Here is a 60,948-nt window from a genome sequence, read left to right as displayed (position 1 = left end):
CAATAGGAATCCCCACCCAGGCGGCGGCCAATAGGAACGGCGAATTGTACACCAATGGAATCCAACGGACATGGCAGCGGCCGGACGACAGGACGACAGGAGGAGGACGGACGGATTGACCAATGGGATTCGGTGAATGACGGCAGTGACTGCCAATGGGATTCGACTAAGGCCTCCGCCAATGGGATGCGACCAAGGCCTCCGCCAATGGGCTGCCGCGCCGCCGGTGGGCGGGAACAGGAGGGGTGAAGGGTGAAGGGTGACGGGGGCGGCGGGACCGGCGACGGCGCGTGTGTGCAGCGGCCCAGGGATGGGGCGATTCCCGGCCGCGAAGCCGGCAGCCCCGGCGCGCAGGAAGCCCCAGCAGCGGCGGGACAGGTGGGAGAGACTTTATTAAATGAGACGGACGGACGGACGGGGTTTAGGTTCAGGTTACTTCCTGAGATCCACATAGAAACATATAAAATAGATGCAGGGGTAGGCCGTTCGGCCCTTCGAGCCAGCACCGCCATTCAATGTGATCATTCATGGCTGATCATCCAAAGTCAGTACCCGTTCCTGCCTTCTCCCCATATCCCTTGATTCAGCAAGCCTTAAGGGCTCTATCTAACTCTCATTTGAAAGCATCCAGTGGATCGGCCTCCACTGCCTTCTGAGGCAGAGAATTCCACAGATTCACAACTCTCTGGGTGATTCACAACTCTCTGGGTGATTCACAACTCTCTGGGTGATTCACAACTCTGGGTAATTCACAACTCTCTGGGTGGCTGAGCTGGACATCTGCCTCCTCGCTGTTTGTGTGGGATAGAACACAGCGGGACAGGCAGCGTCTCTGGAGAGAAGGAATGGGTGACGTTTCAGGTCCAGACCCTTCTTCAGATCAGTACAGGAGCAGGCCCTTCGGCCCATAACGCCATGCCTGCCCTATCGGCCCACACATAATCCACATCATATCCAAACTTCAGAAAGTGCTGGAGTAACTCAGTGGGTCTGGAGAACATTCGGGTGCTGTCTACGTGGAGTCTGTGCGTTCTCCCTGTGACCGCATAAGTTTACTCCGGGTGCTGTGGTATCCTCCCATATCTCAAATCCCAGGTTTGTAGATTAATTGCGCCTTAATATGTGGGGAGCGAATAAGTATAGTTTAGAGGTACAGCATGGAAACAGGCCATGCGGCCCATCGAGTCCGTGCCAGCCAGCGATCACCCCTTACACTAACTTGCACACACTAGGGACCATTTTTACCATTTGACAAAGAATATTAACCTACTAACCTGTACGTCTTTGGAGTGAGGGAGGAATCCGTAGCATCCGGTGAAAACCCACGGGCACAATGTACAAACTCCATACAGACAGCACCCGTAATCCGATGTCAAAGACTTGGGGACCTAACTTTAAAGTGAGAGGGGCAAAGTTAGGTCCTCAAGTCTTTGACATCGGAGTACTGTCTGTATGGAGTTTGTACAAGGACATGTGTGTGGCAAGATTTTTACACCGTGCGATGGGTGCCTGGAATGGGCTGTCGGTTGGTGGTGGAGGCAGATACTATAGTGACATTTGAGGCTTTTAGATATGTACATGGATATTCAGGTAATGGAGTGATATGGATCATGTGCAGGCAGAGAAGAATAGTTAATCAGTGTCATATTCAGCACATACAGTGTGGGCTATTGGGCCTGCTCCTGTGCTGTACTGTTCTATGTTTTAAAGTTAACAGTTGACGTAGTGTCTTTTGCTGATGTGTGTGAGAGTTTCAAACTTCATGCTTTCATGTTTCTAACTTCACTGCTGAATGCCTGGTTATAGATTGTGGGCAATATTCACAAAATCTACAACATCCCACCTGAGGGGAAATTATTTCTTGTATAAACGAGGAACTGCAGATGCTGGTTTTCAAAAAAAAAGTAACTCAGAAGAAGGTCAGGCAGAATCCCTGGAGAACATTGATAGCTGATGTTTCAGGACTTCTTCAGACTTCAAATTATTTCTTCCTCACTGTCGTTTCAGCTTCCTTTAATATCTCAATTTTCGACATCATTACTTCCAGATCTTCAAATTCCTGAGTTTGTTCCTTGCAGTTTGAGAGGGAGTCCCGATCTGATTCTGCGAATTGTGCGGCAGAAGACTAGACATCAAAGATTAACTGACAATGCTGTTTTAATTCCATAGCCAACCCAAGATGAGCAATATGAAGCCCCAAAATACTGATGAGCAAGAGATTCCGTACAAACTCCGTGAAATAATGAGAAGTAAAGAGAATATGAAGAAAAAGACCAAAAGAAAGAAGACAAAAGAAGGTAAAGTCTTCTTGGTGTTACAGGTGACTGACATGTTATGGTCGTTAATGTATTGGAAATTCGTTCTTACAACATTCGCAAATCACTATCCAGAAATTTGAGATACAGAATAAAATTTGCTCATGGAAATTGTTGGGGAAAAAAAGATTAAAAATTCATTATTTTCATCTCGTGTTTCTTGATTCAAGTGCAGATGATGCGATTCTGCCTTTTGGGAAAATCGGGAAATGGACCATTTTTTAGAAATAAAATGGTGTCATAGGTTAGTTAGTTTGGTTTTGGTTATTATTGTCATGTGTACTGAGGTACAGTGAAAAGCTTTTGTTTGTGTGCTATCTAGTATTTTTTTTAAAAGACTGTGCATGATTACGATCAAGCCATCCACAGTGCACAGATAAACGAGAATGGAGTTGAGAGGGAAAAATAGTAAGCCATGATCGAATAGCGGAGCAGATTCGAAGTGCCGGATGGCCTAATTCTGTCCTTAGGCCTACGATCTTAAATGCAAGCTCCCCCTCGGTAGTGTGATGGTCGCCTGAATTCTGTTGGAAATCATAATCTATATATAACCATTGTTAACTTTGGGGTGGCGCAGCGGTAAAGTTGCTGCCTTACAGCGCCAGAGACCCGGGTTCGAACCTGACTACGGGTTCGGTCTGTACGGTGTTTGTGTGTTCTCCCCGTGACCGAGTGGGTATTCTCTGAGAACTTTGGTTAATTGGCTTGGTATAAATGTAAAAATCGTCCCTCGTGTAGGATAATGTTAATGTGTGGGTTACGCTGGTCGGTGCGGACTCGGTGGGCCGAAGGGCCGGTTTCCATGCTGTATATCTATACTAAATAAAAACTTAACTTGAGACTTAATCGTATGATTATCTTGGGATTGGGATTTGTTTGCTCAGACTTGACATGGTGCATTTGACTTTTAGTGGGTTTGATTTATCCAGGTAAATAAATCAAATCTTTTTGTGGGTGAGATTGCCACTATGTCCAGACGCACCTTATGAGCAACTGAAACAACTTTATTTTATTTCATTCAAGAAGCTGGGGACCAATGAGCTGGAGTAGCTTGAGGTTCAGCCAGTCTCTGGAGGATATGGACAGGTGACGTTTCGGGACGGCAATCTTCTTCAGACATCACCTATCCCTGCCTTCCAGAGAATCTGCCTGAATTGCTGAATTACTCCAGCCCTTTGTGTTCTATGCAAGATTCCAGTTCCTTGTGTCTAACTGGGGCCTAAAACAGGCAGTCAGTGAACAGGTGAAGGTTGTCTTTGTCAAAGTCAGGATTGGAAGGCTGAAACTGAGCGGAGAGGTGGCCACCAGATAGTGGTGTTGGAGCACTTTGTTCAGCACCTTATTGAACAATATTTTTAATGCCGTGTCTTTTATTTCACTTGAGAGCAACATCAGTCCCTGCGCAGAGAATATATGTCTATACATGTCTCCCTTTTCCTAATAATTGATAAATATTACTTCAGTTCCATAATTTTGATCTAATCCAGTGGCATCCTACCAATGTGCATGCATACATTCAGATGTGAAACCAAGAATTTTAATCCTCTTGGCACTTTAGGTTTAAAGATTTATTTTGCGATTGAACATTAAATAATGATTAAAATCATAATTATATTTATGGGGTGACGTACTGGCTCAATGGTAGAGTTGCTGCCTTACAGCGCTAGAGATATGGATTCGATCCTGATGACGGGTGTTGTCTGTACGGAGTTTGTACGTTTTCTTTGGGTGCTCTGGTTTCCTCCCACACTCCAAAGACGAGCAGGTTTGTAGGTTGATTGGCTTCTGTAAATTGCGCCTAGTGTGTGGGATAGACTAGTGTATGGGTGATCGGCAGTCGACTCAGTGGGCTGAAGGGGCCGTTTCCACGCTGTATCTCTAAACTAATTGTCACTAATTTAATGTAGTTAGTATAGTTTTTGGTGCATGAAAAAAACAATAAATAATATAACTATCTAACTGTACATGCCTAAAGACAGAATTTCTGAGATTTCCTTTGCTGTTCAGCCAGTAGTTATTTTAATTATAGCAACCTGGCGATGGGATTTCTTTGTTGCCTTTGGTACTTTTCCATTAGTAAGCATTTTATTATTTTGCTGATTTTCTCCCTTTCCCGAAGGTGTATTTTTTTAATTGTTCCTTTATGGTTTATTGTTCCTTCATCCCAGAGTACATAGAATTGTACAGCACAGTAACTGGCCTTTCGGCCCATCATGCCCATGTTGACCTTTTTGGCCATCTACACTTATCCAATAATGCCCACATTATATTCATATCCTTCCAGGCGTCACTAAATTTAGTGCCTGTCCAAATGTCTCCTAAACAGGGTGATTGGATCTGACTCCTCTGGCAGTGAGTTTTAGATATCAACCACTATTGTGGGTATTGTGGGTATTTTTTTTTAGTTTCCCTCAAGTCCTCTTAAAGGCCTCTCAACCAAGGACTGACCAGTGATATATCCCTTGCCCCTATCCCAAACCCCTTGTACAGTGGCCATTTGTGGTCTGGAAATTTAACTGAATAACTTTGGTTTATTTTGGAGATACAGAACAGTTGAAACGGGCCCTTCAGCCCACTGAGCCCTCGCTCAAAGGTCACCAATTCACACAAGATCTATGTTATCCCAGTTTTGTACCATAACAAACAAAAGAACTCGCATCAACATAGAGTCACACAGCACGGAAACAGGCCCTTCGGCCTAACTCACCCATGCTGACCAAGGTGCCCCATCTAACTTGATCCCATTTACCCACGTTTAGCTTATATCCCTCCAAACCGTTCTTATCCATGTACCCATACAGATGTCTTTTGAGAAGAGTGGGAGAGAATCATTTATAGTTTAGTTTAGAGATACAGCGTGGAAACAGGTCCTTTGCCCTAAGGAGTCCGTGCCGACCAGCGATCACCCCTGCACATTTTATCCTACACACCAGGGACAATTTACAGAGGCCAATCAATCAACAATCCTGCATGTCTATGGAAAGTGGGAGGACGAATGTTCCCAATGTTGGGGGCGTCCAGAACCAGAGGCCACAATCTAAGAATAAAGGGGAGGCCATTTAAAACTGAGATGGGATAAAACGTTTTCACCCAGAGAGTCATGAATTTATGGAATTCTCTGCCACAGCAGATATTAGAGGCCAATTCACTGGATGAATTTAAAAGAGAGTTAGATAGAGCTCTAGGGGGTAGCAGAATTAAGGGATTTGGGGAGAAGGCAGGCACGGGTTACTGATTGTGGATGATCAGCTATGATCACAATGAATAGCGGTGCAGGCTCGAAGGGCCAAATGGCCTCTTCCTGCGCCTATTTTCTATGTTTCTATGTTCGATAAAGCCGGAGCACCTGGAGAAAACCCATGCGGTCACAGGGAGAGCATGCAACAGACAGCGCTCGTAGTCAAGATCGAACCAAGGTCTCTGGTGCTGAAAGGCAGGAACTCTACCGCTGCAGCACTGTGCCGCTCTTGTGTGCCTGGGTAAAAGGAAACTATCATTTTGCTTTCTTTTCAACACCCAGCAAAACAAACCAGAACGCCTACTTCAGGAGACTCCGATTCCTTTGGGACTATACCAGTTCCGAAGTTTAAGAGGAAGAAAAGGGAATCGGTGAAAGATTTTATTCAGCGGATGGAGCAGGAGACGAAGCATGTAATGTTCATGAGCAACCAGCAGCTGCCACGCTATCCTGAGATGGAGGACACGGAGAAGAAAGAAGAAGGAGAAGGACCAGTGAACACAAAGTCTGAGAAAAAGAAGGAGTACGTTCCATTATCAATGCACAAACAATATTATATCGTTACGAAAAACAACATTAATATGGAGTTATTCAGCGGGTCAGGCAGCATTTCTGGAGAACATGGATAGGTGATGCTTCGGGTCAGGACCCTTCACTAGTCTGATTGTGGTGGGGGATGAGGAGAAAGCTGGAAGAGAGGTGGGTGCAGGACAGAGCCTGGCAAATCATAGGGGGACATGGTGGGGGGTAGGGGTGTTGATTGGGAGATGGTTGGAGAAAGAAAACAGTTCCTATTAAATCTTTCCACTTCACCTAAGATTCTGTTCTCTGGCACTTGGCGCTCCGAATCTGGGTAAAAGACTGCATCCACCCTATCTATTCCCATCATTATTTTATACACTTCTACAAGATCACCCTCAGCCTCTTGCATGCCAAAGATGAACATTCTAACCTGCTTCATCTCTCCCTATACATCAGTCCTGGTAACAACCTCTTAAATCTTCTCTGCATTCTTTCCAGCTTCCAGCTTGCTCAACTATAAACAGTTATGTGTAATATAATTGTAGAGGCAATGTAATATTATATTTTTATTATTACTGTCGACTGCTCTTTGAGATTATGCATAAGGATATTTCACCTAGAATTCGGTTGGTTTGCTGAAGTCTTGGTTGTAAAAACCACCTCCCTTTGCATCCACAGTGTCCCATTCCATATTATTAATGTTTTCAGTATACATAGTTGCAAGCTCTAGAGAGAGTGCGATCTATTATACCTGACAGTGTAAGAAGGGCAACACACAACATGGATCTTCTTCTGTCAAATTCTATCGAAGGAAAATGCTGAGTGTGGTAAGAATTGATGCCTCCGGGGATGAAGCAAGTGTTGTGAAAGATCAAGGGATAAAAGTATCTTTGAAATGTTTTAACAGAAAGTTATCATTTCTCCATTAACTTTATTTTGTGTTTAATAGATCCGATAAAAAAAGGTTGAGAAGGCTCATTGGTAAGAAAATTGAAAGAAAGGAGATGAAACTGGAGAAAGAAATGTTTACAGGTGAGTGTATGTAGCAAGTAGTGTGCTGCTTCCTTATTCGTGCATTATTTGGTGGTATTAGAACGGTTGACGTTTTGGGGTTGGGGCCTTTCTTCAGACTGATTCTAATGTGAGGTGGGGGGAGAAGTAGGGCAAAGACTGGTGAGTGATGGGTGGAGCCATGTGAGGGGGAGGTTGAACTTTATAAAACATTTGGAGTTCAGTGAACAGTTCTGGTCACCACATTATAGGAAGAACATGATTGCTTTGGAGGAATGAAACAGGAGATTCATCAGGATGTGTCGGAAGGAACTGCAAATGGTGGATTATTCCAAAGACACACAAAATGCTGGAGTAACTCAGCGGGCCAGGCAGCATCTCTGGTGAAAAGGAATAGGTGATGTTTTGGGTTGAATGTCTGAAGAAGGGTTTCGGCCCGAAACGTTGCCTATTTCCCTCGCCCCATAGATGCTGCTGCACCCGCTGAGTTTCTCCAGCATTTTTGTCTACCTTCAAATTACTCTGTCATTTTGTGTCTATCTTCAGATTAATCGGGATGTTCTCTGGGATTGAATGTTTTACTTAAAAGGAGAGCCTTTGGCTGGGATTGTTTTTCTTGAAGTAAAGTAGATTGAAGATGCTCCTGATAGAAGTGTGCAAGATTATGAAGGACATAGATAGGGTTTTCCCCAGAGCAAACGTGTCTAAAACAGGACAGAGATGTAATATTGCCAACCTCTCTCTTTGGACCCATAAGATGCCTGATAGCAAGAGTGGTTCAGCTTTTTCAGTAAATTTGTAGTCCTGGAATTGTTTTCCATTAAGTTCATAAGTTCTAGGAGCAGAATTAGGCCATTTGGCCTATCGAGTCTATTATCATAGCAGATCTATAGTAGCCCTCTCAACCCCATTCTCCTGCCTTCGTCCCATAACCCCTGACACAAATGCCAATCAAGAATCTGTCAATCTTCACCTTAAAAATACCCATTGACTTGGTGGAGCCTCCACAGTCGACAATGGAGATGAATTCCACAGATTCACCCCCCTCTGACTAAAGAAATTCCTTCTTATCCTTCTCTAAAGGTACGTCCTTTTATTCTGAGGTTGTGTACTCTGGTCTTAAACTCTCCCACTAGTGGAAACATCCTCTCCACATTCACTCTATCCAGTCACTAGATGGGGCACTTCACCCACTCGCACTGCACAGCATCTGTGAATCCTGAACCGCTTGTGGGCTGTGCCACAGAACAGTCGAGGTATCAGAAGATTCAGAGGACTTTCTTTCATTTTCCCTTCTCCTTAGAGAGATGCTTGCTGGATATTTGCACTGACATTTTGCATTAATATACCATGTCACTTTGTAGTTCAAACAGCAGAACTTCAGTGCTAAAGAAAAAGTCTGGTCAGATTTGTGGGACAAACTTCAATATATAATTATACGGCTAAATTTTGGGAAGCAGTTGTATTAATGTTTAAAAACATCGAAAAGAGATCGGGGATAGGCCTCGAGTCATGCACCATCTGTCGAGAGAGAAATGGTTAATAGCTTTAGGGTGAAAGGGGAAAGTTTAAAGGTGATGTGCGGGGCAAGTTTTCCAGATTGGTGGACGCCTAGATGCATGGTGGTGGCGGAGGCAGATACCATAGTGGCATTTAATATAAATCAAATACCAGAGAGCATGGCTTTAAGGTGTAAGGGACAATGGTTAATGGAGATGTGCTGGGCAGTTTTTATTATTACTACTTATTACACAGGGAGTGTTGAATGCCTGGAGCAAAGTACCCAGGGTGGTGTTTGAGACAGAGTGGCATTTAAGAGACTTGGATAGGCACATGGATAAATGGAGGGATATGGATTATGTCCAGGCAGCTGAGAGTTGGTCTTGGCATTATGTTCAACACAGGCATTGCGGGCCGAAGGGCCTGTTCTTGTGCTGTACTGTTTGATGTTCAACTTGAAAGCATAAGTTCAAGAGAAGTGAAATATCAAAGACACTGTTGTGGAAAGTAACATTATCAGAATGGATACGATGGAGGCAAGCAGCTGTGAGAGTGAAATGTTGTTTACATATGGAGTTAGTACGTTCTCCCTGTGACCGTGTAGGTTTTCTCCAGCTGCTCCAGTTTCCTCCCACACTGCAAAGACATGTGGGTTTGTAGGTTAATTGGCTTTGGTAAAAATTGTAAAATGTCCCGAGTGTGTAGGATAGTGCTAGTGTACGGAGTGATCGCTGGTCTGCATGGACCTGATTGGCCGAAGGGTCTGTTCCCACACTGTATCTCCAAGAGTCTAAAGTAAAGTATGTTTGTGCTCTAAGATTCCATTGTTGGATTAAAACTCATTTCACTAAATGGATGTGATCTTGTTTGCAGACGTAGTGGCATTTGGAGAAGTGGCCATGCAACCACCCACCCTCACCGCTCAACCCAGGAAGAGCCAGGCTACCAATATGGTAAACGTTTCTCTTCTTGTAGGTTTTTAATAATGCCAAAACAAAACTGTTCAAGAATCTAGAGTATTTGTTTGTAGTTTTCGAGCTACAAATTGGAAACAGGCCATTCGGCCCACCGAGTTGTGAATCTGTGGAATTCTCTGCCTCAAGGCAGTGGAGGCCAATTCTCTGGATGCTTTCAAGAGAGAGTTAGATAGAGCTCTTAAAGATAGCTGATTCAAGGGATATGGGGAGAAGGCAGGAACGGGGTACTGATTGTGGATGATCAGCCATGATCACAATGAATGGCGGTGCTGGCTCGAAGGGCTGAATGGCAAACTCCTGTATCTATTATCTATTGAATCCGTGCCTGTGATGGACGAGGCAGTGTCTACCACTCTTCTGTAATCTCCTTTGTTCCCGGGTGTTTGCGTTGCAGAGCCAGGCCATGAACCAGTCAGTAGAAGTCCAATATGGTGTTTGTCAACATTTAAGATTCAAGAGTATGTACTGACCATCAAACAATAATATTCTTACTTGCAGCAGCATAACAGTCAATGGATATTTGTAAGGTAAAGGTAGATAGATTCTTGGTTAGCACGGAGGTCAGGGGTTATAGGGAGAAGGTAGGAGAATGGAGTTAGGCGGGAGAGATAGATCAGCCATGATTAAATGGTGGAGTAGACATGATGGGCCGAATGGCCTAATTCTGCTCCAATTAATTATGAACTTATGATAGACACAAAAAGCTGGAGTAACTCAGCAGGACAGGCAGCATCTCTGGAAAGAAGGAATGGGTGACATTTCGGGTCGAGATATTCCTTCTCTCCAGAGATGCTGCCTTTCCCGCTGAGTTACTCCAGCTTTTTCTGTCTATCTTTGGTTTAAACCAGCATTTGTAGTTCCTTCCTACACATTTATGAACTTACAAACAGGTTTTTAAACACATTACACATACAGATAACATAGTAACAAAAGTCAAAGAAGTAATAAACCAATAAATGAATATTTCAATGTGTGCTGGTTCCTGCTAGAAATTCTGTTTTAATTCCTGCTCTCATTGTTCCTTTGTTCCTTTTTATATAAACCCTTTACAGCAGACTTGTCTTTTAGTTTCAGCACATATGCTATTTTGACTTTTAAAAATTGCCCATGAATCAGGTTCCTTTGTGACGGCTTTCAACCTGTAACTTGACTCCTCTTTTGGACAAATCCATGCTTTTAATGTAGGTGGATAAACAAAGTAAAGTATTGACAACCTGTTATGGGAAATATGTGGAGGTTCAATGGATATTAATGAGTAAACCAGCTGATGCATATCTGCGTGTTATGAGAATGCTGTAATTCAGTCTTAACAAATGACATGCTGTTATCATATCTGGCTTTTCCTAGATCTATAAAACCGGAAATTATCCGGCTTATCCCTAAATCAATTAAATCTGAAGAAAGGTCTCGACCCGAAACGCCACCTATCCATGTTCTCCAACTATGCTGCTTGACCTGCTGAGCTACTCCAGCACTTTGTGCCTCCTCCTGTTCCCATCTTTCAGTTAAATGATCGTCGATCAGTTCCCTATAGCTAACTCGGATAAACTTGCCTAATTGTTTTGTCACTCTTGGTGTAGCAATTATAAACTCATCCAGTTTTCATTAAATGTTAGTGATACTGTGTTGGGATGAAGAAGAAATCAAGATTTCTGCTACCCCCATTACAAAGCGCTTCATTCCTTATATGACTGAGCTCTAATTTTATATTATGATTATAATGTTCTGGATTTCCACCTGAAGATGAAACCACTGCTCTCTACCAATCAAATTGTGCTGTAATTTTAGCCACTTCAGTTAGATTAGAGTCATGGTGTCACACAGCCATACAGCACGGAAACAGGCCCTTCGGCCTAACTTGTCCACTCCAACCAAAATACCCCATCCACGCATCCCACCCATCCGCGATTGGCCCATGTCTCTCTAAAGCTTTCCGATCAATGCACCTTCAGTCTTCTAAACATGATGGAATACGTCAAATTTGTGTAACTTGTTCTTTCAATTGAAACCTCTGTTTCATGCTGTGCCACTCCCAGTATAAGACAAGATATCTTCTGTAAGGTGTGGTCCTGAAAACTGAACACACATCCTGAGGACAGTGTAGCATCATGTCTTAATTGCAGCTTCACTGGGATATTGCCCAACATTCCAATAGTCTCCAGCTTGTATTACCCTTTGTGTCCTGGCATTGGGTTTTAATTTCATTTAATCCCTGCATAGCCCTTTTTAACTTTTTTTTAATGCAATTGCTGTGTGTCTGAATTTAGTCATCTGCATGATTGATCAAAGCTTCACTGTTTTGTCATCTCCTGTATTGATAAAAGCTTCTCTTCGGATACTTGGGGAATACTGTTTGTCACGTCCTTGTTAAATGTGTTACCTTTATCCCTGTTCTCCATTTCCTACCTCCAAACTAATCACTAACCCTTGTCACCCATACATGAATGCTGATAAAGTATGCCACCAATTTTCACTCCCTAGTTCCACTGGTTCAGTTTAGAGATACAGCGCAGAAACAGACCCTTCGGCCCACAAGAGCCCACACCGACCAGCGATGACTGCACATTAACAATAACCCACACACACACAACACACACACACACACACACACACACACACACCACACACATGACACACACACACACACACACACACACCACACACACACACACAGGACATTTTATATTTTATACCAAGGCCAATTAACCTACAAACCTCTACGCCTTTGGAGTATGGGAGGAAACCCAAGGTCTCGGAGAAAACCCACGCAGGTCACGGGGAGAAGGTACAATCTCCGTGCACAGAGCACCCGTAGTCAGGATTGAACCTGGGTCTCTGGCGCTGTGAGGCAGTAGCTCTACCGCTGCGCCACCGTGTCGCCCTTGGTGCTTATGAAACTCGGTGGGGGGGGGGAACTGTAGATGCTGGGAATGTAAAATAAAATCAGAAAAATGCCTGAAATACTCAGCAGGTCAGGCCACAATATTTGGCCGAACATCCATCACCTGTAAGGTGGCACAGCTGGTAGAGTCGCTGCCTCCCAGTGCCAGAGATCCGGGTTCAATTTCGATCTCCATCACTATCTGTGTGAAGTTTACACATTCTCCTGGTGACTGCGTGGGTTATCGGATGACACAAAGCTGGGTGGCAGTGTGAGCTGCGAGGAGGATACTATGAGGCTGCAGGGTGACTTAGATAGGTTGGGTGAGTGGGTAGAAGCATGGCAGATGCAGTATAATGTGAATAAATGTGAGGTTATCCACTTTGGTGGCAAGAACAGGAAGGCAGATTATTATCTGATTGGTGCCAGATTAGGAGAAGGGGAGGTGCAACGAGACCTGTGTGTGCTTGTACATCAGTCACTGAAAGTAAGCATGAAGGCACAGCAGGCAGTGAAGAAAGCCAATGGCATTCAATGTGAGAGAACCTGAGTTTAGGAGCAAATTCTGCAGTTGTACAGGGTCCTGGTGAGACTACACCTGGAGTATTATGTGCAATTTTGGTCTCCTAATTTGAGGAAGGACATTATTGCTATTGAGGGAATGCAGTGAAGGGTCACCAGGTTAATTCCCAGGATGGTGGGACTAACATATGATAAAAGAATGGGTCGACTGGGCTTGTATTCACTGGAATATAGAGGGATGAGAGGGGATCTTATAGAAACATATACATTTCTTAGAGGATTGGACAGTGTAGATGCAGGAAAAAATTTCCCGATGTTGGGGGAGTCCAGAACCAGGGCTCACAGTTTAAGAATGTTTAAGATGAGGAAAAACATTTTCATCCAGAGAGTTGTGAATCTGGAATTCTCTGCCACAGAAGGCAGTGGTAGCCAATTCACTGGATGGTTTCAAGACAGTTGGGCTTAAGGCTAAGGGAATCAAGGGACATGGGGGAAAAAGCCAGAAAGGGGTACTGATTTTGGATGATCAGCCATGATCATATTAAATGGTGGTGCTGGCTGGAAGGGCCGACTGGCCTACTCCTGCACCTATTTTCTAAGTTTCTCCGGGTGCTCCGGTTTCCCCTCGCATTCCAGAGATGTGCGGGTTTGCAGGTTAATCGGCCTCTGTAAATTGCCCCCAGTGTGTAGGGAGTGGATGTGAAAAAAAATGCGATAACTTAGAACTAGTGTGAACAGTTGGTCGATGGTCGGCCTGGATTCAGTGTGCCAAAGGGCCTGTTTTTATGCTATAACGCTAGACTAAACTACTTATCAATCCAGTCAGATCAGGCATTTTGTTTCATTGCTTTAGGATTCTACCATTGGAATGACAATTATTATGCAGTCACCTTTTATAAATGTTCTGAGTGGAATTGATGGTCATTGGATTTTAATGTGTATTTGTACATGATGGCGAAATATGATTACAATATTTGTGCATTTAACATTATTCTTTTTCATGAATAAGAGAATGTTTGTTTAACCTCAACTGCATCACCTCATTATAGTTTTTAGAGTATTAAGACTGTGTGTAACGGTGCAGGGACTACTCATTACACCAGATAGAAAGATTTAAATGGAAATGTTCCAAGCTGATTAATTTTCGATTGTGCTTAAATAACCTGGGATCACTCGCAGTCTTGGGCAAATACAACAAACTGCAAGGAAGTGAGGAGAAAATTAAAGGCAGCTTTTGGTTGAAAACATTTAAAAAGGTGCAGGATTATAATTGTAGGATATTTTAATGATCTTAACATATACTGCGATGGAAATAAATATCTACTTTTGTAATTGTTTTATGGGGCATTTAGTCTTCAAAAAGGAAGGAAGCTTTTCTTGAATTGAGATTAGCATTGAACATGATCAGGATCTAATGGTCCATATCCAGGGATCCGACAGAATAACCGCAGCACAGGAGATAGCTGTTCGGCCCACCCTGTCCATACTAGCTCGATACCAGAGCAACTTGCTCTCTGGCCCTTCTCTGTAGCCTTGCTTACATTTTCCTTGCCAATCGAGCCATCCACTGTACATGATAAAGCGAATAAGGTTTAGTGCAAGGCAAAGTCCGATCAAAGATAGTCCGAGGGTCACCTATGAGGTAGATAGTAGTTAAGACGGTTCTCCAGTTGTTGGTAGGATAGTTTCACTGCAAATTCATTTCACTGCACTTATTTGTGTATGTGATGAATAAAACTGATTGATTGATTGATTGGTTCAAGATAGTGCGAGGGTCTCCAATGAGGTTGAGACTCAGGACTGCTCTCTTGTTGTTAGTAGGATGGTACATCTTGTTGAAGATGCAATAAAACCTGTCCTCTGACCATCTGCTGACAGTTCATTCAAGATTTCAATCATGTCCAGAGTAAGGCAAAGAGCCTTTTCTTGTGTCACTCCTACTTCTTTTCCTCATTGTTTTATAACTGGGACTGTTCACGGTGGGAACAGTCTTCCAATATCTACAGTGTTCAAAACCTCCCAACCCTAATGCAAAAATTCCAGATATTCATCTTTCTCCACAGTAAACAGTGCCAGTCTTTCTAGTCGATCCTTCTACCTGTATACCCTCGTCCCAGGGACCATTCTCATAAATCTTCTCTGTTTGGCCGGAATGTCTTCACATACTTCCCATAATACACTAATTTAAAGTTGGACTGCTGCTATTTAAAAACATTCAGCCTGACTTCCCTGAAGTACGATACTAAAGAAAAGCTGGAGGTTCCAACAGTAATTTGTCCGTAATTCCTTTGCAAGTCAAATCAAAAGGCATCGTGAAGGCATGCCAGTTTATAGTTGGAGCTGGGAGTCTCTTACATTATTTAGTTTAGAGATACAGAGCGGAAACAGGCCCTTTGGCCCACCGTTTTCTGTGCTGTCCAGCAACACCCAATATACTAGCAATATCCTACACACACTAGGGACAATTTACAATTTTTACCAAAGCCAATTAATCTACAAACCTGTACGTCTTTGGAGTGTGGGAGGAAACTGGAGCAACCAGAGAAAACCCACGCCTTCACGGGGAGAACGTACAAACTCTGTACAGACAGCACCCGTAGTCAAGAAATCTGGCTCTGTAAGGCAGCATTGTTTCAAGTAATTGGACAACTGCTTTTAAAGCACATTGAAGGGTTGCTTGATGAAGAAAGATATTGACACGCAACAAAAAACCTATTTTTAAAATATTGAACAGCAGGAGACCTGCATAAAAATAAAATGTACAGAGCAGATGGGTGGACCAAATAGCTTTTTTGAAGACTAGCATTTTTATGACGATGTTAGTAAATACGCATAATAATGATTCCATATGTTAGAGCTTTGTGATTTAAGATTTTAATCCACTCGTGGCGATGAAAGTAAACCTAGTGTAGGTTTTACATATCAACTTTTTTTTTGAAAGAATTTGAAATATTTAAGTGCATGCCATTAGCCTTGGGGTTGTGAAGTCTAATCTTTTATCAGCAGGAAAGGATTCTGTGATCTCCATTCTTTTGTGGTTAAACTCGCTTTGTTTTTTTTTCTAGCCTGGTCGCCGACAGTTGCTTCTGAAATCTTTGATTGGGGAGGACAAGTATGGCACAGAACGGACAAAGGAGACCACCCGAAATGTTAACTTGCCCACTATGTCCATGGCTCGCCAGAGGATCATGTTGGAGGAGCGGGAGAGAGTCATTAAGGCCTATAGAGCTCTGAAGAAACAAAAGCTGCAAGCTCTGACACAGAGTTAGAACAGCATGGACAATGCGAAGATGGCGGCACGGTGGCGCAGCGGTAGACTTGCTGCCTTACAGTGCTTGCAGTGCCAGAGACCCGGGTTCGATCCCGACCAGGGGTGCTACCTTAACGGAGTTTGTACGTTCTCCCCGTGACTGAGATCTTCGGTTTTCTCCCACACTCACAAAGACGTACCAGTTTGTAGGTTGATTGGCTTTGTATAAACCTAAATTATAGGATAGTGTTAATGCGGGGATCACTGGTCGGTGCGGACTCGGTGGGCCAAAGGGCCTGTTTCCGCGGTGTATCTCTAAATTAAACTAAACTAAAAAGATTCGTAGGAAGGAACTGCAGATGCTGGTTAAACATAACCTAAACTAAACAGTTAAAATGCACCAAAACTGCTGGAATAACTCAGCAGGACAGGCAACATCTCTGGAGAGAAGGAATGGGTGATGTTTCGGGTCGAGACCCTTTTTTTCAGACGAAGAGACAAAAGATGCTGAATCAACAGCAATCTTCCCAGCTAATGATTCTCAAAATGGTGGCAGCGGGGAAGGAGGTCATTTTATGAGAACAATCCAGCGAATTCCACTCCCGAATGGCTGCTGATCTTTTATTTAATGAGTGGCACCATTTTGATATATTAAAGAATGATTTATCATTTGGTAGGAGCTTATACATTTCCAGCTATAAAGTAGTCTATTGTCATACATCTCAAATAATGTGCAACCCAGACATTAGTTGGAGTTTGTTGTGCTCAATAGCCTGATGATTGTTGGAAAGAAGCTGTTCCTGAACCTGGACGTTACAGGTCTCAGACTGCTTTACTTCCCGATGGCAGGAGTGAAATACCTTCATCTCGATGGCAGGAATGAAAAAGGATGGTAGTACATTCAACTTGTGGAACCATGGATTTATACTTGTAATTCTCTCTATGTCTGGCTGCCTGAAAAAAAAGCTCTTCGTTTGGAAATCGCAATCGACCTTGGTTATAACTTTGAATCTAAGATGCCTTCACGATGATTGTTTACTTAGTTTAGTAATACAGCACAGAAACAGGCCATTCAACCCACAAAGTCCGCGCCGACCAGCGATTCCCGCACACTTACACTTACACTAGGGACAATTTACAATTATACCAAGTCATTTAACCTACAAATCTGAACGTCTTTGAAGTATGGGAGGAAACCAGAGACCCCGGAGAAAAACCAACCAGGTCAAGGGGAGAAAGTACAAACTCCGTACAGTCAGCACCCGTTGTCAGGATCGAACCCGGGTCTCTGACACTTTAAGGCAACAACTGTACCGCTGCGCCATCTTATATTTGGCTTATTATTTTAAACTTGTTGCGTTTAAAAATGTTTTGCTCATTTAAAGATATCAAGTCTGCGTGTGGACCAATAGAGGAGGAAAGTGTTGAGAAATGCCAACGACCATTGAATCAATGAGGAGTAGTTTAGCCTAATAAAATCCAATGCAAAATGCAAGATGTGATCCAACATACTTATTAGCAGCAAAGAGACAAAGTGCTGGAGTATCGAGTTACATTTAGCTCTTAAGGATAACAGAATCAAGGGATATGGGGAAAAAGCAGGAACGAGGGTTTTGGATGATCAGCCATGATCATATTGAATGACGGTGCTGGCTCGAAGGACCAAATGGCCTTCTCCACCTATTTTCTATGTTTCTACCTTAGCAGGTCAGTCAGCATCCAGCAGCGAAGTAGGGTCCTGACCCGAAACGCCACCTATTTATATTCTCCAGAGATGCTGCCAGGCCTACTGAATTGCTCCAGCACTTTGTGGTTTTTAGACAATAGGTGCGAGAGTAGGCCATTCGGCCTTTCGAGCCAGCACTGCCATTCACTGTGATCATGGCTGATCATCCACAATCAGTACCCCGTTGCTGCCTTCTCCCCATATCCCTTGACTCCGCTATCTTCAAGAGCTCTATCTAACTCTTATGAAAGCATCCAGAGAATCTGCCTCCACTGTCTTCTGAGGCAGAGAATTCCACAGATTTACAACTGGGTGGAAAAGTTTTTCCTCATCTCCATTCTAAATGGCCTACCCCTTATTCTTAAACTGAGGCCCCTGGTTCTGGACTCTCCCAACATCGGGAACATGTTTCCTGCCTCCAACGTGGCCACTCCCTTAATAATCTTATGTTTCAATAAGATCCCTTCTCATCCTTCTAAATTCCAGTGTATACAAGCCCAGTTGCTCCATTCTTTCAACATAAGACAGTCCCGCCATCCCGGGAATTAACCTTGTTTTTTTTTGCTCAAGATTCCAGCATTTGCAGTTCCTCGTGTCCAGATATTTGCAAACCTACTCTGTCTACTGCTGAGCTGTTTACCCTCATTTCCCTAGCACAGTTATCGGTTGAGTTCTGACTATTATGCAGCTTTCTGGAAGCGTTTTGTTGATCATTCATGTTTTAAGAAGGTTTTGTCTGTTATTTGCTTGACTTGTTTTTTTTTTAATGAGATAGCAGCTATTTGTAATAGCTTCCAGTGAAAGCATGTGAATGGGGATACAAATTTAGCTTGTAAAGTATGTTGGTGCCTGGCTAATAACTCTGAAGTAAATGATTTATGTTTTGATAACCAGCAGCCATATATAAATCTAGTTTTACATCATGTGCTGCAGCATGATTTACATTGCAAACTCTTTCACACCAGACTTCCAATGTAGAAGACCTCAAATTACGAGCTACCCTGACAATAAATATTGAAAGATTTTGCGAGAAGAGTTTGCTGCAGATTTCTGTAGAAATGACATTTTGAGGTCAGAAACTTTCAGAATATTTCAAACCAAAAGTCATCCATTTTGACGATAGTCACAAAGTGCTGGACTAACTCAGCGGGTCGGGCAGCACCATTCCTTTTCCTCCCGAGATGCTGCCTGACCCGCTGAGTTACTCCAGCAGTTTGTGTCAACCAGCATTGCAATTTTCTTCCAGATTTTAATTTTGAGTTGGATTTAAACATGCTATCTCCTATCAAGTAGGAGGATATTTAATAATTGTTGTATATCTTGTACATTTTCCGGGTATATTACGTAGAAACAGTACAGGAACAGGCCCTTCGGCCCACCATGTCTGGCTTGAACACTATGCCAGGCTTATTAATCCCATCTGCCTGCATGTGGTCTGTATTCCTCTGTTCTCTTCCTGATCATGCATCTAAATGCCATATTGAAGCAATATTTCAGGTTGGTTTGTACAACAAGCTACAAACAATGGAACAGAGTGAGTTAAGGGGGGGATTTGACAGAAATTAGTTAAAACATTAAGAGTTTGGAAAGGATGGCTAAAGAGAAATAATTTGTAATGATTAAAGGCTTGATTTAGTTTAGAGATACAGCGTGGAAACAAGGCCTTTAGCCCAGTGATCACCCATACACTTGTATCCTACACACTAGGGACAATTTACAACCTTTACCAAAGCCAATTAACCTTGCCAAAAAACCCACGCAGGCCACAGGAAGAATGTACAAACTGCATACAGACAGCACCATACATGCAGACAATACTGCATATAGACAACACCATACATACAGTCAGGATTGAACCCAGGTTTGTGGTGCTGTAAGGCAGCAACTCTACTGCTGTGCCGCCCATGGGAAGGTAACAGAACAGTTCTTGCTGTTTTCCCCTCCAAGTTCATGGATACGAAACTGAAATGCAATACTTCGACATTTTCTTAGGCAAGATCAGACGCAGATTCGAACCTGACTACGGGTGCTGTCTGTATGGAGTTTGTCCGTTCTCCCTGTGACCCGCGTGGGTTTTCCCAGGGAGCTCCGGTTTCCACCCACACTCCAAAGACGTACAGGTTTGTAGGTTAATTGTCTTGGTAAAATTGTAAATTCTTCCTAGTGTGTGTAGGATAGTGTTAATGTGCGGGGATTGGTGGGCCTAAGGGCTTATTTCTGCGCCGTATCTCGTACCTAAAACAAGGCTAAGTAAGCATCACTGCAAAAGGTTTGTTTGAAACATTGGAGGTGCCATCAGTACATCCATGGTCGAATAACCAATCCGTGGGTTACACCAGGATTATGTTGTCCTGCAGAGTAACAGACCACTTGTTTATGCTCAAAATACCCTGCAGGGCGTGTTTTTACTTGAAGTCACACTGGTCCACCAACTGCCGACACGTTCTGGTGCTCAGCAGGCGAGAGTGTGGGCTTTGCTTCTCCACAACATGGGTTGGCCGGTGTCAAAGTAGCATTGGCTGAGGGTTATCAGCCGACATCTTATCCACTCTCTCGCCACTGAAGAAAAGCACATTGGCCGTGGCGATGTAAACTGTTGGGTGTTGGAACAACGCCCGACTCTGCTCTCATTTGAGATCTGCATCATTACGAATGAGTTGGAGGTATTCCAGCCGATTGGAATATCGTCTCCAAATACCTCTTCTGCCATAGCACAGTGTACTGAAGCACACAGTGTGAGATCCTCACCAGTCACTGCATGGAGATAGATGCACCATAAGTACTGACATTTTTCGCTCGGTTTAGAGATACAGTGTGGAAACCGACCCTTCGACCCACTGAATCAGTGCTGACCAGCGATCCCCGTACCTTTTTGTACCTCTAGATTCCCCTCTCTATATCTGTCATTTCCCTTTCCCCTGTCTCTCAGTCTGAAGTCGGGTTTACCCGAAACGTCACCCGTTCCTTCTCTCCGGAGATACTGCCTGACCCCGCTGAGTTACTCCTGCATTTCGTGTCTACAATGCACAATAACACTATCACAATAACACCAAAAAAATCCTGCATTTCGTGTCTACAATGCACAATAACATGGAACGAGCTGCCAGAGGACGTGGTTGAGGCAGGTACTATTGCAACGTTTAAACCACATTTGGACAGGTACATGGATAGGACAGGTTTGGAGGGATATGGACCAGATGCAGGCTGGTGGGACTAGTGTAGCTGGGACATGTTGGCCGGTGTGGACAAGTTGGGCTAAAGGGTCTGTTTCCACACTGTATCACTCTATGACTCTAATTGATGAAGATCCAGGATTCTGTTATCTTGGATACATTGTTTGTTTTCCCTTCAGCGTTACCATAGAAAAGCCCCTGGGCATTGTCAAATGGAAACCAAGTTTTCTAATTCAATTGCAAATCCTTGTGATGTTCGAGGGAGTGCCATCTGTTTGAACTGTGAAATAATGCAGGCTTTGGTTAATGTTTAAAGAGAGATTGTGGCCTCTTATTTATCACACGTACTATATACACACTCATAACAAGCAACGACAGAATCTAGCTTGATAAACTTGTTTGCTTTTGTTTAAAGCACTTGGATTAACCATTTAAAAAAAGTATCCCCGTATAACGTTTTTACATCAGCGTCAGCAGCCCATTTATTGTTTTGGAAAAACATGCTTAAAATATCCAGTAATTACAGATTTGGAAAATCGTGTAGGATGGAATTTATATTTACAGAAGCCAATCAACCTACAAACCTGCACGTCTTTAGAGTGTGAGAGGAACCCAGAGCATCCGGAGAAAACCCACACAGTCACAGGGAGAACGTGCAAACTCTGTATAGACAGCACCCGTAGTCAAGATCGAATGTGGGTGTCAGTTGTCCATGCGTTGAGCTCTCTTGCTCAACCAACCAAGGGCAGAAGGTGTGGAAAAGTTGTGCTCCTGAAGGGCCTGTCCCACTGTACGAGGTAATTCAAGAGTTCTCCCGAGTTTTCCCCAGATTCGAACTCGGAGAATTCCGTAGCGGGTCCGTAGGAGTTCGTGGATTGCTCGTAGCGGCTCGTACGAGTAACGGTAGGTACTCGCGAAATCCGGTAAACTCGTGACGTTTGTTTCAACACTGTGAAAAATGTCCACGAGTAAAAAAATACACGTGATGAAAAAAATTGTTGCTTTTTACTCGTACGAGCCGCTACGAGACATCCACAAACTCCTACGGACCCGCTACGGACATTCTCCGAGTTCGAATCAGTGGAAAACTCTTGAATTACCTCGTACAGTGGGACAGGCCATTGAGTCTGGCTGAACATAGGGTTAAGCTTAATCACAAAGCAACGATGTTCGTAGTGTTCATGAATACAATGTTCTCTGAATTTGATAGGTGAAAGGGCACCATTGTCATTTGAAATAAACATTTAGGCCAACCATTGCAACTGCACAAAAGACATGTAAATCAAAGTGTTATGTTGTCTGAGTACAGGGTGATTCCACTCCACATCGGAGACCCCTCCTCTACAAAGGATAGACCAGCATTGATTGTATCGCGGAGCAGACTTGATGGGCCGAATGGCCTAATTCTGCTCCTATCACTGATGAACAACCCATTTGAGGAAGAGTCAATTTGGCAAGGATAGCAGCAAGAGTCAAAGGCTGCCTGAAAACATGGTTGTCAAGGGTTTGTGCAGGAAGGAACTGCAGATACTGGTTTAAAGCGGAGATAGACACACAAAAAGCTGGAGTAACTCAGCGGGACAGGCAGCATCTCTGGAGAGAAGGAATGGGTGACGTTTCGGGTCGAAACGTCACCCATTCCTTCTCTCCAGTGATGCTGCCTGTCCCACTGAGTTGCGCCAGCTTTATGTGTCTATTTTCATTGTCAAGGGCATTGTGGCAGTGCATCAAGCCATTTAATTGTCAATTAAACCACTGCACTAATAGTAAGGCTTTATTAAGAGAGCAAGGAGACTCGTCAGCTGATTGCAAATATCACAAAATTGCTTTTCTCCAGCACCTCGTGACAATAAACTAAAAACTAAATTAAACTAAACAATTGCTGGCTCTTACCCCCACCCCTTCTCTACCACTCCCTACCAGATACAGGTATCTCTCCTCTACTTCATCTGGTGCTAATCCCAAAATAGTCTCTCATTTTCCCACCACAGATGCTGCCTGGCTCACTGAGTTAGAAACATAGAAACATAGAAACATAGAAATTAGGTGCAGGAGTAGGCCATTCGGCCCTTCGAGCCTGCACCGCCATTCAATATGATCATGGCTGATCATCCAACTCAGTATCCCGTACCTGCCTTCTCTCCATACCCCCTGATCCCCTTAGCCACAAGGGCCACATCTAACTCCCTCTTAAATATAGCCAATGAACTGGCCTCAACTACCCTCTGTGGCAGAGAGTTCCAGAGATTCACCACTCTCTGTGTGAAAAAAGTTCTTCTCATCTCGGTTTTAAAGGATTTCCCCCTTATCCTTAAGCTGTGACCCCTTGTCCTGGACTTCCCTAACATCGGGAACAATCTTCCTGCATCTAGCCTGTCCAACCCCTTAAGAATTTTGTAAGTTTCTATAAGATCCCCTCTCAATCTTCTAAATTCTAGAGAGTATAAACCAAGTCTATCCAGTCTTTCTTCATAAGACAGTCCTGACATCCCAGGAATCAGTCTGGTGAACCGTCTCTGCACTCCCTCTATGGCAATAATGTCCTTCCTCAGATTTGGAGACCAAAACTGTACGCAATACTCCAGTGTGGTCTCACCAAGACCCTGTACAACTGCAGTTCCTCCAGTATCAAGAGTCAAGAATCAAGAGTGTTTTATTGTTGTATGCCCCCGATAGGACAATGAAATTCTTACTTGCTGCAGCACAACAGAATATGTAAACATAGTACATAACGGGAGAAAAAAAAGAAAAAAGTTCCGTGAGTATATATACACATACACACACAAACTCGATAAATAAACAGATATAGTGCGTTAATAGTAATAGTCTGTTGCAGTTCAGAGCTTCTCTCTATCTCTATATCTCTTGTTTTCCTTTCCCCTGACTAGTCTGAAGAAGGGTCTCGACCTGAAACATCACTCATTCCTCCTACCGAGAGATGCTGCCTGTCCCGCTGAGTTACTCCAGCACTTTGTGCCCACGGTTTAAACCAGCATCTGCAGTTCCTACCGACACGCTTTGTTTTTGACCGGTTTGTTTTAAATTGAATGTGCAATTATAAATTAAATCATATTCACTTTGTCGAATGTTTTAACTAACGAGACTGACAAATGCCTTTGTTAAATTGACGTTAAAAATTGCAATCAAATTTAAGAGTGTTTGAATTGTGATTTGTAAGTACAATGAGAAATTAACATCCCTGGGAAACTTAAAGCAGATTGAAAGAACATAACAAACAAAAGAGCTCACATCAATATAGAATCACACAGCACGGGGACAGGCCCTTCGGCCCAACTCGCCCATGCTGACCAAGATGCACCATCTAAGCTAGTCCCATTACCCACATTTAGCCAATATCCCTCCAAACCGTTCCTATCCATGTACCTATACAAATGTTTTTTTGAGAAGTGTGGGAGAGAATCGTTTATAGTTTAGTTTGTAGATAGCGTGGAAACAGGCCCTTCGGCCCACTGAGTCTATACTGGCCAGCAATCACCCCTGCACGAGTTTCATCTGACACATTAGGGACAATTTACAGAGGCTAATCAATCAACAATCCTGCATGTCTATGGGATGTGGGAAGAAACCAGAGCACCCGGAGAAAACCCACGCAGTCACAAGGAGAACGTACAAACTCCGTACAGACAGCACCCGTAGTCAGGATCAAACCCGGGTCTCTGGTGCTGTGAGGCATGAACTCTAGCGCTGTGCCACCGTGCGTTCTTGTGAAACTTGCGTTCTTTGGCTATAGCACCCGCAGATTCTGTCTTCTGGAATTGTGGCGGTGTTGCACAAAATAGTCTCCCTTTATCACTGTGTTTAGTTTAGAGACACAGCGCTGAAACTGGCCCTTCGGCCCAGCGAGTACGTGGCGACCAGTGATCCCCGCACACTAACATTATCCTACACACACTATGAACAATTTTACAATTTTATCAAAGCCAATAAGCCTACAAACCTGTACGTCTTTGGAGTGTGGGAGGAAACTAGAGGTCCCAGAGAAAACCCACACAGGTCAAGGGGAGGACATACAAACGCCGTACAGACAGCGCCCGTAGTCAGGATCGAACCCTGGTCTCTGGCGCTGTAAGGCAGCAACTCTGCCGCTGTGCCACCATGGTTGGGGGGGGGGGGAGGTAGCTGATTTAATTCACTAAACCACTTAGCAAGGGAGATTACTGAAATTCTAGCAACTCTGTTCAAACATGTTTGGCTTGGATCAAACACAACAGGCAGTTTAACCATGAGCTCATTCTTCCATTCTTCCATCCATCCACCCCCCAAACAGCATTTCTCCAGTAAAAGAGCTCCCATCTCATGTACTCCTCCTGGGGCAAGTAATTTAAGCCAAAGTCTAATTTAATAAAGTCAAGGGTTCAACCATTTGAGCCTTTATTGCAAAATGTTTTCTTCTCTCGTGTCAAACAAGCAATGCAAGATTGCAGAGCATCTCCTAGTAGCGTTTAGGTTATATGTCTGAAGAAAGGTCTCGACCCGAGACGCTGACAATCCCTTTTCTCCAGGAATGCTGCCTGACCTGTTGAGTTACTCCATCTTTTTGCTTCTGTCTCTGGTTGAAACCAGCATCTGCATTTGCTCCCAACACAGGTTAGATGTTGTATTCCACTGTGCTTATTATGGTAGCGCTACCAATTATATAGGAACAGTGGCGCAGCGGTAGAGCTGCTGCCCCACAGACCCAGAGACGCATGTTCTTGAAACACCCTCTCCACATTCACTCTATCCAGGCCTTTCATTATTCAGTAGGTTTCAATGCGGGGGAACCACCATGAGGGGGCGGGGGGGGAGGGGGGGGGGGGGGGGAAGAACAATGGAGGACCCCAGTGTTGGGGGGGGACCACTGTGAGGGAGGGGGGGGGGGGACAATGAACATTGGAGGACCCGGTGAGGACTGCTGGGAGGAACAGGAGGGAAGGAAATTCTAAACTTTAATAGAACGAGAGTCTAACGCCCGCCGGAGACCCGTTCGATCCTGACTCTGGGCGCTGCCTCTACGGAGCTTGTACGTTCTCCCCGTGACTGCGTGGGTTTTCACCGGGTGCTCCGGTTTCCTACCACACTCCAAAGAAGTACAGGTTTGTTGGCTGATTGGCTTCGGTAAAGGTTATAACTTGTCCTGAGAGTGTAGAGTAGTGCTAGTGTACGGGGTGATGCCAGTCAACACGGACTCCGGGCGGGTGGGGTGGGGGGGGGGGGGGGGGGGGGGGGGGGGCTTAGGGGTGGGGGCGAAGGGGCCTGTTTCCACACTGTATCTCTAAACTGAACCATAGGAGTTTAGAGGGACAAGAACCGACTGTTGGAGCAACTTCAAAGCTTAGAGCTACGAGAAAAGGCGATTGTGTGTCTGCACTACACAGATAGGAATGGAAGTGCTCGGTGCAAGATAGCGAGTTGCTTAGAAACATCGGAATGCCACGCATTAAAGTCAAATATCTGGCTATAAGATCTTTGATTAAAGCTACAAGAGACCATCGCAGGATGTAAGATCTTTGGGCGGGTCGACCCTGAGCAGGGATGATGCAGCTGAACACTTTATCATCCACACCGATCAATCACTTCAGTCACACAGCCATCGCCTATATCCCCTTCACCACCAGATAGCTAGAGATTGAGTTAAGGAGAAGCTGACAAGTGGTGAGGCTAATTAGATCTGAGTCACATTCAACTACAAGCCAGGAACATTGATGACACAGGACAAGACTGAGAAACAAAGAATTCATTCAACATGATGTGTGTAATGGAAGTGTTTATCAGAGGATAACTGGATGTATGGTGGAGTGGATATGAGCAAGCTGTTTATCAAAGGCGAGCCATTTGTGCAGTATTGACAATCTGTTAGCTTTGGACTGTAAACATGTTGAAGGGCAGTGAGTGTTATTATTCGAAATTCTCCTTTGAAGATTCTCTGGAAACTCTGGTGTGGGGTTGTACAAACGTAACCTAAGCTGCAGTTGGATATGAAAAGACAGAAACATAAAAACATACAAAAATAGTTGCAGGAGTAGGCCATTCGGCCCTTTGAGCCAGCACTGCCATTCAGTACGATAATGACTCGTACCCTGTTCCTGCTTTCTCCCCATATCCCTTGATTCCATTAGCCCCAGGAGCCAAATCTATATCTCTCTTGAAAACATCCAGTGAATTGAATGTGAAAAGATAGACACAAACTGCTGGAGTAACTCAACGGGTCAAGCAGCATCTCTGGAGGAAAAAGATGGGTGACGTTTTGGGTCGGGACCCTTCCTCACAACCTGTCTAAATGTTTCTTAAATGTTGCGATGGTACCTGCCTCAACTACCTCCTTTGGCACCTTGTTCCATACACCCAATACCCTCTTGTGCAAAAAAAGTTACCCCTCAGATTTCCATTAAATGTTCCTTCCATCACCTTAAACCTGTGTCCTCTGGGTCTCGATTCTCCTACTCTGGGCAAGAGACTGTATTTGTCAACCTAAATCTATTCCTCTCATGATTTTGTACATCTCTATCATATCTTTAGCCTTGTGTATTTACATATGTCTGGATGGTCATGAAGGTAATATGCTCCTTTCATTCCATCAAATGATATGCTGCTGCCTTGATGACACACTGGTCAACCTGAGGAGCACCTTCAGCAACAGACTGGTTCCACCAAGATGCAGCACAAAATGCCACATTCTTCCCTGTGGCTATCAAACTATAACTCCTTCCCCTTCTGTCAGGGGGTAGACTGACTCCCCCCCCCCCCCCCCCCCCCCCCCCCCCCACCCCCCCCCTCCACAAATCTTTGCACATCCCCAATCCTTTCTACTCGTCACTTTAATTTCATGTTTCTTGTGTTTTATGACCGTTGGCAGATCAATTTCCCTCCTGGGATAAAGTTCTATCGTATCGTATCGTAAAGTGCCTGTCCCACGAGCATGTGACTGCATGTGTCAAGCGCGACCTAACGTGGTCGCTTGAGCCGTACGGCCTCGCGGGGCTGGTCCCACTTCGATTGCCGGAGTCGTATGGAGTTGTGCGGAGCTGGTCCCGGGGGCTCCGAAAAACTGACGCTGTCCAAATATTCCGCGCGGCAACGGCCTGCCGGCCCGCAGCCACATTGAGGCCAGCGCCTCGACGGCCGTACGCACCGTCTTGATGGCGTACACCTAGCGGAACTTCCCGCGGACTTCGCTCGAACTTTACGTCAACTCGTACGGGATCACTCGACCTCCGCGCGGCCCCCGCTTCCGGTTTGGTCGCGCTTGCCGCATGCAGTCGCATGCTTGTGGAACAGGCTCTTAACGCATCATCCTGAGGATTATCCATCTGAATTCTTATCAATTATCAATCTAATGGAAATTATCAATCTGGATCGAGGGAGGAGGCTCTGCAGCAGCCTGGGGTCACCTGGGCTCACCTGGGCTCACCTGGATCGGGAGCCACTCCAGTACATCGAGCATGTGGATCGGACTTGGCGACTTGTGCATGTGTGAGCTATGCAAATGTGAGCAGTGCACAAGTGATAATAGAGCACCATACACCATCAGTTCAGATCCATGACCCATCAACAGAAGATTTACCTTTCAGCCTAACAGCATCCACGATTTGCTGTTATTTTGCTGCTCTCTGCAGGAGTTTGCTTGGTACAAATAGCCGTTGTGCACAGTCACAATATTTCTGAAGTTCCTTTGAGGCTGTGAAATAATTTGAGATGTAAAGGCACTGATTTGAAACATTAACTTCCTCGCATAGAGTCTCACAGTGTGGAAACAGGCCCTTCGGCCCTACTTGTTGCTTTCTGCAGGAGTTTGCTCGGTTCAAATAGCCGTTGCTCCAGCATCAAGATCTAGATCACTAGCCATCTACGCTAGTCCCACCTGCCTGCGTTTGGTCCATATTCCTCCAAACCTGCCCTATCCATGTACCTATCTAAATGTTTCTTAAACGTTGCAATAGTACCTGCCTCAACTACCTCCTCCGGCAGCTCGTTCCATATACCCACCACCCTTTGTGTGAAAAAGTTACCCCTCAGGTTCCTATTGAATCTTTCCCCCCCCCTCACCTTAAACCTATGTCCTGTGGTCCCCGATTCCCCCACTCTGGGCAAGAGACTCTGCGCGTCTACCCGACCTATTCCTCTCACGATTTTATGCACCTCTAAGCTCTACGTCTGAACAGTTGAGTATTTGGAGCATTTTACTATGTTTCGGCTTGTGATTGTCACATACACCCAGACGCAGTGAAAAGCTTTTCTTTATTGCGTACATTCCAATCACATTCTATAGATGAAGGCAAACAATCCAAACTCGTATAGAAGGCGGATCAAAGAGAAAGATACAGTGTGCAGAATATACTTCTCAGCATCACAGCGTAACAGTTCAAGAAACATTTTTATTTCTTAACCTGGAGTTTTTATGACAAATACACAGGTTACAAAGTACTACATTAATCAAAGTGTACGATGGAACTGCAGATGCTGGTTTACACTGAAGAAAGATAGAAAACGCTGGAGTAACTCAGCAGGCCAGGCAGCATCTCTGGAGAAATGGTATGAAGAATGGTCTCCGTATATTCCTTTTCTGCAGAGATGCTGCCTGACTCGCCGAGTTACTCCAGTACTCCGTGTCTATCTACTGCATTCAATCAAAACGACTGTTTGTGCAGTTTGCAACAGTTGAGTTACTGCATTGTCAGCAGTATCCAAGGAACACTTGAGCCCCTGAGACCAGCATCCACGAGAGGCTTCCAAAGTCCCCATGGATACTGCGTGTGCCCTCGTTAGGGACACACTGGCACAGACTGCCAGCCTGGGAGAGGGGCAGGCAGTCAACTAGGTTAAGAAGGGTTTCGACCCGAAACATCACGATGGCGCAGCGATAGAGTTGTTGCTTTACAGCGAATGCAGCGCCGGAGACCCGGGTTCGATCCCGCCTACGGGTGCTGTCTGTAGGGAGTTTATACGTTCTCCCCATGACCTGCGTGAGTTTTCTCCAAGATCTTCGGTTTCCTCCCACACTCCAAAAACGTATAGATTTGTAGGTTAATTGGCTTGGTGTAAATGTAAATTGTCCCTAGTGTGTGTAAGATAGTGTTAATATGCGGGGATCGCTGGTCGGCATGGACCCGGTGGGCCGAAGGGCCTGTTTCGGCCCGGTATCTCTAAACTAAATCACCCATTCCTTCTCTCCAGAGATGCTGCCTGACCCGCTGAGTTACTCCAGCTTTTTGTGTCTAGCTCGAGTAGAACCCTTGACTGCCCACTGCCTGAATGGCCTTCTTGGCCAGGCCCAGGAGCAAACAGGCAAGGAGATGCATTACCAAAGACAAAGTCCAACGTTCACAAGTCATAGGAGCAGAGGCAGGCCATTCGGTCCATCGAGTCTACTCCCCAATGCAATAGTGTCTGATCACTGTTCACAATGAGGTGGGATGGAAGATCAGGACAGCATCCAAGCTGATGGAAGGGCCACTCAGAAGTCTGACAACAGTGGGGAAGAAGCTGCTCCTGAGTCTGGTGCTGGGCGCTATCAAGATTCTGTACCTTCTGCCAAATGGGAATGGGGAGAAGAAGGAATGACCGGAGTGGGAAAAGTCTTCGATTATGTTGGCTGCTGTCCCGAGGTGTTCCAGTTAATATTACCGGCTTGCAGGGATTTTTGCAAAACAAAAATCAAAGACAAATCTATAATCAATTAAAACCTATTCTTGCAGTGCACGCTTCCTGTCTCATACTTATTCCGTTACATCTTAGTTTAGTCTATTTTTTAGTTTAGAGATACAGCATGGAAACACGTCCTTCGGCCCACCGAGTCCGCACCAACCAGCATTCCCCGCACACTAACACTGTCATTCACATACTAGGGACAATTTATAATTTTACCAAGCCAATTAACCTATAAACCCGGGTTACACAAAAAAGCTGGAGAAACTCAGCGGGTGCAGCAGCATCTATGGAGCGAAGGAAATAGGCAACGTTTCGGGCCGAAAACCGAAGGGTTTCGGCCCGAAACGTTGCCTATTTCCTTCGCTCCATAGATGCTGCTGCACCCGCTGAGTTTCTCCAGCTTTTTTGTGTAACCTTCGATTCTCCAGCATCTGCAGTTCCCTCTTAAACAACCTATAAACCCGTATGTCTTTGGTGTGTGGAAGATCTTGGAGAAAACCCACGCAGATCACGGGGAGAACATGCAAACTCCGCGCAGACAAACCCCTTTAGACGGGATCATAAAGTCAGTAAGTGTTAGGAGCAGAATTAGGCCATTCGGCCCATCATGTCAACTCTGCCATTCAATCATGGCTGATCTATCTCTCCCTCCCAACTCCATTCTCCTGCCTTCTCCCCATAACCCCTGACAACCGTGCTAATCAACAATCTATCTATCTCTGCCGTAAAAATATCAATTGACGGCCACCACGACCTTCTGCGGCAGATTCACCACCTTCTGACTAAAGAAATTCCTCATCATCTCCTTCCTAAAGGAAAATTTGTTAATTCTGAGGCTGTGACCTCTCGTCCTAGACTCTCCCACCAGTGGAAACATCCTCTCCACCCAAGCCTTTCACTATTCTGTACATTTCAATGAGGTCCCCCTCCCCCCCCCACCTCATTCTTTTAAACTCCAGCGAGTGCAGGCCCAGTGCCGTCGAAACTGGGTCTGTGGTGTTGTAAGGCAGCAACTCTACCGCTGCGCCACCCCGCTGCCCTTGTTAATAATCCTTCCATTGCACTGAATAAGGTGACTTACAATCAACATGGTCAACACCGCAAGAGATTTGATGGGAACGGAAGACTAACGAGTCCTCTCTTCTGGGACAAGTAAAGGGATAAATGGAATACTGACAAAGCAGGAAAGAATTCCCTGGGGCTTAAGGAGACGATCTTACAGCTGAATGATGTTGGCCTTTGAAGTTTCATCAAGTAGATTCATTTTGCAGCCGCCCCGGCCTTTAACACGGGAGGAAGAGCAGAGATTCATCGCTTGGCGTGCACTGCATTCCGTTCACACGATAAGAACATTATTTTCTGAACACCTCAGTCAGATCAAAGAAAACTTGAATTGTTAATGACAAGTGGGGCATATATTCTGGCAACACATATTTTCTTTGTATCAATACTTCACCCCCATGTCACCCTGGTACTTGACAGCCACTTGGCAATGCTAATATATAACGTTAACATTTGTCAGCCTTGCAGCGCAGATATATTTTATGCATGACTGGTGTTTTCACTATGGACAGCTTCAACGAAGGTGGCACGGTGGCGCAGCGGTAGAGTTGCTGCATTACAGCGCTTGCAGTACCGGAGACCTGGGTTCGATCCCGACTGCGGGTGCTGTCTGTACAGAGTTTGTACGTTCTCCCCTTGGGCAGAGGGAGAAGAGGAGGGAAGAGACTGCAGACCTAAGACTTTTGCCTCCATCACAGTGAGGAGATGCTGGGTGGACTCACTGTGGTGGATGTTAATATGTGTTTATTGTTGTTTTATTGTATTGTATTATATGTATGACTGCTGCAATTTCGTTCAGACTTCGGTCTGAATGACAATAAAAGGCTATCTATCTATGACCGTGCGGGTTTTCACTGAGATCTTCGGTTTCCTCCCACACTCCAAGAACGTGCCCTATATATATATATATATATGAAAATAATGTTGCCACGTCTATGTAGTTCAGACCTTATTTGGAGGTTGTAGTGTTCATTAGCCTGATGGCTGTAGGGAAGAAACTGATCCTGAACCTGGATGTTACAGTTTTCAGGCTCCTGTACCTTCGTCCTGATGGCAGGAGTGAAATGAGAGCGTGGCCAGGGTGGTGTGGGTCTCTGATGCTGCTGGATGGACGGGTCAGGATGAACCCGGGTCTCTGGCGCTCTGAGGCAGCGGTACTACCAACTGCGCCATTGCGCTACTGAATTCCTCTTCCAGCGAACCTTTTTTTGGATTAAATTATCAAGGGCGTTTAATAGAGAACCTGGACAAGAATAAGAAGATTAATGTGATTTATGAAGGAAAAACATATTTGTCTATTCTATTAGTCATTGAGGATATGACTCAATGAGAACATGACTCTATTAAGTCCTCAATGATCCAGACAATCTATTTGATCAATCCATTCAACAGATCCAGACACAGTGACTAGTTTATTTGGATTTGGGAAGGTGTTCGATAAGGTCCCAGGCAGTTTGGTCAACAAGGTTAGAGCACCTGGAATAAAATAAAAACGAATTGCTGAGGCTGGTTTATACTGAAAATAGACACAAAATACTGAAGTAACTCAGTGGATCAGGGAATTTGGAGAAAATGGACAGGTGATGTTTTAGGACTGAACCTTTCTTCATCCTTGATTATGCTGCCGGTCTTGCTGAGGCAGCGTGTGGTGTAGATGGAGTCAATAGAAGGGAAGTTAGTTTGTCTAATGGTCTGGGCTGCGTCCATCGACTTAGGCCATCCAATTGTGTAGGAGGGAACGGCAGATGCTGGTTTACACCAAGGATAGAGACAAAATGCTGGAGTAACTCAGCGGGACAGGCACCATCTCTGGATAGAAGGAATGGGTGACGTTTTGGGTCAAGACCCTTCTTCAGACAGGTCTGAAGACAGCTCAACCCAAAACGTCAGCCATTCCGTCTATCCAGAGATGCTGCCTGCTCCGTTGAGTTACTCCAACATTTTGTGTCTATCTTAGGCCATCTAATTGCTTGTTTAAGTTCTTTCCTGCTTCCTTAACATTCCTCAAGGATCCTGCCTGATTTCAGCTTCCTATAACTTACATATGCTTCCTCTTTCCTTTTGACTAAACTTCCAATATATCTTATCAAAGGCTCCCAAACCTTGCCATCCCTATCATTCCCCTTCACTGGAATATGCTGGTCCTGAACACTACTCAACTTGAAGGAATAGATGCAAAGTGCAGAATACAGTTCTCAGTATTCTTATGTATTCAAGAGAGAGTTAGATTTAGCTCTTCGGGCTAATGGAATCAAGGGATATGGGGAGAGAGAAGGAATGGGGTACTGATTTTAGATGATCAACCATGATCGTATTGAATGGCGATGCTGGCTCGAAGGGCTAAATGGCCTACTCCTGCACCTGCTTCCTATGTTTCTATGTATTGAGGCGGCATGGTGGTGCAGTGGTAGACCTGCTGCCTTATTACAGCGCCAGAGACCCGGGTTCGATCCCGACTACGGGTGCTGTCGGTACGGAGTTTGTATGTTATCCCCGTGACCGCGTGGGTTTCCGCGCTGTATCTCTTAAGTCTAAAAGTAAAGTAAAAGTAACAGTTTCACGAGACAAAGTCCAATATCCGCAAAATATGAAACGTGAATCGGGCAGTGCCCTCGCTAATGGAAGGACCGTTCAGAAGTCTGGTAACAGTGGGGGATGGAGCCTCGAATGAGTCTGGAGGTGCGTGCTTTCAAGCTTCAGTATCTCCTGCCTAAACGGGAGCAGGGGTAAGGAGAAGTGACTGAGGTGGGAAAAGTCTTTGATTATGTTGGCTGCTTTCCAGAGGCAGCGGAAAGTGTGGATGGAGTCTATGGTGGGGAGCCGGGTCTGTGTGTTGGTCCGGGCGACATCAACATCTCTCCGCAGTGCCTGGCATTCTTGGGTGGAGCTGGTCGCAAACCAAGCTGCAATCTTCACGTTCAGCCTTAATGTTGGTGTCCTCTGGTCTGGAGACTGTTTGTGCAAGCGAGGAGAATGTGTCGGAGGCTGGCACAAGATGTCCTGTTTCTTCCCTTCATTCACAATGTCATTGATTTTGGAACAAAAACCTCCCCAACGCTTTTCATCTGCCGATGCAGATTCTGTGCCAGCAATGCCAGTGCAGTCCTAACATCAACAAGGGTCTTGCCCAGTGGACAACAGGGGTCTTCTATAGAACCCAATGAAATGGCCACTCCAATCTGTTTAGTTTAGCATAGTTTAGTTTAGTTTAGTTTATATCAAATTAGTTTAATTTAGATTTAGTGGGCAGCACGGTGGCGCAGCGGTAGAGTTGCCGCCTTACAGCGAATGCAGCGCTGGAGACCCGGGTTCGATCCTGACCACGGGTGCTGCCTGTACGGAGTTTGTACGTTCTCCCCGTGACCTGCGTGGACTCGGTGGGCCGCAGGGCCAGGTTCAGCGTTGTTTCTCTAAACTAAAATAAACTGAACTAAACCAAACAAAACCATCAATGGAACAGAAATGTAGTTTACTAGATGTCTAAAAATACCCATGGACACTTTGCACATTTGGCGAGTTCATTTTCAAGGCAGTACACAGAGAAGGCAGAAATAGAAAGAGAGTACAAGCTAAGAAGGGAACAGATAGTCCATGCCACAAAGCGTTGGGGGGGGGTCAGGGAACCATAGCAACAATTATATTTAATTGAAAAGCAGCTCCTGAGTAAAGGCAACTGTTTCTAAGTGGCTCGGATCAACATACGTTTCTGTGACAAAGGTCAGTCCAAGGAGTGACATCCCGCTGGGTTGACAAGGCCTCGCGGTTCTTACAGCAACCTGTTTCAGGGAGAATGTTTGGCGCTCATCCAGTCACCAAGCCTCTGAGAGAGTCCCCTACAATGGCTTTTTAAAAAAAACACTTTAGACTTTAGTGATACAGCGTGGAAACTGGCCCTTTCGTCCCACCGAGTCCGCGCCGACCAGCGATCACCCCGAACCCACTCGCGCTGCCCCACACGCACTAGGGACAATTTACAATTTTCACCAATTTTTGCCCAATTAACCTGCAAACCTGCACGTCTTTGGGGTGCGGGAGGAAACCGGAGCGCCCGGAGAAAACCCACGCAGGTCACGGGGAGCAGAGAGACACTGGTGGCTGCCCCAACAACCAGTACCAGCTCCCCTTTCGAACTACACAGCTAGCAAAGAAATAAGTCACAGGAATGGAATCTAAATTGAATAATAATCACCATTTTCAAGAAGGAACTGCAGATGCTGGGAAATCGAAGGGAGACAAAAATGCTGGAGAAACTCAGCGGGTGCGGCAGCATCTATGGAGCGAAGGAAATAGGCAACGTTTCGGGGGCCGAAACCCCTTGGGTTTCGGCCCCCGAAACGTTGCCTATTTCCTTCGCTCCATAGATGCTGCCGCACCCGCTGAGTTTCTCCAGCATTTTTGTCTACCAATAATCAACATTTATATAGAATCTATCATTCCCACCCATCTCCTGGCACTTCATAGTTTAGCATTTAGTTTAGTTTAGGAGTACAGTGCAGAAATAGGCCCTTCGGCCCGTCTGGTCCGCACCGACCAGCGATCCCCACAAACTGACACTATCCTACCCGCACACAAGGGACAATTTACAATTTTACCAAGCCAATTAGCCTGTACGTCTTTGGGGGTCCACTATACCACATATTTTGTTATCTGCATACTACTAACCATCCCTTTACACCTCCTCAACCAAATTTCATTTCATTCACGGTGGCGCAGCGGTAGAGTTGCCGCCTTACAGCGCTTGCAGCGCCGGGGACCCGGGTTCGATCCCGACTACGGGTGCTGTCTGTGCGGAGTTTGCACGTTCTCCCCGTGACCGCGTGGGCTGTCACAGAGATCTTCGGTTTCCTCCCACACTCCAAATGCATTTCGTTGTCTCTGTACTGTACACTGACAATGACAATTAAATTGAATCTGAATCTGAATCTGAATCTGAAGACGTGCAGGTTTGCAGGTTAATTGGCTTGGTGTATGTGTAAATTGCCCCTGGTGTGTGTGTGTAGGATAGTGTTAGTATGCGGGGATCGCTGGTCGGTGCGGACTAGGTGGGCCGAAGGGCCTGTTTCCGTGCTGTATCTCCAATCGAAACAAAAAAATTCTTGAAGGTACGGGCATTCGAAGCAAAAAAAAAGACTAAACTAAACTAGTATGTCTAAATACTTTAACATGAGCTACATACAAATGTACAATTTAAATCAACTCTAGAGAAACCAAGTACACACATTGTTTAATCAAATGTAAAATATAATTGAAGTTCTTTTGCTTGCAAGGGGTTAACTTTGTTCTATTTGTGACTTTTTTTTCTGAGGGTCCTTTGGGATTAAAGTCCTTTGGCAAATGGTTTAACTAGTAATCAGTAAGTTTTATTTAATTCCAGTCCTTTTGAGCTGTTGATTGTAGCCCAATGGTGTAATAAAGCTCCCATCTCCGGTGCTGGAGACCATCGAGGACAGTTGAAAAATAATTAAACCTGGGCCACTGGGTCCATCCTTATCTGGGTTTACGAGATTGAGTTAAAATGATTTCTGGCCAACGTCAGACTGTACACAAGGCCCGAGTATCAATCTGTCACATGCTGTTTACTCTGTCAGGACTGAGAATAGAAACGGCTTCAGCAAATCTCTCTTCTTTTAGCAAGTCGGTTCAGGTCTCTTGTTTGTTTTCATGTGATTGCTGCCTGCATGCAAACACTGATGGATGGCAAGGGTCACGGGGTTGAATAGTCATCGAGCCCTTTCATGGCCCTTGTGTGGAAGGCAGTCACAACAGCTTGGACAGAACCGGTCCTCTCTGTAACCGACGCTAACATGGACATCTGCTTCGAACCGAGGAGGTATTGTACGAGCAGAAGTGTTGTCTTTTGGAAGAGGCCCCATCTGTTTGGGTTAGTTTAGTTCATTGGACTTTGCTGGCTTTACCTTGCAGTGAACGTTATTCCCTTATCATGTATCAAATGGCTCGATTGTAATCATGTATTGCCTTTCCGCTGAGGATAGTACGTAACAAAAGCTTTTCACTGTACCTCGGTACGCTCGACAATAAACTAAACTATATACAGTAGATACAGCGCGGAAATAGGCCCTTCCGCCCACCGAGTCCGCACCGACCATCGATCCCCGTACACTAACACTATCCTACAGTGGCGGACTGGGTCTAAACATATTGGTTGCCAGGAGACAAAGGGGGCCCACCCGCAACTACAATGCTATCATTTAACAGGGGCCCACTTGCCATCGGGCAAGCTGACACCCTGGTCAGTCCGCCACTGCTATCCTACACACACTGGAGACAATTTACATTTACGCTAAGCCAGCGAACCCACAAAGTTGTACGTCTTTGGAGCGTGAGTGGAAACCGAAACACAGTGCGACCAATGGCGCCACCGATCATTGTCTCAACTCAGTGTGGCGCAAGCGGCATGGCGGCCTCACGGTAGAGTTGCCGCCTCACAGCGACCAGCGATCGCCCCGTACACTAGCTCTACCCGGCATTCTGGGGACAATTCACAATTTGCAGAGGCTAATTAACCTACAAAGCTGGCGAGGATGTTTCCACTAGTGGGAGAGGCTAGAACCAGAGGGCACAGCCTCAGAATTAAAGGACGTACCTTGAGAAAGGAGATGAGGAGGAATTTCTTCAGCCAGAGGGTGATGAATCTGTGGAATTCGTTGCCACAGGTGGCTGTGGAGGCCAAGGAAGGGCGCGGATAAGAGAGGTTTTGTACCATCGTCTCCTCTCCTCTCCTCGGCTGACAAGTAAATATCAGCAACGCGTCAATTCTTTAGTCGGGGGGGCGGTGAATTTGTGGAATTCATTGCCACAGACGGCTGTGGAGGCCAAGTCAGTGGATATTTTTAAGGCAGAGATAGATAGATTCTTGATGTGTACGGGTGTCAGAGGCTATGGGGAGAAGGCAGGAGAATGGAGTTAGGAGGGAGAGTCAGATCAGCCATGATCGAATGGCGGAGTAGACTGGATGGGCCGATTGGCCTAATTCTGATCCTATTCCTTACGATCTTATGACCTTAACTGATATTCTGAGATGTTAATTTGCAGTGTCAGAGTTGTGCAAGCTGTTACTGTCTGTGAGGAGAGACTGGAGTCCAGGGGGAGTCTCTGATACTGGAACTATTGTGGTGAGGATAAGTGTAGCTGGAGGGCACAGTGTAAACATACACCTTTAGCCTGCCACCTCGTCGCTGCACAGCTCGCGAGTGGCAGTCAGAGGGAGGGAGTCGATAAGTGATAGGAGCAGAATTAGGCCATTCGGCCCAGCAAGTCTACTCTGCCGGTTACACAAAAAGGCTGGAGAAACTCAGCGGGTGCAGCAGCATCTATGGAGCGAAGGAAATAGGCAACGTTTCGGGCCGAAACCCTTCTTCAGACGAAAGTCTACTCTGCCGTTCAATAAGGGCTGATCTATCTCTCCCTCCAACAACCTTTCTCTCAAAGAGAGTCACAAAGTGCCGGAGTAACTCAGCGGGTCAGGCAGCATCTCTGGAGAAAATGGAATGGGTGACGTTTCGGGTCTTGACCCTTACTCAGAGTGTAAGTGCAGGGGAGGGAACTGGAGGTAAGAGAAGGCCAGAACAAAGCAGGGCCGGCAGCAGATGACCAAGTATGGGTGGAGCCCAGAATGGCCTCTTGTCAGCAAGACAGAGGACATAGTTCAAGTAAATAGAAACATAGAAAAATAGGTGCAGGAGTAGCCCATTGGGCCCTTCGAGCCAGTACTGCCATTCAATATGATCATGGCTGATCATCCAAAATCAATACCCCTTTCCCGTTTTTTTCCCATAATCCCTTGATTCCGTTAACCCTTAGAGCTATAATCTAACTCTCTCTTGAAAACATCCAGTGAATTGACCTCCACTGCCGTCTGTGGCAGAGAATTCCATAGATTCACAATTCTCTGGGTGAAAAAAGTTTTCCTCATCTCAGTCCTAAATGGCCTCCCCCTTATACTTAAACTGTGGCCCCTGGTTCTGGACTCCCCCAACATCAGGAAGATTTTTCCTGCATCTACTCTGTCCAATCCTCTAAGAATTATATATGTTTCTATAAGATTGCCTCTCATCTTTCTAAATTCCAGCGAAAACAAGCCCAGTCGACCCATTCTTTCATCATATGTCAAGCCCGCCATCCCTGGAATTAACCTGGTGAACCTACACTGCACTCCCTCAATAGCAATAATGTCCTTCCTCAAATTAGGAGACCAAAATTGCACACAATACTCCAGGTGCGGTCTCACCAGGGCCCTGTACAACTGCAGTAGGACCTCCATGCTCCTAAACTCAAATCCTCTCGCAATGAAGGCCAACATGCCTTTAGCTTTCTTCACTGCCTGCTGTACCTGCATGCTTACTTTCAGTGACTGATGTACAAGGACACCCAGGTCTCGTTGCACTCTTGACTATTGAGTATTGAATATTGGGGGTCTCGACGTGAAATGTCACCCACTCCTTCTCTCGGGAGATGCTGCCTGACCTGCTGATTTATCCCAGAATTTTGTGTCTATCTGCGATGTAGGTCTGTCGTAAACCAGGCATCTGGTGTTTTGGATGGAATCTACAAGATGGTTTACACACTCTGCACTGACGTTCTGCTCATTGCAGTCATATAAAGCCACTGACTGGCAAAGGCAATGAGCAATCAACATTACTCCGTTGCAAATTAATCCGCCCGACCAGATGGCGGAGTCAGCCATTGACTTTGACAATTTTATTCAAACCCCCCCAGGGAAAGACCACAATCCCTTCAGTCATGCTCAGCACAAACAAGTTAGAGGGAGGAACCCAGGCTCCACAGCTGAATTCATTTGTCTGTTTGCTCATCAGCTGCTAATCAGACAGACAAATTGACTGAGTAACACCTGTGGGTAAAATAAAAACTGACTGGGACAAACAAGGAACTGCAGGAGCTGGTTTACACACAAAAAAACCACAAAGTGCTGGAGTAACTCAGCGAGTCAGGCAGCATCTTGGGACCCTTCTTCAGGCTGATCGGGGTGGGAATGTGGGAGGAAACCGGAGCACCCAGAGAAAACCCACGCACTCACGGGGAGAACGTACAAACTCCGTGCAGACAGCACCCGCAGTCAGGATCGAACCCGGGTCTCTGGCAGTGTAAGGCAGCAACTCTACCGCTGCGCCACCGTCACGCCCACTGTGTTTCTCCAGCACTATCTTTGAGCTAGTTCTACGCCAGCATAACTCAGTGTTGCTCACACTCTGCTCTGAAAGGCTTGGATAGAGTGGATGTGGAGAGGATGTTTCCACCAGTGGGAGAGTCTAGAACCAGAGGTCACAGCCTCAGAATTAAAGGACGTACCTTTATGAAGGAGAGGAGGAGGAATTTCTTTAGTCAGAGGGTGGTGAATCTGTGGAATTTATTTGCCGCAGAAGACTGTGGAGGCCAAGAGTGGATATTTTTAAGTCAGAGATAGATAGATTCTCCATTACGGGTGTCCGGGGTTATGGGGAGAAAGCAGGAGAATGGGCTTAGGAGGGAAAGATGGATCAGCCATGATTGAATGGCGGAGTAGAATTGATGGGTCGAATGGCCTAACTCTGCTCCTTTCACTGATGACCTTATGTCATCTAGCACCTGTAGCGTTTACAGAGTGTACAACAAAGATACCAACCCGTGCTAAAGCAGAGAGAGTGAAGCAGGTCTCGTCAAGTCAAGCCGCCGACAATGAACAATGGTGTGACAAGCCTTTGTGGCTGAAGAATGTTGTTGCTCAAATTACAATAGGAACCCTTAGGCTTTGACAGGTGTTGGAAACGGCAGCTGTGAACTGTTCACTCTGTTGGCTTTTGATCAGCCTTTCAATAAAGCCACAAGCCCTGCTTCATTTTAAATGTCACGTGTACCGAGGTACAGCGAAAGGTTTTTTTTGTTGCGTGTCATCCAGTCAGCGGAAAGGAGCGCCTCGACCCGAAAAACGTCACCCATTCCTTCTCTCCAGAGTTGCTGCCTGACCCGCTGAGTTACTCCAGCTTTTTGTGTCGATCAGAGGAAGAACTATACACAATTACACTCAAGCCATTTACAGTGTACAGTTCAGTTTCAGTTTAGTTCAGTTTAGTTTACGTGTGAAAAGATTTTTTGTCTCGTGCTAACCAGTCAGCAGCAAGACCATACACGATTACAATCAGGCTCTCCACAGTTTACAGATACAGGATAAAGGGAATAATGTTTTAGTCCGGTAAAGATTAGGTCCGATTAAAGATAGTCCGAGGGTCTCCAATTATGATGGTTATTTTGTCACGTTTACCGAGGTGCCGTAAAAAGCTTTTGTTGCGTGCTGACCAGTCAACGGAAAGACAATACATGACGACAATCGAGACATCCACAGTGTACAAATCAATTTACAGATTTCAAAAGCAGGAAATATAATTATTGCTCCCTTTATACCAGCAACCAACCACTAATCCTAATTCCGCTGTTACTCTTTCAATACCACACACACACAGTTCCCGATCCACTGACACTGTAATGTAATGTTCCCGGCTGTTATCAGCCAGAGCGGAACTCGCTATCAAAACATGGAGGGGACGGGGGACACAATATTTTGGCTGCCACGCGCGCATGCGCACACCCACACACACACACACACACACACGCACAGTCCGCGAGCATTGCCACTTTCATTTCACTGCACATCTCGTATGTGTATGTGACAAATAAACTTGACTTGACTTGACTTGACTTGACACACTCACACACTCACACACACACACACACACACACACACACACACACGCGCGCGCGAGGCTGCGGAGGCTCAATCCAGCGCTAAATGCAGCTCAACTCTGCCTGTCTCACCGGGTTAACTACAGCCCTGTCGAGACTGACGGGACACCAGCGCTGCTTCTCCACGCTGGCCATATTTCCCGCAAGCCCAGGCAGGGTTGTAAGCTCACCTGGCGGGACAGGCAGAGTTGAGCTGGGTTTAGCGCTGTTTCTCTGCGCTGGCTGTGGGCCTGGAGTACAGCTCGCGTCTGTCTCCCGACCTCTCTGGCCACCCGTGGGTGGGGGGGGGGGGGCTCACTATGTATGTGTATGTGACAAATAAACACTGTAATGTGTGTAAGTTTCGTCATGTATCATGGCAACCCAAATATAATTTGAGTTGAACTTTAACCCGGAGGTGGACGAGCGGGGATATGGTGAGTTCAAGAGGGGGCACTCAGGACAGCGCTGGAGAACCGGCCGGGATCGATCCTGCCAGCGGATGAGGCGCAGGTCTGTGCCACGCCTCCCTCCTCCAATCGCCACACTCTATCTTCAGTCCCATCCCCCCCCCCCCCTCCACTCCTCCCTCCTCCAATCATCGCGCCCTCGATCATCAGTCCCACCCCCACTGCCTCGTGGAAAGAGGAGATTTTAAAATCGGGATCACAAAATCTTGGCGGTGATGTCCCCCACCTCCCAACACATGGGGGGGGGGTGTGTCCCCTCTGGCCCCCGCGGGTTTTCCGCCCCTGGTTATCAGGCAACTAAATCATCCTACCACAACTAGAGAGCAGTGCTGAACTACTATCTACCTCATTGGTGTCCCTTGGACTATCCTTGATCGGACTTTACTGGCTTTACCTTGCACTGTACATAGTAATGGCTTCAATCCTTCTACTCTGGTGCAGTAGAAAGCATCCTGATCTGGTTTGGCAACAGCTCTGCCCAGGACAGGCAGGCTCTGCAGAGAGTAGTGCGTTCGGCCAAACGCAGCATAGGAACTACACTAAACACCCCACACAAAACCCAATGCATTGTAACAGGTTGCAATACAGTGAATGCTTCAAAGATATTTTCATGCCGCTCGCTGCTAAGATTGAGCAGTTCTTCCTATCATTAATTCCAGTATTGGTTGTGGAACTGTACGGCAGTGAAGGCCTTTAAAATGTCATCTCCACTAACTTGCTCATGCACAATCCAGGCACACAATCCGTGTTAAGGATTTTAAAAAGCATCAGGTTTTTTAGTTTAGTTTAGAGATACAGCACGGAAACAGGCCCTTCGGCCCACCGAGCAACGAGCCCCACACATGAACATTATCCTACACTAGGGACAATTTTTACATTTATTTTTATACCAAGCCAATTAACCAGCAATTTGGAGTGTTGGAGGAAACCGAAGATCTCGGAGAAAGCCCCTACGCTGGTCACGGGGAGAACGTACAACTCCGTACAGGGAAGCGCCCGTAGCCAGGATCGAACCTGGGTCTCTGCCGTTGTACGCGCTGTAAAGCAGCAACTCTACCGCTGCGCCACCGTGACGCCTGTCTAATGATTTCGTGAGGCAAATCTCGAAACAGAACCCCATTTAAAGTCGTAGACATTTCTTCCTGTATTGTTGCAAAGAGTCAGGGGTGCGGCACGGTGGCGCAGCGGTAGAGTTGCTGCCTTACAGCGCCAGAGACCTGGGCTCGACCCTGACCACAGGTGGGTGTCTGTGCGGAGTTTGCATGTTCTCCCTGTGGCCGCCTAGATTTTCTCTGGGTGCTCCGGTTTTCTCCCACATCCCAAAGACGTGTGCTTTTGCTAGTTAATTGGCTTCTGTAAATTGTCCCTAGTGTGTAGGATAGAACTAATGTACGGGTGATCGCTGGTAGGCATGTACTAGCTGGGCCGAAGGGCCTGTTTCCACTCTGTATCACTAAAACTCAAGTGCAGTTCCCTGTGTACTCTGTAATTCTATCCATATTTGCGGATGGTTGGCTCAACACTCCCGCTATTCAGACTAGGTCGGAGAAGACAACAGTGCTTTGATTTCTTTGGCTGTGACCTGCACAACACTGCCCTTCATTATATTACATAAAAGGACCTGCAACGTCTTTTAATAATATTATTAAACACAGCGAAGGCAGTGATTTTGGTTACTTTATTTGAACAGGCAGTGAAATGGGGAAATGCAGGAAACACAAACATTCCTGCTGAGTTCGGGTGAGTAAATGAACCAAAGCTGGTTTCTGCGTATGAAGGACTTCATGTGTAATCCCCTTCCAGAATTTCCAAGGGATACTGACCCTGGGGGAAATGCCTGGAATGAGAATTAGGGTCAAAAAGAGTAAGGTGGAGCGCAGACTCATTGAAATAGTGGGACTGTGAGATTTATTTCCAGGGGGAAATTCATCAGGTTTAAGGCATTAAAACACATCAAATGGAGGGCAGCACGCTGGCGCAGCAGTAGAGTTGCTGCCTCACAGCGCCAGAGACCCAGGTTAGATCCTGACCGCGGGTGCTGTCTGTACGGAGTTTGTACTTTCTCCCTGTGACCGGGTGGGTTTTCTCCTGGTACTCTGGTTTCCTCCCATGCTCCAAAGGCTTGCAGGATTGTAGGCTCAATGTGTGGGAAGGAACTGCAGATGCTGGTTGGTTGAAACCAAAGATAGACACAAAATGCTGAAGTGACTACACTGTGTCATAGAGAGTGAAGCGAGGATGTTGCCAGGACTTGATGGCCTGAGCTACAGGGAGAGGTTGGACAGGCTGGGACTTTATTCCTTGGAGTGCAGGAGCCTGAGGAGTGATCTTATAGAGGTGTATAAGATCATGAGAGGAACGGATAGGGTGAATGCACAGCTTTACCCAGAGTAGGGGAATCTAAAACCAGAGATCATAGGTTTAAGGTGAGAGGGGAAGGATTTAAGACGAACCTGATGGGCAACTTTTTCACTCGAAGGTTGGTGGGTATACGGAACAGGTTGCCAGAAGATAGACACAAAATGCTGGAGTAACTCAGCGGGTCAGGCAGCATCTCTGGAGAAAAGGAATCGGTGGCGTTTTGTGTCGAGACCCTTCTTCGCACTGAGAGTATGAAATGGTGCAAATGGGTCATGAAATCAGTGTCGCCAAAAGATTTTTAACATTTCAAAATCCAGCGGCGACAAAAAAAACGTTGCGACACTTGAGAAAACAGCGCGCGCATTAGGTCATCACGCCGCGAATTGTTCGGTGACCTGCTACGTCAGTCAATCATGCCGGCAGTCGCCGAAAAAAAATCGACAAATGCAACAGGCCCTTAACGCAACTTTCGTTACATATCACCCCTCACGGTCTCCATCCCTGCAACGCCATGACCCTCTGTATAAAATAACACAAAATGACTTATGCCCGTCCCACTTAGGAAACCTGAACGGAAACCTCTGGAGACTTTGTGCCCCACCCAAGGTTTCCGTCCGGTTCCTGGAGGTTCCCGGAGGTTTTTGTCAGTTTCCCTACCTGCTTCCACGACCTGCAACCTCCGGCAACCACCTGCAACCTCCGGGAACCGCATGGAAACCTTGGGTGGGGCGCAAAGTCTCCAGAGGTTTCCGTTCAGGTTTCGTAAGTGGGACAGGGGCATTACTCTGCGATTATCAGCACAATCGAAGGTTTGGCAACTCCGTGCTTGGTGCCAAACAAAAACCTGACATATTCGCCCAAATTTGTTTCATTGCAATGGGGGACACAAATGTATTCGAAATAAATCATCTCAGCGATGTTCATTTTTTGTTGATACTGCACGCGGTAATCTGGCAGGTTTAAAGTCTACCGATTTGTGTCAAGTTTCAATGAGGAACCTGAGAGTTGCGCAATTTGTTCATGACATCAGTCATCTGATCGCATTTCACCAATAACGCTCGCAGCCTCGCAGTTTAACACAGAGTCTGTGGTCTGTTTGCAGGCTGTGAATAATGCATGAGGCTGCTCCAGCAAAACCCGATCCTTCCTGCGAGCACAGCCAGAATCACGGCAATCTGAACGACAATCTCCAAAGTGTAACCTCATCACATCCCTGCCCTTCCTTCACCTCCAGCCTCTCTCTCTCTCTCCCCTCCCTCCCATCTGCAGCCACTCAGTCTCTGAGGCATTGCAAGATTCTGAAGAAGGGTCTCGACCCGAATAACCTCGTCCCCTTTGATGCCTCGTTTTCACACCTTACCCTTCCATATCTCTGAGTCTCCCTCTTCACTGATCTCCGTCTGAAAAAAAGGGTCTCGATCCAAAACGTCACCTATTTCTTTTCTCCAGAGATGCTGCATGGCCCGCTGAGTTACTACAACATGTTGTGTGTAAAATAAACATATAGACCCCGACCTCGGGTGGACTATGAGGGGGGAAGAACTGGATATTTTTAGTGCCTTCCCTCACAGTGAATTCTGCTGTGGGGGGACGTTTCTTGGTGATTTCTATAGTGTACTGTTCTGTGTCTTTTTTTCTTTTTTTTTCTTTTTCTTTTTTCTTTTGTATGGATTTATTGACATTTAATCTATTCAATTAGTTTAATCAATCTCTGTAAAGCACTTTGGTTCAAAGTGATTTTGTTTAAAAGTGCTACATAAATAAACATTATTATTATTATTATTATTATTATTATTATTATTATTATTATTATTATTATTATTATAATCAGAGACTGATCCCATTCTGGTCATCCCTTCTTCCTGCTCCCATTTGGGCAAAAGGTACAGGAGCTTGAAAGCACACCCCTCCAGACTCAGGAACTGCTTTTTCCCCTCTGTTATCTGAACGGTCCATCCATAAGCTGTTATCGGGTACTGCCCGATTCACCTCGACCCCACTGCGGACATTGGACTTTGTCTCTGGAACTGATGCGCTACAATGCTGAGAACCCTATCTTCCATTCTGTATCTTCTCCTTCACTCTACCTCTCGTACATGAGTTGGACATGATTGCATGTATGTATAGTGTTGATTGGATGTGTGGGAAGGGAATGCAGATGCTGGTTTAAACCAAAGATAGACACAAAATGCTGGAGTAACTCAGGCAGAGAAGGAATCGGTGACCAATCGGATCGAGACTGAAGAAGACGTTTTGGGTCTTCAGGCTGAAGAAGGGTCTCGACCCGAATCGTCACCCATTCCTTCTCTCCAGAGATACTGCCTGTCCCGCTGAGTTACTCCAGCATTTAGTGTTGATTGTAGAGCCGCCGAGGCACAGCACGTCACTGTACCTCAGTGTACGTGGCAATAATAAAGGTAAACCTTGCCCCACACAAGCTGATCAACGTAATGTGGTGCCAGGCATCTCCTCCATCTTCCACACCTTCACCAGAGTTACGGGTCTTCCCAGTCATGGGAAGGTGAGGGTGGTGAATCTGTGGAATTCTTTGCCGCAGAAGGCTGTGGAGGCCAAGTCAAGGGATATTTCTGAAGGCAGAGATAGATTAGTACGGGTGTCAGAGGTTATGGGGAGAAGGCAGGAGAATGGGGTTTGGAGAGAGGGGTAGATCGGCCATGATTGAATGGCGGAGTAGACTTGATGGGCTGATTCTGCTCCTATTGCTTATGACCTTGTGAACTTATGACAAAGCGTAGCTGGCGTGCTGGTCTTTTGTTTTTTTAATCCAAATATTTATTCAAATATTAAAATAATATATACAGTGCAGTAAAAAAAACCAAACCGAACCCACGTCTATAATTAGCAACAAATGATAAATGATTATACAACTATCTTACACGCCTTGTCAAGGATGCATTCAACCCCCTGCGGTGCCCGTGGACAGCGGGTAGTCCCTCATTAGTGCCACCTGGGCACGGACGTAACCCCGGAAAAGGGGCAGGCAGCCGGCTCGGGCAGAGCTCTCTTCCGCCTGGCGCCGTGACTCACGGACGGCCAGCTTGGCCAGGCCCAGGAGCAACCCAACCAGGACATCCTCGGCCCTACCCTCTCACCTACGCGCAGGGTGTACAAAGATGAGGAGGCGAGCTGGTCTTGGCCTTGGCAAGCTGTGCAGGGGGGCCTGTTCTTGAGCAGTAGATCATAAGGGTCTATCTTTGGTATAAACCAGCAAGTGCAGTTCCCTTCCCTACGCATCTTTGTTTTGGAGGTGGTTTAAGGAGTTCCAGATTGGGGACAGGCCCTTCGGCCCACCGAGTCCGTGCCGACCAACACTATCCTACACACACTGGAGGCAATTGCCATTTTTACCAAAGCAAATCAACCTACAAACCTGCGCGTCTTTGGAGTGTGGGAGGAAACCGGAGCACCCGGAGAAAACCCACGCAGTCACCGGGAGAACGTACAGACTCCGTACAGACAGCACCCGAGGTCGGGATCGAAACCGGGCCCCTGGCGCTGTGAGGTAGCAGCTCTACCGCTGTGCCACTGAGTTCATTCACAGTCACCATTGGACAGGCAGTGCCACTGTCGTATCTGTTTCCACCACCACCCCTGGCAGTGCTTTCCGGGCACTCACCACTCTCTGCGTACAAAAACCTGCCCTACACATCTCCTTTAACCTTCCCCCTCCGTTCCGCTTCTTCATATATCTCCTGATGTGGCACTGGTTTCGGCTGCTCTGTAATTATGCAGAAGGAAGTTAAGAACCATGGGCGGACTAGCCGGAAAAAATAGACATCAAAGGGCTGGGGCCGGTTTGTATATGTTTCGGGAACATGACTGTAACTTGGTGATTATCTAAAAATGTTAATTAATGTCGATTGTGGTAAGCAGCAAAAATGGGCCCTGTGTTTTTGCACTAAATAGTGGCAGACATTTACAACACAGCAGTATGAACATTATAACCATATAACCATATAACCATATAACAATTACAGCATGGAAACAGGCCATCTCGACCCTTCTAGTCCATGCCGAACACATAATCTCCCATTGACCGGCAATTTTAAGTAAATCCTTCTTACACTCCTCTCCCCTCCTCTCTTCTTCCACCCTAGCCACGTTACCTGTTCCACAGTCATGAGAAGAAGGATTCTTCCTTCTATTCCTTTCCATTGGAGATGCTGCCTGTCCCGTTGAGCTACTCCAGCATGTTGTGTCTGTCTTCACTTGTCAGGCTTTGTCAGGCCCTTAACTCCTTTCCAGCTGTCTCCCTCTCTCTCCTACCACATCCAGTCCAAAGAAGGGCCTCAATTTCAAACAAAACTAAACAAAACATGTATTTATCCATGCTTAAGAAAGAACTGCAGATGCTGGAAAAAAAAAATGCTGGAGAAACTCAGCGTGGTGAGGCAGCATCTATGGAGCGAAGGAATAGGTGACGTTTCGGGTCGAGACCCTTCTTCAGATCCATGTTTATCCATGTTCTCCAAAGATTCTCCCTGACCTGTTGAGTTCCTCCAGCACTTGGTGTGTGTTTTTTTTTAAGTCAGTGAGATTGTTTTTCTATTTAGTGGACCTTACACAAACATAAAATCAAAAGATTCCTTGCACCACATCCCCTTTGATGTCCCGTTTTCACACCTTACCCTTCCCTATCTCGGTGTCTCCCTCTCCACTGACTCTCAGTCTGAAGAAGGGATTTGAGCTGAAACGTCACCCACTCCTTCTTCCAGAGATGCCGCCTGTCCCGCTGAGCTACGCCAGCACATTGTGTCTTACATAAAACTTCCCTTTCATTGTAGTTCTCTGTACAAACCTGGGAATGTGCTTTGGAGAATTGCCACACTCTCCGAGTGTCTGTTCCGTTTTGGCCAAAGGTGAGAGCGCTCATTCCAGGAATCTTTCACTTTTCATTCCGGGAATATAATTCAGGAATCTCTTGGCCTGATGATCAAAGTCTATGGCTGATGCTGGAGTCGATGAGGCCAAACGTAGACTGGGCGATCGTTTCGCTGAACACCTTCAGTCCGCCTGGGCCTACCTGATCTCCCGGTTGCCAAACACTTTAACTCCCCCTCCTATTCCCCACACTGACCTTTCTGTCCTGGGCCTCCTCCAGTGTCAGAGTGAGGCCCAGTGCAAATTGGATGAACAGCACCTCATATTTCACTTGGGCAGCTTACACCCCAGCAGTATGATTTTGATTTCTCTAACTTCAAGTAACCCTTGCGGCCCTTCCCTCTCCATCCCTCCCCCACCCAAGTTATTGTACCAGTTGCACTATCATCCTGGTGATTTCCTTGTCTATAACTCATTATTACCTAGCCCACAGCTAACAATGGCCTGGTTCCTTTATTATCATTTCTTTTTGCAAATCTTTCATTAATTTATTTTATATCTCTGAATTTAAGGTCATAACTAGTGATAGGTGTAGAATTAGGCCATTCGGCCCATCAGGTCTACTCCGCCGTTCAATCATGGCCGATCTATCTCTCCCTCCTAACCCCATTCTCCTGCCTTCTCCCCATAACCTCTGACACCCGTACTAATCAAGAATCTATCTCTCTCTGCCTTAAAAAATATCCACAGAATTGGCCTCCACATCCTTCTGTGGCAAAGAGTTCCACAGATTCACCACCCTCTGAATAAAGAAATTCCTCCTCATCTCCTTCCTAAAAGAACGCCCTTTAATTCTGAGGCTATGACCTCTAGTCCTAGACTCTCCCACTAGTGGAAACATCCTCTCCACATCCACTCTATCCAAGCTTTTTAACTATTCTGTATGTTTCAATGAGGTCCCCCCCCCCCCCCCCCCATTCTTCTAAACTCCAGCGAGTACAGGCCCAGTGCCGACAAACGCTCATCTCCTTCCTGAAAGAACATCCTTTAATTCTGAGGCTATGACCTTGAGCCCGAGATTCCCCCACTATATCACTGCCTACACCCCTCTTTTCAGGAATTTTAGGGGTGCGTTTGAATCCTTTAAATCAATGTTGTTGTTTACTTCCTGTGGAATAATTTTGTGATTGATTTCTCAGCAAATGTCTCGATGGCAAGGTGAGGGATCTCAAAGCGAGTATCATGAAGAAACAAGATACCAAATCAATATAGCAGTAACTTTATCGAGAGTAAATATTCCCAGAGCCTTTTCTATTATTAATTTGTTGTTATGCGGATGGAGCCTGCAATATTGCTCGTAGGTTTTTTCTTTTGATTTTCTTGCCCCTCTGTATAACTCACCCAGTGGACATTAGTTCAGGATAAAAATGATTGTGACAATTAAGCCACTAAACTCAGTCCTACTTTGCAACCTCTGTAGACCAAAGCTCACACAAGGGGCCTATTCCAAGCACGTGAGCCTTGGCAACAAGTACTGACAATGTTTGGCTGTTCCTCTGTGAAGCCAATGCTTAAATAAATTCAGGTGGCTCAGTGGCGCAGCTGGTAGAGCTGCTGCCTCACCGCACCAGAGGCCCGGCTTTGATCCTGGCCTTGGGCTTCTGTCTGCGTGTGGAGTTTGCTCGTTCTCCCTGCGACTGCGTGGGTTTACCCTGGGTTCTCTGATTTCCTCCCATATCCCAAAGACTCAGACTTTGTGAATTGTAAATTGTCACGAGAGTGTAGGGTGGAACTCGTGTACAAGGTGATTGCTGGTCGGCTTGGACTCAGTGGGCCAACGGTGTATATCTAAGGTCTAACATCATTGTTCATATCATTGGGTTGTAAGCTACCCAAGCGCAATACGAGGTGCTGTTCCTCCAGTCTTTGCTTCAATAGATCGAGATTAGTCCAGATCAAAACTGGCAGGTTAGTTCAGTTAGAGACACAGCGTGGAAACAGGCCCTTCAGCCCACCGTGTCCGTGCTGACCAGCGAACCCCGCACACTAACACTATCCTGCACACAACAGGGACAATTTACATTTACACCAAGCCAATTAACCTGCAAACCTGTACGTCTTTGGGGTGTGGGAGGAAACCGGAGATCCTGAAGAAAACCCACGCAGGTCACGGGGAGAAGGTACAAACTCCGTATAGACAAGCAGCCATAGCCAGGATGGAACCCGGGTCTCTGGCACAGCGAGGCAGTAACTCCACCGCTGCGCCATCGTGCCGCCCACAGCAGGGGTCATCATTGTTATGTCACGCGGGGCCAAGCACAAACATACTGAGCTATCAGCGACGGCTACCCAGTTTCTGTGAAGCCTTAAATTCCCGTAGTCATCAGCTGTTGGATAAAGCTGTACCATCTCACTGCCAGCCAAGAGTTGATCTTGAAGATGGACACAAAATGTTGGAGTAACTCAGAGGGACAGGCAGCATCTCTGGAGAGAAGGGATGGGTGAGTTTTCGGATCGAGACCCTTCTTCAGACTCGACCCGAAACATCACCCATTCCTTCTCTCCAGGGATGCTACGTGTCCCGCTGAGTTACTCCAGCATTTTGTGTCAATCATCGGTTTAAACCAGCATCTGCAGTTCCTTTCTACAAGACTCAATCTTGCAACTGCTCCAGTTATTTATAGACTGATATTATCTGGTCTGCTGGACCTCTCTCACTAGAGGTAAACACAGGAAAAACAACACCACTTTTTTCAGGAAATGCCAGAAATTCCTGATCCATTAGCTTCCAAGAGAGGAACACAACAGATATTGTCCTTTCAGCCTGCAACAGGGATACAAATGGTGGAGAGAGTTTTCGTTATCGAGTTGCCGTCGTGTGTTAAATGAGCCCCTGACATCATGATTGGAGGGGGCACCATCCCAGGCCCAGCTAGCCCAGGTTGCAACTAACGGTGTCGTGCTCACACACAAGTGTGACCACGCACACCTCCAGATCCAGGGACTGCTCCTTCCCAGTTGTTATCAGGCAACTGAACCATCCAACCAACAACGAGAGCGGCCCTGAACTACTGAGGAAGGGTCTCGACCCAAAACACCACCCACCCACTCCAGTTGCCTGTGTCGCTGAGTTACTCCAGCTTTTTGTGTCTATCTACTATTTACCCCATTGGACCACATTTGATCAGACTTTACCTTGCACTTAATGGTATTCAGGTTATTCCCCTCATCATGTATCTATCTGTACACTATGGATGGCTTGTGTGTAATTATGTATAGTCTTTTCACTGACTGGGCAGCATGCAACTAAAGCTTTTCACTGTACCTCAGTACATGTGACAATAAACTAAACTCAAAGCTGTGTTGTGTACGTGTTAAATTTGGATGCTTTTGAATTCCGTGCTGCTTTTTAAGCATGTAACCCCACATGTTACGCAAGGTGCCTTTATTTATTTACGCATGGTATATCTGATCTGTTCGGATAGCACGCTAAAGAAAGGTTTTCACTGCACCCCTGGTAGGGTCGCCAACTTTCTCACTCCCAAATAAGGGACAAAAGGTCAAAATAAGGGACAAAAGGTCAAAATAAGGGACAAATTCCCGACGGCAATTCATTGTTTGACTCGGCCGTGGCTGGGTGAATGATGAGTTGGCCCGGGTGCAGGGACTGCACACAAAGCCCAGCCGGCCATGAGAAGGAGGGGTGGTGACGGCGGTAAGCGAAGGTCGGACAGTGGCCGGGCTGCCGACCGATGGGGCCTCTGGCGAGGAGCTGCTGCTGCACTCCATGGGCTGCACTACGTTGGGACTGGTGAGGCGTGGCCGAGCCGACCATCCGCTCGACCAGAGTTGCAGCGGTCAAATACGGGACAAGGGCGGTCTCGTATGGGACAAACCAATTTAGTTGGTTGGTAACCCTAACCCCAGCACATGCCACAATATTAAACCCAAGCCTTTAACATCTCACCATGTCCCCTCCGTAAACCTTTTTAACGGCAACATTTTTTGGCTGGCACCTACCTTTTGTCTTCTGTATAAGACAACGTTCTTGCCAGGGAAAAGAGTAATGCAAAAAAAAAACTGTTGGATCCCAAACAGATGTGGTGCAAGAAACAAACTGGAGCATGACATGCAAGGACAGATTTATTTAATAAAAATGTTGCTATAACACAGGAACATCTCCTGCAGAACTGAGAGAGAGAGAGAGAGAGAGAGAGAGCCAAAGCCATTATCCTGGCCTTGCTTTCACATTAATCTTCACGTTTGGGCGTTATTGCCGTTTCGAACATCTCATCAATTTATTTTAGAACATTTATCCCACAGTCAGTCGTTCATGTCGTAACTTTTTTTAACATAATAGCAGGAAGGAAAATACCTATAGTGCATGTTCAGGGTAATAACGTCAGGGAAACAAACCTTTCTATAAATCAAGTGATTAAATAATACAGCAATTCAGAACCTCCCTCGTCACTGCAGAAGCAGAAACACTACTTCCATTTCACTAAGAGATGCACCATTTCGGATTTTACGAATTCAAATTTGAACATTTGGAACAGGTCTTCCACTAATGTTCCAGTAACTGGTGGTCAGGACCCCCCCCCCCCCCCTGAAAAAGTGCTGCCTAGGTCGGGTCAGGCGGCCGATCTTGACCCTCTACCTCATTGGGACTTCCGCGCCAATCGGCCGGTCAAATTCCCCCCCACCCCCTACGGCCAGAGCCGGCAGATCCATTCCCATAGCCGACTTCCATGGCCAACTTTGCGGGCCCGGTGTCCCGGCCTCTGACCTCAGTCAGTCCGGCAGAAGACTCTGGAACCAAGGGTGCCGTTAGATCTGTACCGCAAGGATCGGCATTAGATCGCAACTACTTAGCACATGACCATCGGTTGTGGTGGACCTTTGCCCTGGAGACCAGCACGGGAATGGGGACCTTCTACAATTATCAGTACATGGCGGGAGGTAAAAGACTCCTTCGTCAAGTTGCACCCAAATGGAGTTGGAAGGGGAGAGACTCAGCGATTGGAACCGTGTGCCGGCCGTCTCCAGTGTGTGGACGGGCGAGTTCGCCGCTAAGGCAAGGGCAATGGACTAGTAAACTAACTGAAACAAGGACGGTGACGTGAAGACCTCCATTGCCAACCACATCACTGAACCAAAACTGCTGAAAGCAGCAAATGCTGCAAACAACTCTGCAGGTCGGGCGGCTTCTGGGAAGAAAGAAGCAGAATCATTACTTCAGGCCAAAAGGACACAAAGTGCTGGAGTAACTCAGCGGGTCAGGCAGCATCGCAGGAGAACATGGATAGGTGACGTTTCATGTCAGGACCCATCCTCGGTCTGATCAGGACCCTTCAGTATAAAACGTCACCGATCCTTGTCCTCCAGAGATGCTGCCTGACCAGCTGAGTTACTCCAGCACTTTGTGTCTAAACCAGCATCTGCAGTTCCTTGTTCTCACGATACTTCAGGCCAATGGCCCTACATCAGAGCTGGGGAAAAGCTGGTCCTGATAAAAATTTGACGGGCCCCAAAATGTCAACCATTTTTCCCTTCTACTACTTTCCCTTGACTACTTTCTGCTTTTGTTTCTGATTGTCAGCATCTGCAATATTTGGGCTTTCAGAACTGCAGTTGCCCCAAGCTGATAGATCCTACTGAAGACAAAGTGGCACCCGACTAGCGCTTACAAAAAATAAACATTGTGGAAATTCGAACAGTGTTGGGCTGCCTGGTTCAAGTCGAGCAAGAATGCCACATCAGGATGAGATGCGAATGAGACCGATTTAAAAAAATACACAAATTGTGCACTTTCTTTATTGGAGTGTCAAATATGTTGGACTTGCAGCTAAATTCACCGTCAAAGGACGCTTAAAATGCAAAGATAATAAAATATTTCCAGAGCATAATTTCCGAAATGTCAGAATACAGAACATTTCTACTACTTTGAGGTCCTACTCTTTGGCCAGCCGATTATACAGGTACTCAAGTTCTTACAACTTCCACCTATTAAACCAACTTGAGTATATATTTAAAAAAAAAACAACTTATTGCCAAACTCCAGGTTTTAAAAGAGAGACAATTGGGCATTTCTCTGTTTTGCTGAAACTGGTAAACACAAATTAAAGAACTGCACGGTTTAGTTAGTGGCTATTTTCAACAAGTCCCCATTGGTGCCACTTATAGATCATTGGTGAATTTAGGCAGGAATTGGTACAACACTCAGCCAGCTCGGAGCACAGCCAATTGATTCAATCCCTCTTCCAAGTGATTTAATCCCATCGATGGGGCTAGGCAGTTTTTCAACCTCAACACCGATAGCAAAAGTGTAGGAAGGAACTGCAGGTGCTGGTTTACCCCGAAGATAAGACACAGGATGCTGGAGTGACTCGGCGGGACGGGCAGCATCTCTGGAGAGAGAGGGAATGGGGTGGCGTTTCGGGTCGCGACCAATCTGAATTCTTCAGTCCGAAGAAGGGTCTCGACCCGAAACGTTACCCATTCCTTTTCTCCAGAGATGCCGCCTGTCCCGCTGAGTCACCCCAGCATTTTGTGCCTTACCTTTGATAGTAAAAGTGCCAACCTCCAGTCAACTGCCATAGACCAATTTCCTGCCAGGAAACCGAGTCCTGTTTCAAAATGAAGGGCTTTGGGGGAATGCTCCTGAATTGGCCGAATGTGCACGCACGTCACCTCAGCAAGATAACAGTTCATCTTCAGGCCCCAGATTAAAGTGTTTCACAGAAAGACTGTTATGTGACAGACAATTTGCACAGCTCATGTCCACGGAGATGGTCTCTCAGTCTGAAGAAGGGTCTCGACCCGAAACATCACCTAACCCTTTTCTCCAGAGATGCCTAACCCGAAGATAGACACAAATTGCTGGAGTAACTAAGCGGGACAGGCAGCACCTCTGGAGAGAAGGAATGGGCGACGTTTCAGGTCGAGACCCTTCCTTCAGTCCAGAGATGCTGCCTGTCCCGCTGAGTTACTCCAGCCGGAGATAAGACACTAAATGCTGGAGTAACTCAACGGGACGAGCAGCATCGCTGGGGAGGAGGAATGGGTGACGTTTCGGGTCGAGCCCCGACTGCAGTCACATCTAATGCTTCTTCCTAGTTCTTCCATTGGAAATCTGCTTGCTCCAAGTTGCCACTCACGGTTCTGAAATTAGACGAGCGCCATAGAGGGCGGGCATCAGCCAACGCTCTAGTCCACTAATGGGCGGGGGGATGGTCAGCATTCCCTGGAAGTCGGAGCGGACAAGGCCGCACTTACTTCTCTCTCCCAAACACCCAGGAGACGGCGGTGACAGGTTGCTTCCTCCAATCACCGTCTCCACGTGGCCGTCGCTGTGATGTAGAACGCTCGACTCGGCTTCGAACCGGCGACAAAGGAATGGCGATATATTTCCAAATTATGCATAGGCAAAAAAAAGACGAGCATTTTTTAAAAAGCCCCAAAATAATCCAAATATGGATTTGCGGCCAACTAGTAGTTTTGTAGGTACACAAAAATGCTGGAGAAACTCAGCGGGTGCAGCAGCATCTATGGAGCAAAGGAAATAGGTAACGTTTCGGGCCGAAACCCCTCAGCACCCGCTGAGTTTCTCCAGCATATTTGTGTACCTTCGATTTTCCAGCATCTGCAGTTCCTTCTTGAACAACATGTAGTTTTGGAATGTGGTCACTGTACGGATGTACAAAACGCAAGCAGCCAAGAGGCCGTCAGTGACCAGGTGACCTGTTTGCCTCCCAGAGCCAGAGTTGGGCTGGACATCAGAAGTATCTTCACTGCGCTTCCTCAAAACCGCGGCGTTGGAATCTTCACACCCCTCCTGATGCTGAATGGATCTCGTTTGACCGTCTCAACCCAACGGTTGGCATCTCCAAGGCTGCAGCATTCCCCAAGAATGTCAGTCTCACACCTGAAGTGGGAATTTGGACTACTTTCCGACCGTGAGCCAAGGACATCTCTACTGGGAGAGTTCCGTCCGCACAACGTCAGTGGGGCCCGCTGGCGCTCCGTGGTCACGGGACCTTCTGGTTACAGTTGGGGCGGCTTTGGGGACAGGCTGTTCAGCCTAGAGTTCGCAGAGACAGTGAGGATATTGGTCATTGTTCACAGGAGACCATTCGAGAAAGCTTGGTCTCTGCGTGGGACACTGCTCACGGTGGGCCGGCCCGAGGATTGGAGGAGATCCGAGACCACGTTCCACACGGGCTGCTTTCAGTCCGCTACAGTAAACAAGTTGCTTTATCTTCGGATGAGATTCCATCCCAAAGGCCGAGTGAAAGGGAAGGTCGTCAGGGAAGGCCCGAAGCTTCAGGCTTTTGGGGTCACGTCACGAGGGATCAGCCGAGAGACTCCTTCCACCACGGAGATGTTCCAGGTTGCACGTCGACCTGTATACGCCAAGGGGAAAAAAAAAAAACTGTTAAGGATATTTTTTACAGCAGAGATAGATAGATGCTTCATCAGTCTGAACAAGGGTCTCGACCCCCAAATGTCACCCATTCCTTCTCTCCAGAGATGCACTGAGTTACTCCAGCAGTTTGCGTCTACCTTTGATTTAAACCAGCATCTGCAGTTCTTTCCTACACATAGATTATTAATTAGTACGGGTGTCTTGTGTTATAAGGTCATAAGGAATAGGAGTAGAATTAAGCCATTTGGCCATTCAATCATGGCTGATCTAACTCCTAACCCCATTCTCCTGCCTTCTCCCCATAACATCCGACATCCATACTAATCAAGAATCTATCTATCTCTGCCTTAGAAATATCCACTGACTTGGCCTCCACAGCCTCCTGTGGCAAAGAACTCCACAGATTCACCACCCTCTGACTAAAGAAATTCCTCCTCATCTCGTTCCTAAAAGAACGTCCTTTAATTCATGAATCAGTTCATGATAGTTGAAACATCCTCTCCACATCCACTCTATGGGGAGAGGGCAGGAGAATGGGGTCAGGAGGGAGAGATAGATCAGCCACAATTGAATGGCGGAATGGACTTGATGGACCAAATAGCCCAGTTCTGCTACTATCACTTCTGAAGTCTAATCGGAATAAAGCAGTTTGCCAAATCAGCATGCATTCCCTACGCACCTTCTCGGTCCATCAGACTGCGACTGAAACCAGTTTCCCCCACACCCACTCCACCTGTAACCTTCAGCCGGGCTGGATGGTCCTTTGCTGTCATGCATGCACCAGATGGTCCTTTGCTGTCATGCATGCACCAGATGGTCCTTTGCCGTCATGCATGCACAGTGCAGTCATATTCTTTTGCATAAAACCACATTTTGCCGCCATTTACAAAGAAAAAGACAATTGTAAAAGGACCAGACAGCAGTGACATTACTGCCAATGGCAGCCTAAGGTGGGGGAGGGAGACAAACATAACTCTGTCTCTTTTAACCATTTAACTGTGTTTATCGGTGTTTAACTGTGAAGGTGACACAGTGGCACAGAGGTAGAGTCGCTGCCTCACAGCGCCAGAGACCCGGGCTCGATCCTGACCACGGGTGCTGTCTGTATGGAGTTTGCACGTTCTCCCCGTGTCCCTGTCTTAAAGACCCAGGGCTTAAAGATAAGAGGCAGCAAAGCTCAGAGGGTGGTGTGTGCCTGGAATGCGTTGCCAGGGGTGACGGTGGAGGTAGATGCTACAGTGGCGTTTAAGAGACTTTTAGACAGTCAAATGGGTATGGAGGCCATGGAGGGATATGGGTAATATGCAGGCAGACCTTAGTTTAGAGATACACCGCGGAAACAGGCCCTTCGGCCCACCAAGTCCGTGCCGACCAGCAATCCCCACACACTAAAGCTATCCTATACACTACTCAAAATAGTGTTTGCGCTTAAAAATAAAAGGGACACAGCTCACAGAACGGGGAAAGGCAGGCAAGGGCGCAAGGCATTGCCTGATGCAAAGTAACCAAGTTTCAGCTGTTTATTGTCATGTGTACTGAGTTACAGCGGAAAGCTTTTGTTGCGTGCTAAGCAGTCAGCAGAAAGGCAACACATGATTACAATCACGCCATTCCCAGGGTACATGATAGAATAACATTTAGTGCAAGGTAAAGCCAGTAAATTCCGATCAAAGATAATCTGAGGGTCACCAATGAGGTAGATAGTAATTCAAGACTGCTCTAGTTGTGAAAGGATAGTTCAGTTGTCTGATAACAGCTGGGAAGAAACTGCCCCTGAATCTGGAGGTATGCATTTCCACACTTCTATACCTTTTGCCCGATGAGGGGGGTGAGAAAAGGGAGAGGCCAGGGTGCGACCTGTCCTTGATCATGTTGCCGGCCTTGCCGAGGTAGCGCGATGTGTGGATGGAGTCAATGGAACGGAGATTGGTTTGTGTGATAGGCTGGGCTGGGCTGCGTTTTTGTGTTTGAAGTACGGAGCGCGCGGGAAGCACCTTCCAGGTAGTTCAGACATTCCCGGAAATCACACACGCAGACACTCACACACAGGAGGGCCTAGCGTGGGGGGACCGACGTGAGGGAGGGGGAGAGGGGGACAACAAAGGCTGACCTGGCATGGGATACTTTGTAACTATCAGCGCCCTTTAGGTGGTGACTCTTTGCATACACTGGGCATGCAAAACAAAGAATACCACTGTGATTTCACGCGTGCAATAAATAAATAGATCGCTCACCCACACGTACGTTTGTTAGTGGTCTCCCTCGCGGACGCCGGCTTTAAAATGGCTGCC

The 60,948-nt window shown here is 46.2% G+C and overlaps 2 protein-coding genes across 3 annotated transcripts in view; one reads left to right on the top strand and one right to left on the bottom strand.

Annotated features, from left to right (window-relative positions):
• The first annotated feature begins 245 nt into the window (after positions 1-245).
• Positions 246-18,975, top strand: ccdc137 (coiled-coil domain containing 137). Its single transcript, XM_055653859.1, has 6 exons — positions 246-378; positions 2,170-2,297; positions 5,836-6,076; positions 7,025-7,107; positions 9,460-9,539; positions 16,032-18,975. Exons 1-6 carry the CDS (start codon positions 311-313, stop codon positions 16,233-16,235), a joined length of 804 nt encoding a protein of 267 aa, XP_055509834.1. The 5' UTR covers positions 246-310; the 3' UTR covers positions 16,236-18,975.
• A 37,034-nt stretch (positions 18,976-56,009) lies between these two features.
• The window catches only part of gprc5c (G protein-coupled receptor, class C, group 5, member C), a 14,399-nt gene continuing 9,460 nt past the window's right edge, over positions 56,010-60,948 (bottom strand). The window contains exons 3-4 of one of the 2 annotated variants that reach the window (XM_055653857.1): positions 60,892-60,948; positions 56,010-58,634 (exon numbers count right to left, since the gene is read on the bottom strand). The exon at positions 60,892-60,948 is cut by the window's right edge and continues 142 nt beyond it. In XM_055653857.1, the coding sequence (XP_055509832.1) occupies positions 60,935-60,948 (14 nt within the window). In that variant the 3' untranslated portion in view covers positions 56,010-58,634; positions 60,892-60,934. The remainder of the gene's footprint in view (positions 58,635-60,891) is intronic. The other variant, XM_055653856.1, reaches the window with a different exon arrangement.

This window comes from Leucoraja erinacea, chromosome 23, assembly GCF_028641065.1.
Source record: "Leucoraja erinacea ecotype New England chromosome 23, Leri_hhj_1, whole genome shotgun sequence".
Lineage (NCBI taxonomy): Eukaryota > Metazoa > Chordata > Chondrichthyes > Rajiformes > Rajidae > Leucoraja > Leucoraja erinaceus.
Note: the sequence above shows the minus strand (reverse complement) of the source record. Positions and strands in the feature narration are given on the sequence as shown.

Coding starts and splice junctions, on each gene's coding strand:
- ccdc137 (XM_055653859.1), top strand. CDS start 311: ATGGGGCGATTCCCGGCCGCGAAGCCGGCAGCCCCGGCGCGCAGGAAG. Junction 379..2,169: donor CCCCAGCAGCGGCGGGACAG/GTGGGAGAGACT, acceptor TTAATTCCATAG/CCAACCCAAGATGAGCAATA. Junction 6,077..7,024: donor AAGTCTGAGAAAAAGAAGGA/GTACGTTCCATT, acceptor TGTGTTTAATAG/ATCCGATAAAAAAAGGTTGA.